The 72089-nt window shown below is 38.6% G+C and overlaps 1 pseudogene; it reads left to right on the top strand.

The window, feature by feature from the left end:
- The first annotated feature begins 36487 nt into the window (after positions 1-36487).
- LOC141499389 (maternal embryonic leucine zipper kinase pseudogene) lies at positions 36488-40610 on the top strand (annotated as a pseudogene).
- Positions 40611-72089: the final 31479 nt, after the last annotated feature.

The following is a 72089-nucleotide window of genomic DNA, read 5'->3' as shown; positions in this document are numbered from 1 at the left end:
CCCAGTACTGTGTCCAGTTCCACTTTTGACCAATTAATGTCAACTAAACTGAACAGACCCCTAACCTGTGGGTGGTAGGAGTCAAAAAAGCAGTCTGGAAACAAATGGGTCATGAATCAAACATAAATTTAATTTCAAAGTGAGGGAAATATCTTGCAAACCAGAATATGTACTGGAGCTCTGCCCCTAGTCGGGGGCTCCATTTTAGTGTAACTGAATTTTGATTTATATTCCTGTAGTTAGACAAAGCATCAAATAATATAGTGTGGCAACAGTGAGGCACAACAACAATAGTGTAGATGTAAGGTCCATTCATAGCAGAACTTTATGTCTGAGCCTATTGGTACTTGCCTAAACTCAGAGATTATCAGTTCCAGAGAGTGTGCACAAAGGATTGTTGATAAACCAAGCTCAGGGCACACAGCTTGCTTGCTGGGCCTTAGTTCTGGAATATAGAGTATCTGCTCTTAGTATCTATCTATCTATCTATCTATCTATCTATCTATCTATCTATCTATTTACCTATTTATCATCCATCTAATTATTTTAGCTATCTAGTTATATATATATATATATATAAAACATATATATATATATATATATATATATATTATCTCATTCATTCTATATTCCAGACAAACTGGCTTAATTGCTGTCTCTAGGATAATGAAGAGACTTGAATCCATGCCATTTCATTTCTTTAGAACCATATTCATCAGCCCTAAGATGAAATGTTTTAGGCAGGACATGATAACTTTCAAATATTTGAAAAACTGTCACATAGAACAGTAATTAGACCTGTTCTGCTAGCCTCAAGGGCCACAATTTGTTTGTTTAACAGTGAAAGTTACTAAAACAACTTTGGAGTTGAAAGAGGGAATTTTTTTTTATTTTAGAAAGGTTTTATTTATTTTGAGTGTTACAATTTTTCCCCCAATCTTGCTCCCCTACCCCGCCCCCAGAAGGCAGTTTGTTGGTCTTTACATTGTTCCTATAAGTTGCATTTGATGAGAGAGAAATCATATCCTTAAGGAAGAATCATATAGTATGTAATATAGCAGAATAGCATAACACGACAACTTTTTTTTTTTTAAATTAAAGGTAATAGTCCTTGGTCTTTGTTCAAACTTCACAATTCTTTCTCAGGATATAGATGGCATTTTCTATTGCAGATATCCCCAAATTATGCCTGACTTTTGCCCTGTTGGTATGAGCAAATCCATTAAGGTTGATCATCACCCTCATGTTGCTGTTAGGGTGTACATTGTTTTTCTGGTTCTGCTCCTCTCACTCAGCATCAGTTCATGCAAATCCCTCCAGGCTTCCCTGAATTCCCATCCCTCCTGGTTTCTAAAAGAACAACAGTGTTCCATCACATACATATACCACAGTTTGTGAAGCCAATCCCCAATTGATGGACATTCCCTCAGTTTCCATTTCTTTACCACCACAAACAGGGCTGCTATAAACATTTTTTGTACAGGTGATGTTTTTACCCTTTTTCATCATCAGGGTATAGACCCAGTAGTGGTATTGCCGGTTCAAAGGGTATGCACATTTTTGTTGTCTTTTGGACATAATTCCAAACTGCCCTCCAGAAATGTTGGATGAGTTCCCAGCTCCAACAACAATATATTTAGTGTCCCAAATTTCCCACATCCTTTCCAACATTGATCTTTGTCCTTTCTGGGCATATTGGACAGTCCGAGAGGTGTGAGGTGGTACCTCAGAGATGTTTTAATTTTCATTTCTCTAATAATTAGTGATTTAGAGCAATTTTTCATATGACTATGGATGGCTTTGGTTTTCTCAACTGTAAATTGCCTTTGTGTTACAGGGAAACTGCTAAAATTAGAACTTTTCAAAAAGATTATCAGAGGTGTGCTGGTAAATATTTAACAAGTGTCTCAGAAAATATACTAGAAAATGTTTAAAGTTGAATTTGAACTCAGGTTTCCCTTACTTCAGTCCTAGGGCTCTATCTACTGTGCCACCTAGGAGATTTGGGAAGGGGAAGAAAGGAAGAGGGGTTGTCCTCTGACTGCCCATTTTTTCCCATTTTTCTTTCTCAACTTTTTAAATTTGGGGGATATACTCTTTCTTTTGCTTCTATACATCTCCCAGAGTTTTTGAGAGAGGGTTAGAAGAAATTGACTGTGGTTTGAACTCAAGAGGACAGACTGTTCTCATTTGGGGGAGGCTGTTTGCCACCTTCCTAATGTATTCTGATATCTCCAACAGGTAATAGTCACTGGAATGTATTCAAACCGGAGGAAAGCAGTTGAGTTACATTCCAACCTCTACCTGATTCACTCTCTGCAAAGATGACAAAGTAGTCAGTTTGTGACTGACCCAACCCTACCTTACACGTTTTCCTTCCCTGGCCTTGTCCCCTAAGGTCTTCATCAGTGCCTGCACATTACTGACCTCCAAATGTTCTCCAATCTGTCCCTTCCTATCATCTCCCCAAAATCACCTCTCCTTCCTTCCTAAAATCAAGAAAATTCCTTTTTCCTGAAGACTATAATTGATTTTATTAATTTAATCAATCATTTAAGCAAAACATTTAGTAAGTTCCTAAATGAGAGCTAGCTAGGTGACAGCTAAAGGGCAGGTGCCTGGAGTAAGGAAAATAGCTTTCTGTGTTTAAATGTTACTTCAGACCTTTAACCCTGTTTACCTCAGTTTTCTCATCTGTCAAATGGATTGGAGAAGGAAATGGCAAATCATTTTTATATCTTTGCTAATAAAATTCCAATGGGGTCACAAAAACTTGGATGGGATTGAAAAATATCTGAACAACGGCAAACTCTATGTGACAGGTACTCTACTAAGTGCTAGAGGAACTATGTTAAGCATAGTTAGTGTGAATTAAGAGTAGATATATCCCTGATGAAAAATTTGCATTTCCAAAGATCAGTGGATCAATCCAAAATGAATTTCTAATTGGAAAAATGCAGGGAGTTATATTTTGAGCATTGAGCCTAATATCTTAGATTTTAGCAGCCTCTGGAATGCATGCAACTAGAAAAAGATTTTCCTTATTTATGTTTCTTGTATTCTGTAAGCCATCTCTTCTCCTTTGCCACCTAACTAGTCTGCCAAGGGAGTGAAATAAATAGATATTCTCAGTTTTGCAGTCCCATTTCATCCCCTAGTTATCTGTCTACTGCATCTTTACAATGAAGTTGCAATTATGCTGTTATACAATTTAAGAAGATCTGCACCATATAGGACTTAATAAAACAAGATGTTATGCTTAGGGAGACAAGAGGGGTTAGTTGGTTCATTTCCTAGCATAGTTCTAGGAATCACAGAATCATGACTGTATAAATGTAAATTAACAGAGCTAGAACTAGGGATAGGTCAGATTGGTAATCACCTAAGGTTCAGGGAGGGATATTTGGTTTATTTTTTAATTTGTTTTAGTTTTTGCCAGGCAATAGAGCTAAGTGACTTGCCTGAGATCACATAGCCAGGTAATTATTAAGTGTTTGAGGTCAAATTTGAACTCAGGTCCTCCTGATTTCAGGGTCTGTGCTCTATTTACTGCATTTAGCTGCTCCTGGGATATTTGTTAATATACTTTTTAATAAACATTATAAACATACTTTTTTTTGCAAGGCAAATGGGGTTAAGTGGCTTGCCCAAGGCCACACAGCTGAGTAATTATTAAGTGTCGAGACCGGATTTGAACCCAGGTACTCCTGACTCCAAGGCTGGTGCTTTATCCACTATGCCACCTAGCTGCCCTAAACATACTTTTTAAAAAAATTTTATAATACACAATTTTTTAAAGTCAGATAATTCTGCTTTCTACTGAACCTATTTTATAATATATTAAGGTGTATATATTTCCATGAAGATTTAAAGCTTCCAGAAGATAAAATAAACAAAGAATATACTTTTTAGATGGGTTTTAAGGATAGTGGTTTTTATAATGAAGAAAATTTACCAAGAGCAGACAAATACTATATCCTAACTCTAACCTAATCTGCCAGTGGGAACAATTGAACTAAGAAAATAGCTGATAGATTTAGAATTGGAAGGAACCTTAAAGAATATGGTCTAACTGAGGCCAAGAGAACTAAAGGTCATGTAAATAATAAACTGATATTTGAATGCAAGACTTTTAACTCTAAATTCAGTGTTTTCTTCATGCCATCACAATGAAGCTATTGCCAATTTGCTCTGAGGGCACCAGACTCTTCTATTCTAAGGTTGCCAATAGAAAATAGATAAAAGCAGGGAGATTTCAGACTTTTGGATAGATGTTTAGACTGGTCTTGTCACAAGACATGGTCTTGTGAAAATGATTTTAGAATTATGTGTTTTAGAAAGAAGAAAAGCAAGAGAGACTGGATGGTTTTCCTGTTCTGTTTATATTTGTCTTCTTCATATTATATATGTTCCTGGGAAAAATCTTGTGAGTGGGATTATGCAGTAAAACTGTTTAAGGTTTTAGTCAACAGATATACCAAAAGACTGGCAATGGCATAGTTATGTAATACAAGCTTTGAAATTTCATCTATGTGTCTTGAATATGCCTTTAATAAGCCTGCAGGAAGACAGTATGTTACTGTATAAATCATCCAGGGAGGGAGTACCAGCTTTGTCAGTTTGCCATTTCTCAAGGATTGTAGCATCCTTATTGGCTACCAGAAGGTGAACAGCTAGGGGTTGCCTAAACAGTTTCCTCCCTCAAGTTGATTCTCAACAATGATCATTCTGGCTGGGTCCAGATTTGATCAATAAGACAATGAAATATTGTAAAAATGTAACATATGAAATGTACTATCTCTGTATCCTCTCTCAGGTCATGATGTGCAGGATCAATCTGGAAATGTGGTATAGTAGAAAGAATCCTAGATTTAGAGATAAAGGAACCTGAGTTCAGTTATCAACTCTCCTATTTACTAATTAGATAACTTTGGGAAAAATCACTTTACCTCTCTGGGCCTCAGTTTCTTCATCTTGGCACTTGATAGATTCATCTATAAAATAAGAAGATTGAAACTTCTAAGTTCCCTTCTAAATCTACTTTATGATCCAATAAATTGTTACACTATAATCAGATAATAAAATTATTCATAGCATAAAGTTAAAGGAAAATAGATCAACTGTACCTATGTGGATACTTCTGCCCCCAACCATCACCTATACTTCCTTTAGCCTGTTCTCCCATATATCTGGGTGTGGGAGGAAGATTCCCAAACACAATCACAAATAACTCATCAAAAGGAGCAACGAAAAGGAGTGTTGTATACCATATAAAGAGGTTAGGGCAGAGATGGTACTAGAAGTCTTTCCTTCCCAGTTTATTCCCAAACCAATGGAATTTCTAATAGTTGAAGTCTCGCTCAAAATCTCTTTCTTAGTGTGGATCTCTGGCTATCTAGAGTACATGACTATCATTGTAATAACAGAGTGACTCCTTATTGCCACAGCCCTTGTCACTCCCATCTATGTCATGGAAGCCTAGTAGTCCAAATACAACAGCAGCAGCTACTACTTTCTTCCTCCACCTCCCCCACCTTTAGGATTCTCAAAAGTTCCAATCCAAGGTTAGCTGAAGATAAAGAAGTCAACCCTGGTTTCTTCACCTACACACTTCTGTCCCATATCAGAGGCATCTGACCTGTCATAAGTGAATGTTTCCTTGACCCTTATTCTTTTCTTTCATGCCAGGGCTCATCTCTTGCTCTTTGTATGCTTCCTGTCCTTCTGGCATAAACTTCTGGAGACTCTTTCATGATTAGTGACTTCCCCCCCAAAACACTATTTTAAGATAGATACCAGCCATGTTTCCCCTCACTCAAATCTTGGTTTCCTCTTTATACCCCCCTCTGCTTCATAGGTCCCTTTCTATGTTATTTTACACAATTAGAATGTAGGCTCCTCTAGGATAGAAACACTTTTTTGGTACTCTATATCTATATCATCTATCTCTATCTCTATCTCTATCTCTATCTCTATCTCTATCCATCTTTATTTCTATCTATATCTTCAGTGTTTAGTCTAGCACTCTGAGTACCTTCTGTCATTTCTTGTCTTGTCACTGTTGTCTTCTTCCTGTAAAATGTAAGCTCCTTGAGGGTAGGGTTCTATATTTTTTGTATTTGTATTCCTGGCACTTGATAGATGCTTATTGACTACAGAATGACAAGCATCACCAGGAGCAATTCTACCATTCTTTTCCTTGCTGAATCTTTACCATCTGAAGACCTTGATGGCAAATAATAATTCAGAAAAGTAAATCAGAGCCAAGATACAAACAAAAAGGGAACATTCTTTTTACACAAGGTCAATGATAATTGCATCTTTGGAATCTTTCCCTATTCTCTTAGGTGTATCTCTGTCAAAGATCATGCAACCCTGGAGTCAGGGATCTCGGGACCTTCTATCAGGTCCCAAGATCCATCACTGGATAATTTATATAGTAATATACAGTCTTCCTGCAGGCTTATTAAAGACACATAAATGAAATTGCAAAGCTTGTATTGCATAACTATGCCATTGCCAGTCTTTTGGTAAATTTTTGGGACCTTCTATCAAGAAATAATTTGGCATATATGAATGTCAAATATCCTCTTGAAAGGGCAAGTCCTTAAAAATGGACTAGATTCATATATCTTGGATCATTTAAATTTGATTTTGCTTGAAGGCAGAGGGATAGATTAGATCACTTCTTTGAAACCTTATAATTCTATTATTATCAGGTATCATTTCCAGTTATAGCAGACCCCCAAAAATGCTAAACTGCACCAGCAGATGGCTCCACAGACAACAATATGCTTCATGATCTCCAAAATGGCTCCCAAACAGAATCAAAACTGCATTCCCCAAAGGGTTTTTCCTGTGAGCTTAGTTTTTACAATGTGAACATATTCTTTGGATATAATAAGTCTGAGAAAGATTAATAAACTAAATTATGTAAAACACTTTGAATTGTGTAAAAAAGGGGGACTTCTGAAAAAATTCCTTTCCCATTTTGGCTTTGTCCATTAATGTGTTCATTATTGAACTCCCCATGCCTCATACCACTCCCTCCAGAAAAAAATTATAAAGAGCACCACTGAACAGATACCTTCCAGAGTTATATTTCCAAGTATTTCAGTCTTCTTATATCTCACATGAAGGAGCACATATTTCTAGTTCTTTGGATCTTCAAGCAGAAAAAAACAAAACAAACACATGAAAAAATCAAAACCTAAACCATGGAATTGAGTTAGAATTCCTCCCCAGACTGGTTTTATTTCAAAGGACTGGGATATTGGACTGAGATATTGGAGGCTCAGTAACCTGTTTGAAGGAGCTGAGAGCAGTGAACCAAATCATATGGAGGAGAATTGCATCCAGAAATTAAGCTTGTTAACTCTCTGTTTATTTTTGAAAATACATACTCAAAGTCAGGGGAGTCATGGTTAGAATGAATAAATCATTAGTGCCTCTTCAGGGTCTTCACATTAGCCCCTTCAGAATCTCTCTTTTATATCTAATATGTATATCCCAGATATTACTTACATGCTCTGTTATCAGATCAAAAATTAAAACCACGGAAATTTAAAACTTTAGAAGTCATCTAGTCCAGTCCCATCTTGTGTGCGAATTTCTTTTTCAGTGTCTATAATAGGAACAATACTTCCTAAGGATCTGCCATGAGACTTGAGATAACTTTTTCCCATAAAAGCTAGAGAAGACTTTCATTAAGGGTATTGAAACTATCTCCAGAGTTTAACTGACTCAAGGAAACAAGGCTTGAATCTTTCATGCAACTTCCTGGTAGTAAAGCATAAATACTAGAAAGAAATCCCTTAGATTAGATGACAGACAACACCGTCAGAGAAACTGCTCAGCTGAATCAGTGCTGTATCCTTGCTGAAAATGCTTCCCATTCAATGGCTAAATAAACCACATTCTGTTTGCTGTTAGAAGGTTTACAGTGTTCCCATTTCACTCCACTTCCAAATCTGAAGCACTAGATCAGACCCAGCCTTCCACCACATTTCTGACATTTGTTCACCTATTTTCTGCTGCTTTAGGTGACAGATATCAATTCTTTGTGAAGAAAACTCTATTAATAAATAACTCAAATTATTAAAAATTTGTCTTTCATATTCTGTGAAATAAAATCTATAACTTTCACCTATTAATTCTTATTCTCCTGCTTATTGCTGGCAGAAGTCTCCTGAATCTATGCTCTCATTAGTGAGGCTGTTCTGACCAATAATGCGGTCTGCAATCCATCCTTACCTGTTCATTTTGTGTGACTCTTATTCTTGCCCAACATATGTTTACTCCAGGGAGTCTACTGGATACCTTCACATTCACTTGATATTCAATGGATGCCAATGGAGCATGAAGTATGTCTAATGATTCCTTGGTCTCTATAAGTTATAGATCCATCCTTTTTTTAGTTATACACCTCTCTGATGACATCTTTTATACTACTAATTCCTTATTTGTAATAGACTGCATTTTGCTTACATTCACTATATTCCTATCCATTGCCCTTTAGGCAATATTGACCATGGTGGTATCTCATTACTCAGATCTAACCAACATCAATGAGACAATTGTCATTAATAGAGTTGGGCTTTTATTTCAGGGAGAAGCATGGGATCAGTTCTGTATTTTTCTCTGTTGCAGAGTTGCCATAATTTCTTCATTAAGTGGCCTGGCTTCTTGGTCATAAGTGTTTCCATACTTTTCTAGTCTAGCATTTATAAAACAGATTCTCTACTTGAAGAAAATATACTTGGAACCTTTCCAGCCTGGTTGCATCTGCCAGGACGTGTTCTCCAGAAGATGTCCACTTTTGAAAAATCCAGCGTCACTTCCCTGCCATGAAAAAGCATCAGAGCATGATCATACAATTGCTACAAATAAAGAAAGTGATATCTCATGCTTCCTTTACATTTTTCTCTTCTCCAGGCTGGACATTCTCAGTTTCTTCAATGATTCTTCTTATTAATTATGGCTACTTTGTTAATGTCCTTTTTCATTGTTCATGTCTAACTTTGAACATAGTACTCCAGATATCGGTTTGACAAATTCAACAGTGAACTTTCCTTGTTTTAGATACTACATTTCTTGCTAATTCAAGCTCTTACAAAAATCCTACTGCAATACCTCATTGTGGTGTAAAGGTGACCTGATATTCTCAGAGACTGTGCCATAGGAGTGCAAGCTCTTATAGAGTCTACTAAGTTGGAGGTCATTGACTAAAAGCCAAGCAACAGACTGTGTCAGCTATTGGAGGACTAGCCAAGCCAAGTTCAGAAAGGCTTATCACCAGAAGGTTGGTCACCAGGTGATGAAATTTTTTGGCTTCAGTAGCTCATAAAACAAACACTAAGACAAAATGCTTTTCAGTCTTTTGCAGCATTGATTTGCTTAACTACAGGAGTAGAAGAAACTAGGGCAGAGGATACTAAAAATCTTTTTGTAGGTCATGGATTTATAAACCATAGCTCTGGACTCATACAAACTATATTCAGTCTTGGAGAATTCTTAATAAATGATTTTTATGGCTCATACCTCTATCTCAGATCATGATTAGCTCTCTCCCACAGGTAAAAGACCCTCAGGTCACAAACAAGGACCCAAGCTAATAAGACATCTGAATATGGGAAGAATTTCCATTATAAAATGCAGAAAACTCCTAATAAAAACCATAAACATTTAACTTTTAACTCAGTCCTTTAGTTGACCAGACCATAAGCATTTATTTAGCAGTCACTTTGTATAACCCTGTATTATGCACTTATTGTTGTTTGTCCTTTGTTCTCAAGGAGGGCCATGACTGAAGTGATACCATGATATGCAAGTGAATTGGATCTCAGTACAGGGCAAAGAGGGTTGTGCAAAGAGTCCAACCTCACTTTCTTCTCTGGAGTCATCTGGACCCAGTGGCCAAATATGGATCAGGACACTGAAGATGGCCCTGGATGTGGCAGCTTTACTTTCTCCTCCCAGGTCACAGCTTGACAGGCAATACCTATTCAATGGTTAAGTTTAGGTAATAGAGACATGTGGCAAAGAGGTCAAGAATGACCACTTCAAAAAAAAATTAAGTTGGGAGAGCAAGACCTCAAAGTTTCTTAGTGATTAAGGCAGGTATGAAAAAAGAAGCAAGAAGAACCTCCTTTGTATAGTCAAAAAAAAATCAGAGTGGGGAAGATTCTCAGAGTTTTTGGCCAAAACTATTACATCACTATTTACACTTATCCTGAACCAAATCAGGGAAATAACAATGATGAAGTGGGCTTAACCTGAGATTCATTGTTGACCAATCAAGTACAGAAAGAAAAGAGAAAGGAAGGAAGGAAGGAAGGAAGGAAGGAAGGAAGGAAGGAAGGAAGGAAGGAAGGAAGGAAGGAAGGAAGGAGAAAAGGAAGGGAAGATAGGAAGGAAGAGAGGAAGAGAGAGAGAGAGAGAGAGAGAGAGAGAGAGAGAGAGAGAGAGAGAGAGAGAGAGAGAAGGAGGGAGTGAGGGAGGAAGGAAGAAAAAGAAAAGAGAAGAGAGTAGCTACATAGTTGACAACAGGAAGGTTGTCCTTTTGCTCACAGAGTTTGTTGTTTGTCCTTTGTCCTTGAACAAGACCATGACATCAGGAAGACCATGACATTCAAGTAAATGGGATTTAAGTGGGGGTGGGGTGGGGGATGGGGGTTGTGCAAGGTCACCAGCCTTTCTTCTCCTCCAAAGCCATATGGGTTCAGTGATCAGATTGAAGCTAAAAAGAAGGGCAGAAGATAGCCCCTGGCCTCAAGGAGCTCATAATCTCCAGGTACCCATTAATCCACATTACTCAAAATGAGAGGTTTGAATTATTTCTTCTCTAGACCTGGGCACCTTCTTTCCTAATGGACTACATGGAAGTATAAACCTCTCTCCAGGAGCTCTGTCCTTCCTGGTTCTTTACCTCTGTTCCAGGGGGATGTCTGTATCTGCTGTTCTGTCTCTGTCTCTGTCTCTCTCTGGAAGTAATGTTGTCTTTTCTTCCTTTGTATTTCTTCTGGTGAGTGATTTCTATCTCATTTTAAAGAGACTGTCCAAGCTGTGGGTAGGTGTGTATGGATGTGCATGTATGAGTGTGTGTGTGTGTGTGTGTGTATGTGTGTGTGTGTGTGTGTGTATGTGCATGTGAGTGTGTGTGTGTGTGAACATCACTATTATTACCCAAACCAACGGTCACAGAAGGCAATGTAAGTTCATACCCTTTCAAAGGTAACCTTGTGTAGAGAATTATATATTTTGTTCAGGAGATAATAGAGTGAAGCCAAGTTTACCCTATTCTTCTGGGGCAATCTGGGCATTTTGCTATTAAAAAACACTGAAGAAAGTAGAGTGGCACTTGGGATCAAACCCTCAGGCTTGACTCTTATTGACTGTGTGACCTTGAGCAAATCACTCAACTTCTCTAGGCTTCATTTCCTTCTCTGTAAAATTGGAAAGTTGGATTATCTGATCTCCAGGCCTTTTCCAGCTCTAATAATGTAATCTTAGGTAGTATTTACTCTGCATCCTAAGATTTGAAAAGCACTTTACAACTGTTAACTAATTTGATCTTCATGCCAACTAGGTGAAGTAGGAGTTATTATTATTATCCCCATTTTTACAGAAGGGCAAGTAGAGGTAAGAAGAGCTTTTGTTCTATAATCCCATGAACTAATAGTACTTTTTTTTAGTGGGGCAAGGGGGTTAAGTGACTTGCTACTCTGAGCCAGTTTTCTGTTAATTCTAGCTGCTTCTTGACTTGTTCATCATAACATATCCAATCATCAACCACAACCATATCAGATAAGTATAAAATTGTACCAGGGATAAAAATTTAAAAACGAAAAGCAGTTTCTATCCTCAATGAGTTTATGACCTAATGGGAAAAGTTACATAAAAAGGAAGCTAAAAAGACAAGGTGTGGGAGAAGGTATTATGTGTGGGGTAATGTCAAAGTCCAAAGGAATACATTGAGGTGGGAAATGGCTCGAGTACCTTTCTTATTTTTTTTTTCCAACACCAACAACTCTGTCATGGGTGGATCCCATTCTTTATGGTAAGTCCATCACAAAAGTTACTTCCAGATTTTTCCACTGTTGCCATTGCTGATTGCAACTTCTTCCTTTAGTATTTCTCCACTACCATGCACTATATTTTCTCTTTCCTTTCACTGACTCTGCTGTAGGGTAGCTGAGTGGCACAGCAGACAGATCCCTGGCTCTGGGGTCAAGAGGCCCCGAGCCCCACTACCACCTCTTAGGCCTAGCATCCACCTGGCCCTATGGTCCCAGAGAGGCCTTCCAATCCCAGCCCCTTGCAAGAAGTAAAAAAGAAAATGTGTTATATCTGACCACTCTCCCACCATGGTCCATCCTCTCCTCCATCACTCACATCACCCCTTTCCCCCTGCCCCCTCCCTCTCTCCTTCTTATTCCAGATGCCTATACCCCATTGAGTATATATACTGTTTCCTCTCCTAGACACCTCTGATGAGAGCAAAGATTCCCTCATTCCCCCTTGTCTTCCCCCTTCCATATCATTGCAATAGCTCATTGTAATAAAGAGAAATCTTATTATATGAAATATCTTGGCCTATTCACCCTCTCCTTTTTCTTTCTCCCATTACATTTCCCTTTTTTCTATTGACTCCATTTTTACACCATATTTTATCTTAGAATTCAGCTTTCTCCCATGCTTCAACTATAAAAGCTCCTTCTACCTGCTCTATTAACTGAGAAGGTTCATATGAGTATTATCAATGTCATTTTTCTATGCAGGAATACATGCAGTTCATCCTCATTAAGTCCCTCATATTTCCCCCCTCTCCTCCAATCTCTATGCTTCACCTGAGTCCTGTATCTGAAGATCAAACCTATTGTTCAGCTCTGGCCATCCCAACAGGAACATTTGAAATTCCCCTGGTTCATTGAAAGTCCATCTTTTTCCTTGGAAGAGGACATTCAGCCTTGCTGGGCAGTTCATTCTTGGCTGCAAGCCCTATGAGCTTCCAATGTAGTTGCTGCTAAGTCCTGTGTGATCCTGACTGCAGCTACATGATATTTGAACTGTGTCCTTCTGGCTGCTTGTAATATTTTCTCTTTGACTTGGGAGTTCTGGAACTTGGCTATAATATTCCTAGGGGTTGGTTTTTTGGGATCTTTTTCTCTGGGGGATCAGTGGATTCTCTCCATTTCTATTTTGCCCTCTGCTTCTAGAATATCAGGGAAATTTTCCTATAGTAATTCTTTGAAAATGATGTCAAGGCTCTTTTCCTGATCATGACTTTTAGGTATTCCAATAATCTTTAAATTATCTTTCCTAAGTCTGTTTTCCATATCAGTTGTTTTTTCAATGAGATGTTTCACATTTTCTTCTAATTTTTCATTTTTTTGATTTTGAAGTATTGAGTCCTGGTTTCTCATAAATTCATCAATCTCTCTGAATTCTATTCTTTGTCTGAAGGATTTGTTCTCCTCAGAGAGTTTTCTTATCTCTTTTTCCATCTGGCCAAATTTGCTTTTTAAAGCATTCTTCTCCTCAATAACTTTTTTGAACTGTTTTTAACCATTTGACCTAAGCTGGTTTTTAGCATGCTATTTTCTTCAGCATTTTTTTGGATTTCCTTGACTAGGCTGCTGACTTCATTTTCATGTTTTTCCTGCATCTCTCTCATTTCTTGCTTGTTTTTGTTTTTTAGGTTTTTGCAAGGCAAATGTGGTTAAGTGGCTTGCCCAAGGCCACACAGCTAGGTAATTATTAAGTGTCTGAAACCGGATCTGAACACAGGTACTCCTGACTCCAAGGCCGGTGCTTTATCCACTGTGCCACCTAGCCACCCCTCTCCCATTTCTTTTCCCAGTTTGTCTTCTAACTCCATCATTTGATTTTCAAAGTCTTTTTTGAGCTCTGTCATAGACTGAGCCCAATTTCTGTTTTTCTTGGAGTCTTTAGATGCAGGAGCTTGTGATTCCTCATCTTCAGACTGAGTATTTTGATCCTTCTTGGGCTCACATGCAAAATATTTCTCAATGATGTTCCTCTTGTTTCTCTGCTTGCTCATTTTCCCAGCCTAAGCCTGTTTTGGGGGTGCTTCCTGAGCTTTTGGAACACTCCCACAAGGGTCTCAGTGTGTGTGAGGCTCTGTCCTCCCTCCTGGTCTATGAATGACCATATGTACCCCCCTCTGCCATGGGGCCGAGGTGGAGGGGGCTCTGCTGTTCTATTGGGGGGGGGCTAGACTGCAATCAGGATGTGAATGTGGTCAGAGCCCCAGAGTTCTGTTCCAGGGGCAGAGGACATAGCTCGGCAGTCTCTCTCTTCACTCCCCTCCCTCAGCTCAATGGGCTCATGCCCTGGGGGCTCCTGCTTACCAGCTTCACCTGCTTCTGTTTCCTGGAAGTCAGCTGCCCTGAGGGCTGGGATCCACGTGCTCGCTGTGGCAGAGGTCTCCTACTCTTCCCCCAATTTGTGCCCGGTGCTCCCTGGGGTGTAGCTCAGGAGATTCCCCCCGCTGCTGTGAGCCGTGGCTCCCAGTGCCCTGGGGCTGCCTCCGGGAGGCTGAAGTTCTTTTGCTCTGGTGGGCCACCCCTCTGGCAGGCCACCCCCCAACCTCGGGGAGCAGAGCCTTTCTGCTCTTTTCCAGGTTACCTTGAGTAGGAGAACTGCCTCATTGGGTCCATCTGTGGGTTCTGTCTCTCAAAAATTTAGTTAGAGTCCTTAGCTTATGAGTTTTATGAGAAAGCGCCTAAGACACGATTGTTCTTGTCGCCATCTTGGCTCCACTGAGTGCCTTTCTTAAATGGAGGATCTGAAAGGAATTCATCACTGCAGCCTTCAATCAGTGGGATAATATGAAATGATCACCAAAGACTGATCCCATCTCACAGGATAATGAGGTTCCTGCTGCTAAAGTTCCTTGGAGGGGGATGGTAGAAAAAATCCAAAGTAGGACTATATGGATGGGAAATTTTTGAAAAATCATTCCTAGTTAAGGACCACATTCCTGTAGTCCTCACACTCTGAAGGTCTACTAGGTTTGATTTTTTTTCCCTTTCTTAGGGTTCTCTGGTACTCTTAAGGAAATTGCGAGGGGTCCTTAGGTTCTCTGCAAATGGATCCAGCTCTCACCAACAAAGTTCCCAAGTATAGAGGGATCCACTGCACTTCAATTCCATTTAGCCACTAACTGTGGGATTAGTTTTTTTTAAATTTAATTTAGAAATTATAATCACAAATATACAAATTTATTCCCTCCACTCATGGGAAGCATAATTTCCCTTTCCCTTCTGCACCACTTCAGTCTCTGAGGAGAGGGAAAAGATTAGTTTCTTTGCTTAGTTTGTGTCCAATAGAGCACAGTTCCAATTCAAAATTCAAAAGCCCTATTGGACTGGAGTCCCAGGTTTCTCAAGGCTTCCATGCTAATTTGGCTAGTTGCATTGTCACCATTGGCAATCCTGGTTCCAGGGTTACCAAGTTCAAACTCCCCTGAGAATCACTTCTGACATTTGAAAAAGAGTACAAACAACACAAAACAGGAAATAATACCTTCAGGTCCATTCTTGGAACTAAGGTTACAGAGAAGAACAAGTGAACAGGGGTTCTATCTTTCTTACCAGTTCTCAGCTTCCTAGCAATGGGTGAACTGGGAACTTTGCTCTCTAGAAGGTAAGAAAGAGTTGATGAAAATAATAGCAGGAAGGGGAGAGTGGCAGAAAACAGAGGCAACAAGTTTTCATCTATTTATTTATTTATTTCATCCAAATGCACACGTATATTTTTTTAATTAATTTTATTTTAGGTTTTTGCAAGGCAAGTAGGGTTAAGTGGCTTGCCCAAGGCCACACAGCTAGGTAATTATTAAGTATCTGAGCCTGCATTTGAACTCAGGCACTCCTGACTCCGGGGCCCATGCTCTATCCACTGCGCCACCTAGCTGCCCCCCACATGTATATTTTTAAGTTATAAAACTTCCTTCCACACTCCCTTCTGACCCCTGCCCCTCCCCTCAGTGGCAATTAACCAGGCTAGCATTGTACATGCATGTTTTTGATAAACATATTTACAGATTAGTCATTTTTGGTATGAGGAATTAGGATTAAGGGAAAGAAACTTATAAGAGATAATTTTTATAAAGTGTTTATCAGATTCTACAGGGTTTTTTTTGTTTTTGTTTTATTCTGTTTTGTTTTTCCTCCTCTGGATGGGGATAACATTGTCCATAGCTGGTCTAATAAGCTTGTCTTTGCTCTCTGAATTGCTGAGAGGAGCTGCTTTGATCAAGGTTGATCATCTCACAATGTTATTGTTAATGTGTATATTGTATTCCTGTAGATTAGGATAAATTTTTAAACCCAAGTGGAATGTATCTTATTCCCTCTATGGGTCAAATCTATTGAATAGAATTTTTTTTAGTTTTTTTTTTTTTTGCAAGGCAATGGGGTTAAGTGGCTTGCCCAAGGCTACACAGCTAGGTAATTATTAAGTGTCTGAGGCTGCATTTGAACTCAGGTACTCCTGACTCCAGGGCCAGTGCTCTATCCACTGTGCAACCTAGCCACCCCCTATTGAATAGAATTTACTCAGAGTTCACACTCTCTTCTTTCCCTCTAAAATTATAAATCTTTGTGCCTCTTCACCCAGTGTTATTTATTGCTCTAATACTATTAATCAGGTATCATCAATCACTGTTTGATTATTTTATTGCTTGATAAGTTCCTATTTGTTATCAAAGTATCATCACCCATTAATTGCTTGATAAGCAGCATTGTTTCAAATTACATAAAATTATAATTATAATCATTTTTTTACCTTACCTTCTTTTTCAGGTACGCTCCAAGGACACACAATTCTGCTCATGAGCCAAGGTAACATCCAAAACCAAATCATTTCTTGAATAATTTGTACCCTTCCCTCCAGGCCTATTTTCTCTCATGCTTTATCCCCCCCCCCCTCCACTCAGGGTGAAGTTCTAAAGAATTAGAGGTGCTATATCTTCCCTTTTAGGGTTGTATACAATTTGATGGTCTTGGCCAACTTTTTGTTTTGTTTTGTTTTTTCCTTCCCCTTGAGTCATGTATTTGGCAATTGAATTCTCTGTTCAGTTCTGGTCTTTTATTTCAGGAAATTCTGGAAGTCCTCTATTTTGTTGAACATACATCTTTTTTCTCTAACAGTATATGCTGAATTTTACAGGATAGTACATTCTGGGTTGTAATCCCAGGTCCTTTGCTTTCTGATATATGGTATTCCAGGTCTTCCAATCCTTCAGTGTTGAGGCTGATGGGTTCTGTGTGAATCTGATTGTGTTTCCTTTGTATTTGAATTGTTTTCTTTTTTTTTTTTTGCTTGCAATATTCTCTCCTTTATTTGAGAGTTCTGGAATTTGGCTATAACAGTCCTTAGAGTTTTTATCCTTTCTTGGAGGGGTGGATTCTGTAGATTTTTTTCAACGATTATATTGTTTTCTTGTTCTAGCAGATTTGGTTAATTTTCCCTTATAATTTCCTCCATGATGTTTTTGATCTAGGTTTTCTAGTAGTCTGATGATTCTCAGGTAGTCTCTTCTGGATCTATTTTCCAGGTCATTTATTTTCCCTAAAAGGAACTTTATATTTTCTTCAATTTTTTCAGTCTTTTTATTTGCTTGATGTAATCTTGTAGTCTTGTAGATTCATTTGTTTCTATTTGTTCAATTCTAACTTTTAGGGTTTTATTTTCTTCAATTACCTTTTGTGTTTCCTTTTTAAAGGTGTTAAATTTGGGGTGGCTAGGTGGCACAGTGGATAGAGCACCGGCCCTGGAGTCAGGAGTACCTGAGTTCAAATCTGGCCTCAGACACTTAATAATTACCTAGCTGTGTGGCCTTGGGCAAGCCACTTAACCCCACTGTCTTACCAAAAAACCTAAAAAAAAGGTGTTAAATTCTCTGATCAATTTTTCATAATCTTCCTGCATGACTCTCATTTCTTTTTTCCATTTTTCTTCCTCCTCTCTTCTTTGGTTTTTAAATTCTTTTTTAAGCTCTTTGATAAGCTTCTGTATTTGAGTCCAAGTTATAAACTGTTTTGATACTTTCCCTGTGAGTGCTTTTTCACTGATTTCTTCTTCAGACATGGCATTGCTGTCATCTTTGTCTATAAAGTAGTTTTCTATAGTGTGTGATCTTTTAGCTTTTCTGCTCATCATTGTTCTTTTAGCTCTTTGCTCCTGGGGTAAAGAGAGTATAGATCCATGTTTTTTTTGTTGTTGTTGTTGTTTTTTTTGCTGGGGCTGAGGTCTGATCCCTGGCTTGCCGTTGGCCAAGATATTGTCTATGCAGCCCAGGCCTTGCCTTTACAGAAATTTGTTTCCTCCTTTATGACCAGGTTCTGACTTAGCAGTAGTTTGTTCCTGACTCAGTCCTGTCTTTTATTTTGATGTTCCTGGGGTTCAGATTTTGTTTGGGATTGGGATCCTCCCTGCTGTTTTGCTATCTAATTACTGGAACCTCTGCTGTTGTCAAACTGTCGGGACCTGGACTGCTCTGTGACTAAAAGCCTCCTTCTGGCTTTCCTGTTCTCCCTGCCTCACTGGGCTTTACTTCCCTTTCCCCCCCAAAGATACAGACCTTTACTGAAGATCCTCCACAATATCTACAATTGAAAGCTTTTTTGAATCTTCACTTTTTCTTGGTGGGATCTGTAGTTTGAATGTCAGAATAGAGGCTTCATTTATCTTTTGTAGGAGCATGTTAGCTTCATGCCTCCATCTTTTTTTTTTTAGGTTTTTTTTTGCAAGGCAAACAGGGTTAAGTAGCTTGGCCAAGGCCATACAGCTAGGTAATTATTAAGTGTCTGAGACCGGATTTGAACCCAGGTACTCCTGACTCCAGGGCCAGTGCTTTATCCACTATGCCACCTAGCCTCCCCATTCATGCCTCCATCTTGGCTCCTGAGACAACAGTTTTAAAGACAATAGTAGACAACCAAAAGTGACTACTCCCACCCATGGACAAATCAGGCTCCATGTTACACAAACTGGGCATGTTCAAAAGGCTTTTCAAGGGCATGTTAGGAGAACTAGATATGCTCAGTGAAGCCCAAATTACATTAAAATAAAATTAATCCAGTAAGGGTGCTATGTTGTTGTTGTTATTCAGTTGTTTCAGTTGTGTCTGGTTTTTTGGGACTCCATTTGGGAGATTTTCTTGGCAAAGATACTGAACTGGTTTTCTGTTTCCTTTTCCAGTTTATATGACAGATGAGGAAATTGAGCTTAAGTGACTTGTCCAAGGTTGCATAGCTAAAAAGTATCTGAGGCTAAATTTGAACTCAGGTTTTCCTGACTCCTTTCTCTGAACCATAGAACCAACTTAGCTACACCAAGGGATGACATTGTAAGGATTAAATCATTAATGTTTTATTAAGAAAAATACTTAAATAACCCCATTTTAGAAAAAGAAATTGATCAAGCTATCAATGAGCTCTCTAAGAAAAAATCTTCAGGGTCAGAGGAATTTACAAGTGAATTCTATCAAACATTTAAAGAACAGTTCATTTCAATTCTATATAAGCTACTTTAAAAAAACAGGAGTCCTGCCAAATTACTTTTAAAATACCAATATGGTGCTGATACCTACACCAGGAAAAATCAAAATAGAGGAAGAAAATTATAGACCTATTTCCCTAATGAATATTGATGTAAAAATTTTAAATAAAATATTTGCAAGTGGTTACAGGATCATACACTATGACCATGTGGAATTTATACCAGGAATGCAGAGCTGATTCAATATTAGGAAAACTATTAATATAATTGATTATATCAGAAACAAAACAGAAATCAGACATTATTTTAAAAGATGGTGAAAAAGCTTTTTTGACAATTAGTACCCATTCCTATTAAAAACTCTAGAAAGCACAGGAATAAATGGAGCTTTCCTTAAAATAATAAGTAGTATCTATCTAATTCCATCAGCAAACATTCTATGTAATAGAGATGAGCTAGAAGCAATTCCAATAAGATTAGGGTTGAAACAAGGATGCCTGTTATCACCTTATTATTCACAATATCACTATATTGTATTTGAAATGTTAGCTTTAGCAATGAGAAGAAAAAGAAACCGAAGGAATTATAATAGACAAAGAGAAAACAAAACTCTCATTCTTTGTAGATGATAGGATGGTATGCTTAAAGAATACTTGAAAATCAACTAAAAGTATTATTTGAAATAGTGAGCAACTTTAGCAAAGTCATAGAATATAAAATAAACCCACACAAATCATCAGCATTTCTTTACATTATCAACGAAGTATAGCAGCAAGAGATAGAAAAAAAAATTCCATTTAAAGTAACTGTAGACAACATAAAATATTTGGGAGTCTACCTGCCAAGACAAATCCAAGAATTATATGAATACAATTACAAACACTTTTCAGACAAAGTCATATGTAAACATTTGGAAAAATGCCAATTGCTCATGGGTAGGCCAAGATAATATAATAAAAATGATACTTTCACCTAAGTTAATCTACTTATTCAGTTCATACCAATCAAGCTATCTGAAAATTATTTTATAGAACTAGAAAAATAATAACAAAATTTATCTGGAATAACAAAAGTTCAAGGATCAAGGAAATTAACAAAACAAAAAAAGTGCAAAGGCAGTTGACCTAGAAGTCCAGATCTAAAACTATATTATAAAGTGGAAGTCATCAAAACTAGCTAAGAAACAGATTGTAGATCAGTGAAATAGATTAGGTATAAAAGAAACAATAGTAAAGGATTATAATAATCTACTATTTAGTAAACTCAAATAATTCAATTTCTGGAAAATAAACTCACTATTTTACAAAAGTTGCTGGGAAAACTAGAAAATAGTATGGCAAAAACTGGACATATATCCTACACCAAGAAAAGGTCAAAATGGGTACATGATTTAGACATAAAAGGTGATACCATAAACCTATTAGGAGAACATGAAATTTCTTATTTGTCAGAACTATAGAGAGGGGAAGAGTTTATGACCAAGCAAGAGGCAGAGAGCATTATAAATTATAAAGTGAGTAATTCTGATTACATTAAACTGAAAAGTTTTTGCACAAAAAAAACCAGTGCAACCAAGATTAAAAGGAATACCAAAAACTGGGAAACAATTTTGACAGCCAGAGTTTCTGATTAAGGACTCATTTTAAAAATAGAGAACTGAGTCAAATTTATAATAATTCAATTTATTTTCCAATTGATAATTGGTTGAATGATAAGAACAGGTAGATAAAGATATTAAAGCTATTTATATTCATATGAAAAAGTACTCTAAATCAATATTGACTGCAGAAATGCTATTGAAAGCAACTCTGAAGTACTCCCCCCACAACTATCAGATTATTTAGAAAAATGCACTGTTGGTGGAGTTGTGAACTGTCCAACCATTCTGGAGAGCAATTTATAACTATGCCTAAAAAATTATAAACTGTGTATACCCTTGACCCTACAATACCACTTACTAGATCTGTATCCCAAAGAGGTCATAAATAAGGGGAAAGGACCCAAATGTACAAAAATATGTATAGCAGTTCTTTTTGTAGTGGCAAAGAATTGGAAATTGAAGGGATGGCCATTAATTGGGGAATGACTGAACAAATTGTGGCATATGAATGTGATAGAATAATATTTTATAAGAAATAATGAGCAGGCAGATTTCAGAAAAACTGGAAAGACTTACATGATATGAGGTTCAGTGAAATCAGCAGAACCAGAAGATCATTGTTTATCTTAACACCAACATTATGTGATGATTAACTATGATAGATTTAGTTCCTTTCAGCAATACAGTGATCAAGTACACTTTTAAAAAACTTGTGATGGAAATTGCCATTTATATCCAAAGAAAGAATTATGGAGTTTGAAAGTAGACCAAAGCATACTATTTTACTTTTTAAAGTTTGTGTATGTTTTTTCCTTTTCCTACAGTTTTTCTTCCTTACTGATTCATCTTTCATAACATGACTAATATGGAAATATGTTTAACATGATAATACATGTATGGCTTATATCAGATTACTTGCTGTCATGGGGAGGGCGAGGAAAGGGAGAGAGGGAGAAAAATATGGAACTTAAAATATTAGAAAAATGAATTGTGAAAGCTATCTTTACATGTAAAATAAAAATAACCCCCCAAATATTTTATTATGAATTAATATAATTTCTGATGTTATACTTCTAAGAGAGCAGAAATATTGATAATGGGGGGAAATAGATCCAAAACATAGTATGTTACTCAAAGAGGCGAGATTTGGTTGGGAGGCTTCCAATACTGGGAGCTCCAAGAGGTGGAAAATGAAGGATGACAACCTTTGTCTGCTTCAAGGTTTTGTGTTGTTTATTAGTGTCCTTTCCAGATATGACATCCAGAATTGAATAGAATACCACATATGTGGTCTGAACAGAGCAGAGTATGGCAAATGTATTTCAGCTTCTTCTTTATGAATGCTCTACCTCTCTTAAGGAAACCAAAGACTGTATTAGGGTTTTGTTGTTTTTGCTTTTGGCTTTACACACTATTGACTTTTTTTTTTTTTAGAAACAGAAAGCAGTTTTATTCCATTTCTACAGAAATAGGGCGATACCTCCACAAGCAAGTCTGGTAGAGTGAGTTTGACTCATTCTGAATTTCCAGTCCACTAATTCTCACAAGATTTTTTCAAATGAATTGCTTTCCAGTTAGGCCTCTACTAGTTCCTGTACTAATGAAGTTAATTTTTTAATTCATACACAACTATACCATTATTCTGATAAATTTTATCTTATTCATTTCAGCCCAATAACAAAATCTTTTTTTGTATCCCATCAGCTATTGTGTTAGGTATCCCATTTTGTATCTATTAAGCCTTTACTCAAGTTAAGTACAGATCCCTGGTATTCCAATAGAGGTTTCCTTCCACATTGACATTGAATCTTTACAGATATGATTGAGTTTGAGCTAACTTCTGTTCACTTTGTCATTTTGGAGTGTGGAAGAGAACATCAAATTTTATATTCAAGGTGTGATCCCCTTTTCCACTAAATATCAATGAACACACATAGCAAACAGCAAAGAAAGTCATTTATTCAAATCATAGCAAAACAGAAATCAGAGAAGGTATATGTAGGAGAATATGTTCCAATAGTACAGAGTAAAGGAACTTTCCCAATGGGAGTGAGATAACTCAGCTCAATTAGGAGAGAATATGTCCTAGATCTCACCCAAGGGAAAACTCTTCAAAGTCTCCAGAGTAGCATGCTGGAAATAGGGTCATGATGGAGACCAGTAATCCCTCTCATGGTTTCTTAGTCTTTTTCTTCAGCAAAGTGAAATGGAGCTGGCTTCTTCCCTCTTTTCTCTCAAAGTTGGAAGCCAGGAGCCTGAAGGAACTCATCGCTTGAAGAATCTGGAAGAAGCTTGCTGTACCAAGAATTCTAAGAGGAACTAGTTCTAAAGGTTTCTCAAGGGAGACCAGTGAAGACTGGAACTCTCTTCCCTTCTGCTAACTCCACTTTATGCAGGGCAGGGTATCTTCCACCAATAAAGAAAGAGTCTCATTCCAATGGGCTTTGGGAAAAGAGTTACATTCCTCCACTGGACCAAAACTTTTTGCAATCTTGAAAAGATCAATTGGGACTGGTCTCAAACTTATAAATATATAGTATAAACACAAACATCAGCACTTTTAAACATCCAGAAATCACAGGTCACCAACCTTTGGTACCACCGAAATGGAAATAAATAAATGCACATTGATAATATATATTCAGTAGACATGATACAACACAGAGCACCATCTGTGAGGATTCTACAATAACAACACACCTAACTACCTGCAGGATACATAACAGTGCATATTTCAAAAGTACATACATATGCAGAGTGCACAGCAATCCATCAAAAGCAATAAACGTGACTAGCCCACAAAAAAGCTAGCTGTATTAATAACACTATCAATAGCCTAGACACAAAATTGTTGTTGGTGTTGTTCAGTTGTGACAGACTCTTTATGACCCCATTTGAGTTTTTCTTGGCAAAAACTCTAGGATGGTTTGCCTTCTCCAGATCATTTTCCAGATAAGAAAACTGAGGTAAACAGGGTTAAATGGCTTGCCCAGAGTCACAAGATTTTAACCCAGAAAGATATCTTACTGACTTCAGGCCTGGTGCTCTATTTACTGTGCCACCTAGTTGCTATATACATGTATATATATCTATATATATATCTATATATATATCTATATATATATATATATATAAAATCTATAGATAGATAGATAGATAGATAGATAGATATGGCAGCCATAGATATAAAATACAATTTAACTAAAAGCATTATTGTATATTCATTACAATTAATTACATTATACAGACATTGCTGTGGTCAAATTAACATATCAGTAAAACAAAAAAACACCATATATATACTCAATATGCAGTAATTGACATGTAAAGCAATAAATATATGTAGCTATACACAAGATACATTTTACATGGGCAATTCTGTATTGTCACCTAGAGACATGTAACTATATTTTTAGGTTTACCTGTAACATCGTAACTTAGAGACTGGTCTAGTTCTCTTGTCACTGATGTCTCTGTTCCTATACCAGAGCTAGTAGCTAGTATAAATTGACAATCAGGATCATTATAGACTTGTTTGTCTTCACAAGGACTGACAACCATTCCATGGTTGCTCTGTGGGTTTGAATCTGTACCTTGTAGTCTCTAGCAATTTGGACCAGAGAAAGAGTTGCCTCTGGGTGAACAGTTCTCCTGTCTGCTAATAGTACAGTTTCCTTCACTGGGATGAACCACTTTCAGTGCCTATCTCTGGTTAAGAAAGTCTCTGCATAGCTGGTGGATAGTCTCTTCTCTTCATCCTTACTCCAGTGAGTGTCTATCAGTTCCCTTTATCTGATAATTAGAAAGTTCAACTAACTTTCCTATGGGCATAAGATAGTTATGGTGAATAGTCCTGAAAGGACCCCCTCCATTCTCTGAGATTATTTTGTAAAAAGGAATATTGCTCATCTCTCAATTACATTGCATGGATTAGCTATCCATAGACCAGTTAACATGAATTCTAATGTTTCCTTGTTAAAAGTCTTGGCACTACTATGACTTTATAATTTTTTTTGCTTATGTCACAAATCTGAACTGCAGATGTAAATTGTTGGTAGTCATCTCTCAGTTTCACCTTCAATTGAGAAACATACCAAAAGTGTTGCTTGTCCTTTGTTCTCAAACAGGACCACATCAGGGAGGTGATATCATGACATGCAAGTGAATTGGATTTAAGTGAGGGAGGTTCTGTGCAAAGTCACCAGCCTCACTCTCTCTCTGGAACTATTTGGGTCTACTGGCCAGGAAAACTCGATGCAGTGGGAGACCTTGGCCTTTTTAAGCTAAGGTCTTTATCAGGTCTGATTTATCATGCCCATTCCTTGATTATGTAAGAAATAAATGAAGCAAAGAATAGCTTTTTTTGTGTAGTTAAAAAAAAGTGAGAGTAGTTATACCAATGCCTTCATCAGAGGTACAAAAGACAAGTCAGTAGACATATATGGTGGCCAAATGTGAGCAAGAAGTATAGTAGAAAAACCTGTAAAATTCTTTCTTGTGGACTTGAATGCATATGGTAGAAATGAGACATGTTGATTCCACTGAGTTTTTTGCTATGATCTCAAAGTTCCCAACGCAGGTTGTAGATCTTCTTGAGGTTGATAAGGAGTAACCCTAGAGTTTTTGATACAAGACAATGTCAACATTTCCTTAAGTTGTTTGCTCTCAAAGTTCCTGCTTTGGTCAGAATGGAGTTTGGAATCCATCTACTGAAAAAATACTTTTCTAATAACACTTTAGCTATCACAGATGTCTTTTGGTTTCTGGTTGAGTATGCTTGTGCTTATTTGATGAAATGGTCAGTCACCATGAAGATGCAACAAGATATACTTTTGCCATCCTCTTTCAGGGATAGAATGTCAATACAGACAAGTTCCAAAAGCTGGTATTTATGTACCAAGCAAGTTCGAGTTAGTAACATTTTCCTTTAGACACATTTGGCATAAATTTCATGCTTCTTGATGACATTAGCAGTCAATTTCTTACCAGTTGTAGTGTCCTTTCTTCACTAATTTGTTCAAAATAATCATTGGATATCAAAACATCCATGGCAATTGAATAGTATGCACTGGGTAGCACCAACTCCTGCCTGGTTCCAAAACTGGAATCAGTCAGAGTTGGATGCAACATTTGATTGCAAAACTCCAACTTGGGTCATTGCCTCTGCTGTTTGGAGCTTCAGATGAATAAAATTATTACCCAGCTTTTTGACTTGTATTACTATTTGTATTACTTAATCCTTCATCAGACATCTGTTCTCACCTTTAGCCATCTGCAGATAATTGTGTCATAAGATTTCATATGCTTCAATGTCATAAGATAACACTTGGTGCATTATCTAGTGGAAGTCTCAAGCTCTCAGCCAAACTTCTACTAAGGTGCAGATCAGTACTCTGAGTATCATAGATTACTCTCATAACTTCTTCTGGTATTACCATAGATCTGGAGTTCATAGTATTATAGTCCTACCTATAGTTCTGCCCATTTGTGGCAGAAGTAGACAGGGCCCCACCTGTGGAATGAGGTTCTGCATAGTGAGGAGGCTGTCCCTCACATAGAGCAGGACATTATGAACTGAGAATAAAATCCAGAACTGAAATAATTTAGGAAGTTTATTAAATCAACCAGCAGAGGGGAGAGCCAAAAAAGGGGTGACACATTCCTCCCTATGTCTTTAAGTTACATATTTTATAGGATTCAAAGGATCAAGGAAACAGTAGCTGAATGGCCAGCATGAAGACTGTTTCTAGATTAAACATTTGCTTGAGATATATGGCCTGAGAAAACTCTTTGCATTCCAAGAAATGCAAGCATCATTCTTCAAATTTGACTGGGTTACTGGTTAGCATAACCTAGGTCCAGAATTAAGCTTTAAACAAATGGTCTCTAAGCAATAAGTTTGGCTTCTTGGCCACACAAAGCTAGGTTCAAACAGTGCAATAAAGTTTTCCCACAAGTTATCTCTATGGATAGGAAAGAATGGGCTTTGGGACAGAAGATACATAAGCACTAAATAAATTCTTTTTGACTGCTGTTTGTTAACTGACTGACTACAACTCAAGTAACAAGTAGTCACCTGATGTTTGTACGAAGGTTTTTTGTGAGGGAGAATACTTCTGAGGAAACCCATCCTCCACTTTTAGGGGGTTCTAATTATGATCCTAAATTTGCCTGTAAAACTTTCACTTGTGGGGCGGCTAGATGGTATAATGGATAGAGCACTGGCCCTGGAGTCAGGAGTACCTGAGTTCAAATCCAGCCTCAGACACTTAATAATTACCTAGTTGTGTGGCCTTGGGTAAGCCACTTAACCCCATTTACCTTGCAAAAACCTAAAAAATCCCCCAAACAAACAAACAAAAAAAACCTTCCACTTGTTGCTCTTGGTTCTGATGTTTGGGGACAAAAAGAATAAGTCTAATCACTTTTTCATTTGACAGACCTCAAGTCCTTGAAGAAGGCTCTAATTTCTCCTCTCAGCCTTCTTTCTTCAGGCTGACCAGCCCCAACTAAACTGTTCATTGTCATGGATTAACAATTTTTTAGTTTCCCTGTTCTGGATACTCTCCATCATATTAATGTTCTTCTTAGAATATGGTACCTCAAATCCTCCAGATGTAGTGATTCTTAGAAACCATGTCCCCTTTTTAAAAAAAAATATTTATTTAAGGCAATGGGGTTAAGTGACTTTCCCAAGGTCACACAGGCAATTAATAAGTGTCTGGGGTGGGATTTGAACTCAGGTAATGCTGATTCCAGGGCCCATGCCACTGTGCCACCTAGCTGCCCCCAACAATGTCCCTTTTAATCTAGTCCAAGATGGCATAATTTTTCCTGATGGCCATATCACATTTATGTTGAGGTTTCAGTTCAGTAAAACTGAGATCTTTATCATGAAAATTACTATACACCACTCTTGCACTTACCCCAGAAGTCAATTTCTTGTATCTCTATGAAATTTTCCTTTTTGAATTCTAATAGACATTTAATATATTAGCTATCCCTTTTACCTTTATACTATTTTTACAATAAATAGAAATTAGAAGGAGGGACAGTTTTTGACATCAAGATGAGAAGTTTTGAACAAGTTGAGTTAGAAGTGCTTCTGGAACATCAAGATGTAAATGTCCAGCAAGCAATTGGAGATAAGGGATTAATTCAAAAAAACGATTTGAGCTAAATGTATAGGAATCATCTGCAGAAAGATGATAGCTAAAGACATGAGAACAGATAAGAGCAATAAGATTGCCAAGACCTTTTTTTTCCTTTCAATTTCTTTATTTGTAAAACCAGAGGACTGGATGTTTTCTTCTTTACTGGACATTATATACTGCTTCCTCTCTAGCCATAACCATCTCTGGCTATGATTATATTTATTTTCATTCATTAATCAGATCATTTGGTAAGTCATTTTTTTTGTTTTGTTTTTTAGGGGTTTTTTTGCAAGGCAAATGGGGTTAAGTGGCTTGCCCAAGGCCACACAGCTAGGTAATTATTAAGTGTCTGAGACCGGATTTGAACCCAGGTACTCCTGACTCCAAGGCCGGTGTTTTATCCATTACGCCACCTAACCGCCCCCTGGTAAGTCATTTTTTGAGAGAGTTTTGCACTTTACCCTATGTTATAGGAGATATAGAAGAAGTAAATAACATTGTTCCTATTCTCAAAGACTTTATAATTTTTTTTTGGAAGGCAACAAGAATTTATCAAGTACCTTCTATGAGTAAAACAAATGTTTTACTCATTTTACAAATATTATCCCACTTGATTCTCACAATAACCCTAGATGTTAAATGATATTATCTCCATTTTATGCCCATAATAGTATTCCAATTTTTCTAATAACAAAGAAAGAATTTTCAACATTCGTTTTTATAAGATTTTCAATTCCAAATTTTTCTCCCTCCTTCCCTTCCCTTCCCTTCCCTTCCCAAGAAAGCAAATAATCTAATATAGGTTATACTTCTATAATCATGTTAAACATTTTTCCACATTAGTCATGTTGTTAAAGAAGAATCAGAACAAAAGGGAAAAAACTACAAGAAATAAAAAACAAAAATCGTGAAAATAGTATACTTCAACCTGCATTCATATTCCATAGCTCTTTCTCTGGATGTAAATATCATTTTCCAACATGAGTCTTTTGGAATTATCTTGGATATTTATATTTCTGGGTTTTTTTGTTTTTTTGTTTTTAGTTTTTTGCAAGGCAAATGGAATTAAGTGGCTTGCCCAAGGCCACACAGCTAGGTAATTATTAAGTGTCTGAGGCCCAATTTGAACTCAGGTACTCCTGACTCTAGGGCTGGTGCTCTATCCACTGTGCCACCTAGCCTCCCTGGATATTTATATTTCTGAAAAGAGCTAAGTCTATCATAGCTGATCAAGGGAGTTTATAATCTAAAGAGATAAGAATAGCTTACATTGGTGATATCAAACTCAAATGAGATTATATATTGTCTCAGAAAACTACAAATTAACAATATTAACATTTTATTATATTTTATTTATTTTGTTAAACATTTCCCAATTATGTTTTAATCTGGTTCAGACACTCGTATCACTAGTTGGACACTTCTGGATTTCATGATAGTTAAGTATCATATAATTAAATGCCCCAAGGTGTTAATAGGGGTTATCAGTGAATCAATAATAATAATAACTCATATTTCTTTAGTGCTTCTTGGTAAAACAAAGAACTTTTCTCAGAACAAACCTGTGAGATAGGTAGTGTAGGGATTATCATCCTCCACCTACAAGTAAGAGAAGTGAGGTCGAGAGGTTCAGTGACTTGCTCACAGTCACACAGCTATTAAATCATAGGATAAGAGATCAAACCCTGGGTTTCCTACTCTAAGGCTACTATTCTTTTCACTAGGTACCCACTTCCACATAGATTAAAGAGATAAGGTAAGGCCTTATGCAGGAAGTAGTCTTAACATATGATTTTCATAGGTAGAGGGGCATAGAAGGTAAATTCCACATAATGAAAAGAGCACAGACAAAGGTATTGAGTTGGGTTTGAACATGACCAGTGAATAGCTGTAACTATAAATTCTGACTCCTAAGGCAAATTCATCTTCTTAAGGAGGTGAGGGAGAGGCGTGTAGTCCTTTTTAGTTAGGGACAGTCATACTGGAACAGGAGGTAGGCCATTCTTTATAGAGCTGGCTCAAACCTCAATATTTATGGCATCTCAAGAGGCTGCTGAGGGATGAGGGGAAGGGGAAGGTGGCAGGTGAGGGTCATGTTGGTAGGAAAGGTAGAAATTTCTCTCCTTCAAGGAGACATACATCTCTAAAACTGAAATTTGTTTCATAAAAAAGTGAATTAAATCCTAGCATTCTGAAAGATGTATTGCTTGTATTGATGTGAGTGAGAATGCATGTGGAACTTGTCAATAAAAACATTATAGTCTTCCAGCCAAGATGGCAGAGAGAAAACAAGCACTGTGCCAAGGCATCCTGATTTTTCCTCATATATAATATGCAACAAACCTCTTAGCAGAAATTCTATAGACAAAACCCAGAAAGAAAAGCTAGGAGAAGAACATCTACCAAAAGGTCTGTCTCAAGGGACCATGGGTGAACTGGGAGCAGAGAGCAGAAAGCAGAGAGCCACTGGGAGGCAGGTGAAGCCAGAGGATCAGCCTTAGCCTTGGATGCTTTAGTGAGTGGCGGGTCCAAGGACCAACTTTAGCCATGGAATCTTTGGTTAGGGCTGTGGAGGTCTGGTGAGTCCCAGCTGAGCTGTAGGGTGAGTCCCAGCACAGATAGTTGCAGAACATGGCTGCACATTGACCCCAGTGGGTTGGGGGCCTGAGCTCCATACTTTCAGCAGAGCCCTCTTCTCAGATCAAACAGAAATAACCCCCCCCCCCCAGGCTCAGGTGTGGGCAGCAGAGCGCCCTCAGCTGAAAGGGAGATTAACTACCTCCTATGGCCCATCCCATATTGTTCAAAGACAATTCAGACCCTGTTGCTGCCCCCACTCCCTCCAAGCCTAGGAAGAGGGTCTCAAATCAAGGCCACATTCCAGAGAAAACAACCAGACCCCCCCCCCCCCAGTGGCTGGTCCACTTGGAGTTACTAAGCCAAGTGAACAAAGCCTCTAGGGTTTTCAAAAGCAAACCTCAGAGAGTCAGTCCTTCTGCCAACACAAGATCCTAGAAAAATGAAGAAAGGCCAGTGAAAATGGAGCCCATTGAGAATTACTTTGAAGAAACAGATCCTAACCCAGAGAGAGCTAGAACTTCTAAGGAGAATATGAATTGGTCTCCAGCCCAAAAAGACTTCCTTGAAAATATTAGGAAGGAGTTTAAAAAGCAATTGGAAAAATTGGGGAAAGAAACTCAAGAGAAAATTAACACCTTGCAAGAGGAAATTAATATCTCACAACAAGAAAATAAATCCTTGGAAAACACAATTGGACAAATAAAAAATGAAAATAATTCTCTCAAATCCTCAATTGGGCAAATTCCAAAAGAAAATAATTCTCTCAAAACTAAACTTGGGCAAACAGAAAACTCCTTCAAAAATAGAATTGACCAATTGGAAAAGTAGTTGCAAAAGGTAAATGAAGAAAATTCTTCTCTTAAAAAAAGGAATCTGTGGAAACTAATCACTTCATGAGACAACAAGATTCTGTTAAACAAAAGCCAAAAAATGAAAAAATAGAAGAAAATGTAAAATACCTCATCAACAAAACCATTGACCTTGAGAACAGATTGAGAAGAGCCAACCTAAGAATTATTGGTCTTCCTGAAAACATTGAAGAGAAAAAAAGCCTGGACTTAATATTGCAGGATTTAGTGATGGAAAACTTCCCTGATATCATGGAATCATAGGGAAAAATAATTATTGAAAGAATACATCAACCCCCTCCAGAAAGGGACCCTAAAATGAAAATGCTAAGGAATATTGAGGCTAAATTCCAAAACTATCAGATAAAAGAGAAAATCCTACAAGCAGCTAGAAAGAAACAATTTAGATACCAAGGAGACACAGAAAGGATTTCATAGGACCTGACTGCATCAACATTAAGGGATTGAAGGGCCTGGAATGAGATATTCTGAAAAGCAAGGGAGCTTGGATTGCAGTCAAGAATCCACTATCCGGCAAAACTGAGCCTTCTCTTCTGGGGGAAAAGATGGACATTTAACAAAATGGGAGACTTCCAACTTTTCCTGATGAAAAGACCAGAGATAAATATAAAATTTGGCCATCAAACAGTGTCTCTTGAGTCACTTGAATCATGTGTCAAGGGACACATTAAAAGATTAAAAGGGGGGGGTAAAGCAAAAAAACTGCTATCCAATAAGAGGAATTTTCTTTAAGCTTTTTTTTTGCAAGGAAAATGGGGTTAAGTGACTTGCCCAAGGCCACACAGATAGGTAATTATTAAGTATCTGAGACTGGATTTGAACCCAGGTACTCCTGACTCCAGGGCCGGTGCTTTAACCACTGCATCACCTAGCCACCCTGGGAATTTTCTTTCTTTTTTTTCCACCTGGGAGAAAGATTCTCATAACCCTTGAGAATTATAACCACTATTAGAAAGAATATACTTAGACAGAAGTGATGAACACCCATGACTTATCTCTGAGTTTGATAGAATGATTTAAAAACAATATCTCCCTAAAAAGGGGGGGCAGTAAAGAGACAGGAGGATAGAGGAAATTTAATCACATTATATATATAAAGAGGTACAAAGGACCTGTTGAAATAGAGGGGAATAAGGGAAGAGGTGAGAACTGCCTGAATCTTACTCTCATCAAATTAGGCCTGAAGTTAACATGCATATACTCAATTAAGTTGAGAAACTTAACTTTCAAGTTTTAAAAGGGGAAAGGGGGAGAGTGGAGAAAAAGAGGAACTAACAGAAGGAAGAAGGGGCAAAGGGAAAGGTGAAAAGAAAGAGGAGGGGGGTTGGATACAAGGGGGCAAACACACTGAAGGTGGTAGTATTCAGAAACAAAATACTAGGAAATGTGGATAAAGTGAAAAAAGGGGGAAAATATAAGCAGAAGGAAGATAGAAGGGAGGGCAATAAAGTGTAAGTAATTATAACTTTGAATGTGAATGGGATGAACTCTCCCATAAAATGTAAACAAATAGCAGACTGGATTAAAAATCAGAATCCTACAAAATGCTGCTTACAAGAAACTCATTTGAAGCAGAGAGATACATAAAGAGTAAAGTTAAGAAGTTGGAGCAAAATATATTTTGTTTCAGCTGAAGTAAAAAAAGCAGGGGTAGCAATCCTTATCTCACAAAGCTGCTGCAAAAATAGATAGTGTTAAAAGAGATAAGGAAGGAAACTATATCCTCCTAAAAGGTACCATAAACAATGAAGCAATTTCAATACTAAACACGTATGCACCAAGTGGTATAGCATCCAGATTCTTAGAGGAGAAGTTGAATGAGCTACAGGAAGACATAGACAGTAAAACTCTACTGGTAGGACACCTAAAACTCCCACTCTCAGATTTAGATAAATACAATCATAAAATAAATAAGAAGGAAGTTAAGGAGGTAAATAAAATGTTAGTAAACCTGGACATGATAGACCTTTGGAGAAAGTTCAATGGGTATAGAAAGGAATATACTTTCTTTTCTGCAGTACATGGCACTTACACAAAAATTGATCATGTACTAGGGCATAAAAACTTAATAATCAATTGCAGAAAGGCAGAAATAGTGAATACATCTTTCTCAGATTTAATGCAATAAAAAAAATCACATGTAATATTGGGCCAGGGAGAGATAGACCTAAAACTAATTGGAAACTAAATAACCTCAATTTAAAGAATGAGTGGATCAAACAACAAATTATAGAAAGAATTAATGATTACATCCCAGATAATGACAATAATGAGACAACATACCAAAACTTATGGGATACAACAAAGGCAGTTGTCAGGGGATATATAATATCTTTAAATGCTTACATCAATGAACTAAACATGCAACTAAAAATAGAGAAAGAACAAATTAAAAAACCCATTAAATACCAAATTAGAAATTCTAAAAATTAAAGGAGAAATTAATAAAATCAAAAGAAAACTCTTGAAAACTATTGAATTAATAAATAAAAACAAGAGTTGGTTTTATGATAAAACCAATAAAATTGATAAACCTCTGATTAATTTAATTTTAAAAAAAGGAAGAAAACCAAATTGCTAGTATCAAAATTGAAAAAGGTGAACTCACCACAAATGAGGAGGAAATTAAAGTAATAATGTGGAATTATTTTATCCAACTATATACCAACAAATTTGATAATCTAATTGAAGTGGACAAATATTTACAAAAATATAAGTTGCTCAGGTTAAATGAAGAGGAAATTAAATACTGAAATAAACCTATCTCAGAAAAAGAAATCCAACAAGCCCTTATTGAATTCTCTAAGAAAAAAAATCTCCCGAGCCAGATGGATTCACAAGTGAATTCTATCAGACATTTAAGGAACAAATGGTTCCAATTCTATATAAACTCTGAAAAATAGGTGAAGACACAACTCTGCCTAACTCTTTCTATGACACCAATATGGTGCTAATACCTAAACCAGGAAGAGTTAAAACAGAGAAAGAAAATTATAGACCTATTTTCCTGATGAATATAGATGCAAAAATTATAAATAAAGTCTAAGAAAAACAATTACAAGTTATCACTAGGATAATACATAATGACCAAGTAGGATTTATCCCAGGAATGCAGGGTTGGTTCAATATTAGGAAAACTGTTAGTATAATTAATTGTATAGATAACAAACATCAGAAATCATATGATTATATCAATAGGTACTGAAAAAACTTTTGACAAAATACAGCACCCTTTTCTACTAAAACACTAGAGAGTGTAGGAATAAATGGATTGTTCTTTAGAATGATAAGCAGTATCTATCTGAAAGCATCAATAAGCATTATATGCAATGGGAATAGGCTAGAGGCATTCCCAATAAGATCAGGGTTGAAACAAGGATGCCCATTATCATCACTACTATTCAATATCATGTTAGAAATGTTAGCTTCAGCAATAAGAGAAGGAAAAGAAATTGAAGAAATTAGAATTGGGAAGGAAGAGACAAAACTCTCACTCTTTGCAGATGGTACACTTAAGAGAATCCCAAAGAATCATCTAAAAAACTACTAGAAATAATTAATAACTTTAGTAAAATTGCAGGATATAAAATAAACCCTCATAAATCCTCAACATTTCTTTATATGACTAGCAAGATGCAGCAGAGAGAGCTAGAAAGAGAAATCTCATTCAAAGTAACTTCAGACAATATAAAATACCTGGGAATCTGCCTGCCAAGGTAGACTCAGAAACTTTTTGAAAACAATTATAAAACACTTCTCACACAAATAAAATCAGATTTAAACAACTGGGAAAATATCAACTGCTCATGGATAGGGCGAACTATTATAATTAAAATGACAATTTTATCTACCAGATTTAAACTACTTATTTAGTGTTCTACCAATCAATATTCCAAATTACTAAATTAATGAGTTAGAAAAAATTGTAAGTAAATTCAAATGGAGAAATAAAAAGTTGAGAATTTCAAAGGATTTAATGAAAAAAAGTGCAAAAGAAGGTGGCTTAGCCCTACCAAAACCAAAATTATATTATAAAGCATGAGTCATCAAAACTGTCTGGCATTGGCTAAGAAATAGTGTGGTGGATCAGTGGAATAGACTAGGTGCAATAGCAGGAAATGATTATAGTAATCTGCTGCTTGATAAACACGAGTCCAGCTATTGGGATAAAAACTCTCTCTTCAGTAAAAACTGTTGGAAGTTAGTATGGTAAAGACTTGGATTAGACCAACACCTCATACCCTATACCAAGATAAGAGCAAAATGGATACAGGATTTAGACATTAAAAAAACAGTATTATAAGCAAACTAGGAGATCAAGGAATAGTTTGCCTGTCAGATTTATGGAAAGGGAAGAGATGGAGAACATCAATAAAAACAAACTAGGTAGTTTCAATTACATTTAATTAAAAATCTTTTGCACAGACAAAACCACTGTAACCAAGATCAAAAGAAATGTAAATTGGGAAACAATTTTTACAACTAGCATTTCTGACAAAGGATTCATTTCTAAAATATACAGAAAACTGAGTCCAATTAAAAAAAACAACCATTCCCCAGCTGACATATGGTCAAAGGATTTGTAAAGGCAATTTACAGATGAGGAAATCAAAATGATCCATAGTCATATGGAAAAATTGCTCTAAATCACTACTTATTGAAGAAATGTAAATTAAAGCATCTCTGAGGTATCACCTCACACCTCTCAGACTGGCCAATATGACCAGAAAGGACAATGATCAATGTTGGTTGGGATGTGGGAAATCTGGGACAACTTGCTGATTGATGAATCCTATAAATTGAAGTTGATTGACTTCAGTCTTTGTGCAAAGCCCAAAAGTAACAAGGATTGCCATTTACAGACATGTTGTGGAAGTCCAGCTTATGCAGCTCCTGAACTCATTCAAGGCAAATCCTATATTGGATTAGAGGCAGATGTTTGGAGCATGGGAATTCTCTTGGATTTCTGCCATTTGATGATGATAGTGTCATGGCTTTATAGAAGAAGATTACTCGAGGAAAATTCCAAAATGGCTGTCTCCTGGTACTATTCTACTTCTTGAACAAATGCTGCAGGTGGACCCAAAGAAATGAATTTCTGTGAAACATCTCCTGAGCCACCCCTGGATCATGCAATATAACTTGTGTCCTCTTGAATGGCAGAATAAATATCCATGTGGACATCTTGATGAAGATTGTGTTGTAGAATTTTCAGTATATCATAAACACAATAGACAAATAATGGAAGACTTGATTTCATTGTGGCAATATGATCAACTTAATGCTACTTATCACTTACTTCTTGCTAAGAAATCTCATGGAAAACCAGTTCAATTAAGGCTTCCATCTGTAAGTGGAGTAAAAACAAGTGCTCCTTCATTAAAAGAACTACAGCTTGCAAAGCATTGGACAGAATCAAATGATGTGGAATCTAAGCCATTAACTCCAATGTTATGCAGAACTGCAACAAAGAAATCAGAGAACAAAGAAAATGTATGCACACCTAAGACTGCTATGAAGGATGAAGAATGCTTTGTACTACCCATTTCCAAGACTCCTGTTAGCAACAGTGTGCATGAAAGAGGAACGGTTGTTGGTGGAGCTGTGAACTCATCCAACCTTTCTGGAGAGCAAATTGGAATTATGCCCAAAAGGCAACAAAAATATGCATACCCTTTGATCTAGTAATACCACTACTGGGTCTATACCCTGAAGAGATTATGAAAAAGGGTAAAAACATCACTTGTACAAAAATATTCATAGCAGCCCTGTTTGTGGTGGCAAAGAATTGGAAATTAAGTGAATGTCCTTCAGTTGGGGAATGGTTTAACAAACTGTGGTACATGTATATCATGGAACACTATTGTTCTATTAGAAACCAGAAGCATGGGAATTCAGGGAATCCTGGAAGGATTTTCATGAGTGAGATGAGCAGAACCAGAAAAACATTGTACACCCTAACAGCAACATGGGGGTGATGATCAACCTTAATAGACTTGCTCATTCCATCAGTGCAACAATCAGGGACAATTTCGGGCTATCTGCAATGGAGAATACCATCTGTATCCAGAGAAAGAATTATGGACTTTGAATAAAGACCAAAGACTATTACCTTTAATTAAAATTAAAATTATCTTATTATGTAATTCTGCTATCTCTTATACTTTATTTTTTTCCTTAAGGATATGATTTCTCTCTCATCACATTCAATTTAGATCAATGTATACTATGGAAACAATGTAAAGACTAACAGACTGCCTTTTGTGGGGAGTAGGGGGAAGGAAGTTTAATTAGGGGGAAAATTGTAAAATTCAAAATAAATAAATGAATTAATTAAAAAATTATAATCTTATATAGCATTCATAATACTTTTTCTTCACAAAGTTTGCCAGTAATGAAAAGATATATATTGTTTCTTCAATAGTTTTTAAGTTATTTTTGTACTAAAAGTCCTTATAGCTGATGCAGTTTGTTTGATGTGTGGTCATCAAAAAAAACAATTTTATTTTGGCCTAAAAGCAAAAATAAATAAATAAATTAGATTTGGTTGCTTAAGAACATTGCTATTTCAGAGAAGCCACCATGCTACTATCAGGAAATTTTAAACAATAGTAGTAGCCAATGAGTGATTAATTATAAATTGCCCTAGGAGGTCTATAGGGTTATTTGCATACTTTGCTAGTCTAGTAGATATATGATTAGACTGTTGTGATACAATAAGACAGTTGTTTTAAAAAGCTCCATGACTTCTCAGCCTGTGATATTCTCAAGCATCCATATTTTCCTATAAATCCAATTAAGTTTTTTTTGTTTTTTTTCTGTGACTATTTCCCTATCCCACCTAGGCTAGAAGTGGAGTGGTCACTCAGAGATCAGCTTGAAAACTTTGATTTGCTCTGTTTTTGTCCTGGACAAGTTCACCCTGTTTTAGGAGGACTGGCGTCCTCTCTAATCTAGAGGCATCTATTAGTACCACTCTTTGTGAGGACACTTGGTAGGCTTAACTTAATTCAGAACTCCCATACTCAAGTTTGGGAATTCTGATCAGCCTTCCAGTCATTTTCATCAGCCTCCCAGTAGCAGGCCTTACAGACATGCACCTTCATACCTGACAAATTAATTCAATTTTAAAAATATTTATCAATTACTTACTATGTTCAAGGTTGAGGCAGTTGGCAACAGTGGATAGAGTACAAGGCCCAGAGTCAGGAAGACTCATCTTCCTGAGTTCAAATCTGACCTTCTGAACTTTACTATCTATGTGACCCTGGAAAAGTCACTTAACCCTATTTGCCTCAGTTTCCTCATCTGTAAAAATAAACTGGAAAAGAAAATAGCAAGCCACTCCAGTATCTTGGCCAAGAAAACCTCATATGAGCTGTCAGACATGACTGAAATGACTGAACAATGCTCAATGTATTGTGCTAAACTCTGGAAATACAAAGACATGAAGGTAACATCTACCACCCTCAAAGAGCTTCTATTCCACTGAGGAGATATAGCCTCTAAACAAATAAATACCATACAAGAAAAACATAAGGGGGGAAAGAGCATTTATTTAGACTGGCATATGGAAGGATGAAAGAAAGTTTGACAAAAGAAGTGGTATCTTAAGTGATCTTTGAAGGAAGACAAGGTTGATTTGAGAAGGGAATGTACTGCAGGTAAGAGCATAGCTTGTGGGGAAAAACATGGAAGTAAGAGATGGAATGTTGAATTCAAGAAATAGCTAATAGGCTAATTTGGCAAGAACATGGAACCCCTTAAGGGAAGCAGGTTGGAATTAGCTGGGAAGGTAGGTGGGAACCAGAATGCAGAAGGTCTTAAATGCCAGGCTAAGGAATTTCTATATTATCTGAGGAGTGGGAAGGCTGAAGATACTTGAGCTAAGAAGTGAAAATTTTAGCACTTTGCTTCCATAGAGGCCCACTCAAAGTACCAGTCTTTCTTATGCTCTTTTAATATAATAATACAAAATCATATTTCTATAATACACTAAAATTTTTTTATCATTCATTTGCAGCTCTCTGGGATGTTAAAACTGCTCAGGATTTTATTATGGCAAAACAATGTTACAAAGTACATTGGGCAAAATTACTGAGAAAAACAGTAAGCACCCTGAGGTCAGGTCAGGTGAGTTCTGAGTCAGTGTGAGTGTGTGTGTGTGTGTGTGTGTGTGTGCATGTGAGAGACATAAACATAGAGAGACAGAGACAGAGAGAGAGAGAGAGAGAGAGAGAGAGAGAGAGAGAGAGAAGGAGAAAAGGGCAAAAGGGCAGACAACCATGGGGCTTGGCTTAACCAGGCCACATGGTGAGGCTCCAATGCTCCACATGAATTGAGGAAGAGCCAGAGAAAGCTGTATCCTTCTGGACGGGAGCCTGGAAGAAACAAGAGAGTTCAAAGGTGTAACGCTTCCTGTTAAATATGGTAGGTACCCTTCTATGGTAGGTTGGACAGAGGGAGGTGCTTGAGGAGTGGTCTTACACCTTGGACCAGATATCTTCCAATGGCAAGCTACATAATACTAGTCCTTCCTGTTCCAAGGTATTCTATCCTCAAATTCAACATGTCATTTCCAGTTGTACCAGTGTCCAGGTCAAAGTCAAGTAAAGGGGAAAGGGACAAGATAGGCAGGACACAATCAACAGGGGATCAGTTTACATCTAGAAAGTGGGGAACTTCCAGACATTCAACAAGACCCTACAGCATTTAAGACTACAGATTTTTGTTTCCACCACATTCATAATTCTCCACATCATCTCCCTGTATCATTTCCCCCTTCAAAATTATTCAGGTCCCAGATCCTTCTTGGTCTTTCAGAATTCATTTGGAGATGAATGCAATGCATTGAGGCAGGATCCAGAGAATGATTGACTGGCATCCTGCAGAAGCTGGTCTTGGGCCTATGTAGCTGATAATCTAGAGAAATGAAACTCAGGGAAAAAAAAAAGACTAAGAAAGCAAAAACTAGGGAAAGATAGTTTAACAAGGAAAGCTATTTAACAGAGAAAGTTATTTAACAGAGGTCCAAAACTAGAAGGTCTTAAAGAGCAAAAATTATACTTTATAATCCTAAGTCAGTATCAGAATACTTTTTATAAACAAATGTACTGAATAAGCATTTTAAAACAGCACATGTCCAAAAAACAATTTGCAATGAAATTTTCTATTTTAGTTTTGGCCATGTTTAGAATGAACAAAAAATTCTAGTTGAAGAATGGTCCTTTAAAGCAGTTTAAAAAATAGACCAATAGTCATTATCCTGATATAAGTAGCCATAATGAAATTTCTTTTCCCTTAAGGGAACTTGTTGTGATAAAAAAAATCACATCCTATGCTAAAAGAAATGCCAAGACAAAATACTTGCTGGTAATTTAAGGTTTAGAAAATAGAGTTCCAATGGCTCACTCTCCTACTTAATTATGATGCACCTGAAATGATTATAGTAATTTGCTATAAAGAGTACACAGGGATATGAGGACATGTTCCCTTTTGAATTAGATGTCCTTTATAGGTAGATGTTCCAGAGAATCCTTTCCCAATGAGCCAGGTCCCAGGTCTGCCAATTTAGTCCTTACTTTAAGAAAATCCTATCTCACCTGAGGCTGAAATAATTTTCTCATATGCCACTCATACCATCTGCAGTATTTAACATCAATACCCATAGGGCTAATGGCTTCATTGGCATATTGTTGTCTTTCTATTTTAACATACTTGATGCCAGACAGATCAATTATTGATATATTGTAATATAGCAATCACCTATAACCAGGTGACTTGAGCACTAAAGGGACTCAGAGTATGCCAGACTGTGATTAGAATTAGTTATCAGCAAAGAGATCCAGAGAAAAATTATAGTTCAATTGGTACTCAAGTACCCAAGTGCAGTACTGTAAATGAAATAAAATAAGCAGATTTTTAGATATAAAAATGCAATAACCCTAATTCATATTTGTTTATTTTTTAAATTTAAATTTATTTTTATTAAAGATATTATTTGAGTTTTACATTTTCCCCCAATCTTGCTTCCCTCCCCCCCCCCAGAGAGTACTCTGTCAGTTTTTACTTTGTTTCCATGTTGTGCCTTGATCCAAATTGGGTGTGATGAGAGAGAAATCATATCCTTAAAGAGAAGAGAAGTCTAAGAGGTAACAAGATCAGACTATAAGCTATCTTTTTTTTTCTAAATTAAAGGGAATAGTCCTTGCACTTTGTTCGAACTCCACAGCTCCTTATCTGGATACAGATGGTACTCTCCTTTGCAGACAGCCCAAAATTGTTCCCGATTGTTGCCCTGATGGAACGAGCAAGTCCTTCAAGGTTGAACATCACTCCCATGTTGCTGTTAGTGTGTATGGTGTTTTTCTGGTTCTGCTCATCTCACTCAGCATCAGTTCATGCAAATCCCTCCAGGTTTCCCTGAAATCCTGTCCCTCCTGGTTTCTAATAGAACAATAGTGTTCCATGACATACATATACCACAGTTTGTTAAGCCATTCCTCAATTGAAGGATATTTACTTGACTTCCAATTCTTTTCCACCACAAACAGGGCTGCTATAAATATTTTTGTACAAGTGATGTTTTTATCCTTTTTCTTCATCTCTTCATGATATAGACCCAGTAGTGGTATCACTGGGTCAAAGGGTATGCACATTTTTGTTGCCTTTTAGGCATAGTTACAAATAGCTCTCCAGAAGGGTTGGATGAGTTCACAGCTCCACCAACAGTGTAATAGTGTCCCAGATTTCCCACAACCCTTCCACAATGATCATTATCCTTCCTGGTCATACTGAGAGGTGTGAGGTGGTACCTCAGAGAAGCTTTAATTTGCATTTCTCTAATAATTAATGATTTAGAGCATTTTTTCATATGGCTATAGATTACTTTGATCTCCTCATCTGTAAATTGCCTTTGCATATCCTTTGACCATTTGTCAATTGGGGAGTGGCTTTTTGTTTTAAAAATATGATTCAGTTCTCTGTATATTTTAGAAATGAGTCCTTTGTCAGAATCATTAGTTGTAAAGATTGTTTCCCAATTTACTACATTTCTTTTGATCTTGGTTACATTGGTTTTATCTGTGCAAAAACTTTTTAATTTAATGTAATAGAAATCATCTAATTGGATTTTGGTGATGTTCTCCAACTCTTCCTTAGTCATAAAGTGCTCTCCTTTCCATAGATCTGACAGGTAGACTAATCCTTGATCTTCTAATTTGCTTATAGTATTGTTTTTTATGTCTATGTCCTGTAACCATTTGGATCTTATCTTGGTAAAGGGTGTGAGGTGTTGGTCTAATCTAAGTTTCTTCCGTACTAACTTCCAATTTTCCCAGCAATTTTTTATCAAAGAGGGAGTTTTTATCTCAATGGCCAGACTCTTTGGGTTTATCAAACAGCAGATTACTATAATCATCTCCTGCTTTTATACCTAGTCTATTCCACTGGTCCACCACTCTATTTCTTAGCCAATACCAAACAGTTTTGATGACTGATGCTTTATAATATAATTTTAGATCGGGTAGGGCTAAGCTACCTTCTTTTGCACTTTTTTTCATTAAGCTCCTGGCAATTCTTGACTTTTTTAAATTTTTCCATATGAATTTACTTACAATTTTTTCTAACTCATTAAAGTAATTTTTTGGAATTTTGATTGGTAGGGCACTAAACAGATAGTTTAGTTTTGGTAGAGTTGTCATTTTTATTATATTAGCTCTACCTATCCATGAGCAGTTGATATTTGCCCAGTTATTTAAATCTAATTTAATTTGTGTGAGTAGTGTTTTATAATTGTTTTCAAAAAGATTGAGTCTGTCTTGGCAAATAGACTCCCAAATATTTTATATTGTGTGAGGTTACTTTGAATGGGATTTCTCTTTCTAACTCTTCCTGCTGTTTCTTGCTAGACAGATATAGAAAAGTTGAGGATTTATGAGGGTTTATTTTATAACCTGCAACTTTGCTAAAATTGCTAATTGTTTCCAGTAGTTTTTTAGATGATTTCTTGGGATTCTCTAGGTAGACCATCATGTCATCTGCAAAGAGTGAGAGTTTTGTCTCTTCCTTCCCAATTCTAATTCCTTCAATTTCTTTTTCTTCTCTAATTGTTGCTGCTAACATTTCTAATACAATATTAAATAGTAGTGGTTATAATGGGCACCCTTGTTTCACCCCTGATCTTATTGGGAATGGCACTAGCCTCTCCCCATTGAATATAATGCTTGTTTATGGTTTCAGATAGATACCGCTAATTATTTTAAGGAACAGTCCATTTATTCCTACACTCTCTAGTGTTTTTAATAGGAATAGATGCTGTATTTTGTCAAAAGCTTTTTCAGCATCTATTGATATGATCATATGATTCCTGATAGGTTTGTTGTTGATATAATTGAGTATACTCACAGCTTTCCTAATATTGAACCAACCCTGCATTCCTGGAATAAATCCTACTTGATCATAATGCATTATCCTAGTGATGACTTGTAATCGTTTTGCTAAGATTTTATTTAGGATTTTTGCATCTGTATTCATCAGGGAGATAGGTCTATAATTTTCTTTCTCTGTTTTAACTCTTCCTGGTTTAGGTAACAATACCATATTGCTTTCATAGAAAGAGTTAGGCAGAGTTCCATCTTTCCCTATTTTTCCAAAGAGTTTATATAGGATTGGAACCAATTGTTCCTTAAATGTTTGGTAGAATTCACTTGTGAATCCATCAGGCCCTGGAGATTTTTTTTTTAGGGAGTTCAATAATGGCTTGTTGAATTTCTTTTTCTGAGATAGGGTTGTTTAGGTATTTAATCTCTTCTTCATTTAACCTGGGCAACTTATATTTTTGTAAATATTCATCGATTGCACTTAGATTATCAAATTTATTGGCATAGAGTTGGGCAAAATAGTTTCGAATTATTACTTTAAATTCCTCCTCATTGGTGGTGAGTTCACCTTTTTCATTTATGATACTAGCAATTTGGTTTTCTTCTTTCTTGGTATTGTAAAATTGACCAGAGGTTTATCAATTTTATTGTTTTTTCATAATACCAACTTTTGGTTTTATTTATTAATTCAATAGTTTTTTTGCTTTCAATTTTATTAATTTCTCCTTTAATTTTTAGAATTTCTAATTTAGTACTTAATTGGGGATTTTTGATTTGTTCTTTCTCTAAATTTTTTTAGTTGCATGTTTAGTTCATTGATTTCCTCTTTCTCAATTTATTCATATAAACATTTAGAGCTATAATATATCCCCTGAGAGTTGCTTTGAATGAATCACATAGGTTTTGGTATGTTGTTTTATTATTATCATTATCTAGGATAAAATGGTTAATTCTTTCTATAATTTGATTTTTGGTCCACTCATTTTTTAAAATGAGTTTATTCAGTTTCCAATTTGCTCTGGGTCTATATCTCCTTGGCCCAGTATTGCATATGACTTTTATTGCATTGTGATCTGAGAAAGATGTATTCACTATTCACTGCCTTTCTGCAGTGGATCATTAGGTTTTTATGTCCTAGTACATGGTTAATTTTTGTATAAGTTCCATGTACTGCAGAGTAAAAGGTATATTCCTTCCTATCCCCATTCAGTTTCCTCCATAAGTCTACCATATCTATTTTTTTATAATTTACTTTTCTATTCTCATTTTGTACAAATTTTTTTTTACATTAATAAAATATTCTTGTTTACAATTAAACAAAATACCCCTCCTCCCCCATGAATATAGATAGACTTGCTTGGGCGAAAAAAATAAAGGGGAGAGAAAAAAATTAAAATAAAAAAAAATAGTAATAATTGTAGGTATGGCCTGGTGGCGTAATGGATGAAGCATCAGCCCTGGAGCCTCGAGCACCCAAGCCCATATCCAGCATCGTAAACCCAACCATCACCCAGCCGTGTGACATGGAAGCCACCTGATCCCCACTGCCCTGCAAAAACCAAAAAGAAGAAGAAAAAAGACACAAAATAAAATAAAATAGTAATGATAGTAGGGGTGGCTGGGTGGCAGACAGAGCATTGGCCCTTGAGCCAGGAACACCTGGGTCCAAATCCGGCCCCAGACACCCAAAGATCATCCTGCTATATGGCCCCAGGCAGGCCATCCAGCCCCACTTGCCCTGCACCCTCCCCCAAATAATAACAAAAAATGTGCTTGAGTCTTTGTTCCAACACCAACAACTCTGTCATGGGTGGATCTCATTCTTTATGATAAGTCCATCACAGAAGTTACTTCCATATTTTTCCACCGTTGCCATTGCTGATCACAACTCCCTCCTTTCTTATTTCTCCACTACCATGTATTCTATTTTCTCTCTCCTTTCACTCTGACTCTGCTGTAGGGTTGTTGACTGGCTCAGCAGACAGATCCCTAGTCCTGGGGCCAAGAAGCCCTGAGCCCCCATACCACCCCTTAGGCCCAGAATCCACCTGGCCCTATGGTCCTGGGCAGGCCTTCCAATTCCAGCCCCTTGCATGAAGTAAGAAAGAAAATGTGTTATATCTGGCCACTCTCCCACCACGGTCCATCCTCTCCTCCATCACTCACATCCCCACCCCTTCCCCCTGCTCCCCCCCCTCCTTCTTACTCCAGATGTCTATACCCCATTGAATATATATATGCTGTTTCCTCTCCTAGCCATCTCTGAAGAGAGCAAAGGTTCCCTCATTCCCCCTTGCCTCTCCCCTTCCATATCATTGCAATAGCTCATTGTAATAAAAAAAAAAAACTTATGTGAAATATCTTGGACTATTCCCCCTCTCCTTTTTCTTTCTCCCATTCCATTTCCATTTTTTTCTATTGACTCCATTTTTACACCATATTTTATCCTCAAATTCATCTTTCTCCTGTGCTTCAACTATAAAAGCTCTCTCTACCTGCTCTATTAACTGAGAAGGTTCATATGAGTATTATCAGTGTCATTTTTCTATGCAGGAATACATGCAGTTCATCCTCATTAAGTCCCTCATATTTCCCCCCTCTCCTCCAATCTCCATGCTTCACCTGAGTCCTGTATCTGAAGATCAAACCTTCTGTTCAGCACTGGCCATTCCAACAGGAACATTTGAAATTCCCCTGGTTCATTGAAAGTCCATCTTTTTCCTGGAAGAGGACATTCAGCCTTGCTGGTTAGTTCATTCTTGGCTGCATTCTATTCTTTTGCCTTCCAGTACATTGTATTCCAAGCCCTACGAGCTTCCAATGTTGCTGCTAAGTCCTGTGTGATCCTGACTGCAGCTACATGATTTTTGAACTGTGTCCTTCTGGCTGCTTGTAATATTTTCTCTTTGACTTGGGAGTTCTGGAACTTGGCTATAATATTCCTAGGGGTTGGTTTTTTGGGATCTCTTTCTCTGGGGGATCAGTGGATTCTCTCCATTTCTATTTTGCCCTCTGCTTCTAGAATATCAGGACAATTTTCCTGTAGTAATTCTTTGAAAATGATGTCAAGGCTCTTTTCCTGATCATGACTTTCAGGTATTCCAATAATTTTTAAATTATCTTTCCTAAGTCTGTTTTCCATATCAGTTGTTTTTTCAATGAGATATTTCACATTTTCTTCTTAATTTTTCATTTTTTTGTTTTGAAGTATTGATTCCTGATTTCTGTTAAATTCATCAATCTCCCTGAATTCTATTCTTTGTCTGAAGGATTTGTTCTCCTCAGAGAGTTTTCTTATCTCTTTTTCCATCTTGCGAAATTTGCTTTTTAAAGCATTCTTCTCCTCAATAACTTTTTGAACTGTTTTATCCATTTGACCTAAGCTGGTTTTTAGCATGCTATTTTCTTCAGCATTTTTTTGGATTTCCTTGACTAAGCTGCTGGCTTCATTTTCATGTTTTTCCTGCATCTCTCTCCTTTCTTTTCCCAGTTTTTCTTCCAACTCCCTCATTTGATTTTCAAAGTCTTTTTTGAGCTCTGTCATAGCCTGAGCCCAATTTCTGTTTTTCTTGGAGTCTTTAGATGCAGGCGCTTGTGCTTCCTCATCTTCAGACTGAGTATTTTGATCCTTCTTGGGCTCATTTGCAAAATATTTCTCAATAGTCTTCCTTCTGTTTCTCTGCTTGCTCATTTTCCCAGCCTGGGCCTGGTTTGGGGTGCTTCCTGAGCTTTTTGGATACTCCCACAAGGGTCTCAGTGTGTGAGGCTCTGTCCTCCCTCCTGGTCTGTGAATGACCATAAGCACCCCCCTCTGCCATGAGGCTGAGGTGGGGGGGCCTGCTGTTGTATTGGGGGGCCTAGACTCTGATCAGGATGTGAATGTGGTCAGAGCCCCAGAGTCCTGTTCCAGGGGCAGAGGACAGAGCTCAGCAGTCTCTCTCTCTCCACTCCCCTCCCTCAGCTCAATGGGCTCATGCCCTGGGGGTTCCTGCTCACCAGCTCCACCTGCTTCTGTTTCGGCTCTGGGCTGCAGAAAGACCAAGCTGCTCCCTGTGTGCCCCGAGGGCTGGGCTCCGCATGCTAGCTCTGGCAGAGGTCCCCCATTGTTCCCCCACTTTGTGCCCTGTACTCCTCGGGGTGCAGCTCAGGAGACTCCCCCACTGCTGTGAACTGAGACTCCCAGTACCCTGGGGCTGCCTCCGGGAGGCTGAAGTTCTTTGGTTCTGGTGGGCCACCACTCTGGCGGGCCGCCCCTCCAACCCCAGGGAGCAGAGCTTTTCTGCTCTTTTCCATGTTACCTTGAGTAGGAGAACTGCCTCCCTGGGTCCCTTTGTGGGTTCTGTCTCTGGAAAGTTCAGTTAGAGTTCTTAGCTGATGCGTTTTATCAGAGTGCTCCTAAGACTCGATCCCTTCTTGTCACCATCTTGGCTCCGCCCCCTCTAATTTTTCTAACAATCTATTTACCTCCCTAATTTCTTTCTTGTTTGTTTTATGATTCGATTTATCTAGATCTGATAGCGGGAGGTTGAGGTCTCCCACTAGTAGAGTTTTGCTGTCTATGTCTTCCTGTAATTCTTTCAGGTTTTCCTCTAAGAATTTGGGTGCTATCCCACTGGGTGCATATATATTCAATATTGAAATGAATTTATTGTCTATGGTACCTTTTAGGAGGATAAAGTTTCCTTCCTTCTCTCTTCTAACGCTATCTATTTTTGCTGCTGCTTTGTCTGAGATAAGGATTGCTACTCCTTCTTTTTTTTTACTTCCGCTGAAGCAAAATATATTTTGCTCCAACCTTTTCCCTTTACTCTATATGTATCTTTCTGCTTCAAATGAGTTTCTTGTAAGCAGCATATTGTAGGATTCTGGTTTTTAATCCACTCTGCTATTTGCTTACGTTTTGAGGGAGAGTTCATCCCATTCACATTCAAGGTTATGATTACTAATTCTTTATTGCCCTCTGTGCTATCTTCCCTCTGTTTGTATTTTCCCCCCTTTCCCCCCTTTTATCCATATTCCCCAGTCTTTTGTTTCTGAAAACCACCCCCTTCAGTGTTTTTGCCCTCCTATATCACACCCTCCCCTTTCTTTCTCCTTTCCCTTTTTCCCTTTTCCCTTCCCTTCCTTTTGTTATTTCCCCTTATTTCCCCCACTCCCATTTCCTTTCTCCATCCCCCCTCCCGTTTTTCCCTTTTAATACTTGAAAGGTTCCTTTTCCCCTTTTAATACTTGAAAGGTTAGATGTTTTATAAGTTAACTGAGTATGTGTAGGTTGACTTTAAGCCAAATCTGATGAGAAGAAGATTCAGGTGTTTCTCCTCTGCTCCCTTTTCCCCCACTATTACCACAGGTTTTTTTGTACCTCTTAGTGTAATGAGATTTACCCCATTCAATCCCCTCCCTCCTCCCGTCTCTTTCCTGTCCCCCTTTTTTAGGGCAGTAGTGTCTGTCCCTTCTAGTTCTGTACATTCTGTCGAATAGAGTCAAAATTCCTGAGAGTTAGTAGAGTCTTTCTCCCAAGTGGGGTTAAAGCCAGTTGCATCCCATTGGATAGTAGTCTCATGGATAGGTCATGAATGTCCATCATTTCTGGCTAGGTGTATTCTCTCTGTTAGAGTTACATTTCTCAAGGTTTATGAGAATCTATTTTTTTACCCCCGTGCTGGGGTTTAGCCAATTTCAACTTACTGGATTGCATTTTTTTTCTTTTACTGCCACCCCCCCTTTTTTTTTTTTACCTTTTCATGTGTCTCTTGAACCTCCTGTTTGATGTCCAAATTTTCTGTTTAGCTCTGGTCTTTTCATCAGAAATTTTTGGAATTCTTCCATTTCGTTAAATGTCCATCTTTTTCCCTGGAATAGAAGGCTCAGCTTTGCAGGAAAGTAGATTATTGGCTGCATTCCAAGCTCCCGTGCTCTTCGAAATATCTCGTTCCAGGCTCTTCAATCCCTTAAAGTTGATGCAGCCAGGTCCTGCGTGATCCTTACTGTGGCTCCTTGATATTTAAATTGCTTCTTTCTGGCTGCTTGCAGGATTTTCTCTTTTATCTGATAGTTCTGCAGTTTGGCCAAAACATTCCTTGGTGTTTTCATTTTAGGATCTTTTTTTCTGGTGGGGATCGATGTACTCTTTCAATAGCTACTTTGCCCTCTGATTCCATGATATCAGGGCAGTTTTCCATCACTAGATCCTGTAATATTAAGTCCAGGCTTTTTTTCTCTTCAATGTTTTCAGGAAGTCCTATAATTTTCAGGTTGCCCCTCCTCATTCTATTCTCGAGGTCAGTGGTTTTGTTTATGAGGTATTTTACATTTGCTTCTATTTTTTCTATTTTTTATTTTGTTTAACTGACTCTTGCTGTCTCATGGAGTCATTAGTTTCTGTAGACTCCATTATTTTTTGGGGGGAGGAGTTTTCTTCATTAACCTTTTGCAACTCCTTTTCCAGTTGGTCAGTTCTACTTTTTAAAGAGCTTTCCATTTGACCAATTGAGGTTTTGAGAGAATTAATTTCTTTTTGCATTTGCTCGTTTGAGGATCTGAGAGAATTATTTTCATTTTGTAATTGTCCAATTGATGATCTGAGAGATTTATTCTCCTTTTGTGTTTGTCCAATTGTACTTTCTAAGGTATTAATTGTCTCCCCCAAATTTTTAAGCTCCTTCCTTATTTCTTCTAGGAAGTCTTTTTGTGCTGGAGACCAGATTGTATTCTCCTCAGAGGTTCCAGTTCTCTCTGAGTTGGGGGTCTTTCCCTTCCAGGAATTTTTCTATGGATCCTCCTTTCCGCTGACCCTTCTTCATTATGCTAAGACCTTGAGTTGGGGGGGTGGGGCTGGTTCACCTGGGCTTGAGATCGCTGAAGGCTTTACTGAGTGCAGTTTCTCTGGCTGGCCAGTAGGAGGTGTTGGTTCCTCAGACCAGAGGAGCCCAGGGATGGTGTCTGCAGCTCTCCTGCACCGGAACTCTCCCCCCAACCCCTTCCCCAAGCTCCAGGGGGACAGCACCAACACCAGTGCCTCTGCTTCCCCACGGACCCAAGCCCCAGTCGTCCAGCCACACGGCTGATCCAGCAAGTCCGCTCTCGGGCCCTCAGACTCCTGGTTCCAATTCAGCTGTTAATCTGGCTCATCCGGGGCAGATCCTCCCTTGGAGCCCAGATTCACCCATCTGGATTCGTCCAAGGCTGCTGTGGGAGACAAATCTGTTCTTCTGGCTTTTCTTTCTGGGTTTTCTGGATCGGATTTCTTTCAAGAGGTTTGTTTCATGTGATAGATGGGGAAGAGATCAGGAGACTTTAGAACTGTGCCTGTCTTCTCTCCGCCATCTTGGCCGGAAGTCCCCTAATTCATATTTAAAACTTTTTTTTATAAAAGCAACTTTTTGCAATGAACCCATTTAGTTATTAACTATGTTTAAAATAACTAAACATCTCCTTTGACTAGGCCATTATCTTCAGACTTCTGGAGAATGTGTTATTAAGAAGAAAAATATATAATTTGGATCAATTGTATGTGAAGAAACTTGGGAATAGTGAATAACTTATATTTATGTTAGGGATATTTACTGATTTCTTTTTTTTTTAGGTTTTTAGGGTTTTGCAAGGCAAACGGGGTTAAGTGGCTTGCCCAAGGCCACACAGCTAGGTAATTATTAAGTGTCTGAGACTGGATTTGAACCCAGGTACTCCTGACTCCAAGGTCAGTGCTTTATCCATTACACCACCTAGCCACTCCTTATTTACTGATTTCTTCTGGAAAAAATGCTGTGCTAAATTGTGTAATCTGATTTGTTTTGATGTTAAATTAATATTGATAATACATTGTCAACAATCTCATAAGGCCATGTTTATATTAGCTATAGATTATCACAGAGAAATCTCATATTATCACCATTATTTTACCTTCCTCATGTTACATAGGTACTTTTTCCTCAAAGGAAACAACCACAGTTTAGTCCCAGTTCATATATATATATATATATATATATATATATATATATATATGTATGTATATATATATACATACACATATATATATGTATATATAAATATATATTATATATATGCACATACATATATATATAAAATATATATATTATATATATGCACACACATATATATATAAAATATATCTAGAAACTTCTATTTATAAACTTGTTTAACTACCAACCATCTTCAAAATATAAATTATTACTTTCAGAATCTTTAAAACCATCAGAACATCTTAGGTGACCTTAAATTTCCAACAATAACATGTATTATTGATTCCAATGCAATAAAACAATAGGAAGAACAACCAATATTTAAGTCAATTAACACATGAGTTATTAAACTTTACAAAATAATATTTCCATCTTTATATTATGCATGAATCTACAGATCTATCCCAGAAGAGGTCATAATTTGTGATTTTTCCCTTATTATCCCTTCAAAGCAATCACATGTTAATTTCAGGCTTTAACATTACATACTCAAATATAATAGCTTATATGTTCACAAGAGATAACCAAATATTATAAATATAATTTCTTTGCAGTTAGAAAAGAATATCACATAACTGACAAATACATCTTACTCATCAATAAGTTGCCTTACAGTGGGACCTCACAATTGCTAGTCATCTGTCAGAGCCTCCCACATTGTCTGTAGTTACCATGAGAAAAGTTCACATTCTTGACTTCTTTAAAATTAAGCACACATTATTAATTTACATTAAACATAAGATTCTTATTTAAATATCTCCTTCCCATTAGAACAAGAGCAAAATGAATATCCCACTATCTTTACACTTTTGTCTTCTAAACCTCTTTACACAGCTCCTCCAAGAACTCAATCTCATATATAGGATACTTTTTTTTTAGGTTTTTGCAAGGCAGATGGGGTTAAGTGGCTTGCCCAAGGCCACACAGCTAGGTAATTATTAAGTGTCTGAGACCGGATTTGAACCCAAGTACTCCTGACTTCAGGGCCAGTGCTTTATCCACTGTGCCACCTAGCTGCCCCATATATGATACTTTTAAAATCCCAATGCAATTCTTTTTATGCTATAAATGTTAGGCATTGTAAACATATTTTCTTATTTTCAAATAACAAATGTTAAGTAGATTTTACTTTCAATTATATATATATATATATATATATATATATATATATATATATATACACACACACACACACAAGCACACACACATAAATTTTCCCTTTCATAAACATGTGATGAGAGACAAAAATTATTACAAACTTTCTTCCTTTACCAAAAAAGGCCTTATGAGATTGTTGACAATGTATTATCAATCTTAATTTAACATCAAAACAAATCAGATTATGAAATTCAGTACAATATTTTTTCCAGAAGAAATCAGTAAATATCCCTAACATAAATATATATTATTCACTATTCCCAAGTTTCTTCACATATAATTGATCCAAATTATATGTTTTTCTTCTTAATAACACATATAAATTCCCAGATTTCTTGCAGAACTTCCAAATACTTTGAATTCAAAAGTGACTAAATTACCTATTTAGCGTTTTTCTTTGTAACCACAAGGTGGGGACCTTTCCTATCAAAGCCTTCCAGTCCCTTTAGAGGAGCTTCTTGAGGGCAGGAAGTCTACATTTTCTAAATCTTAAAGTCTCAATTAACATACATTGAATATAGTATTATATTCAGTATTAGGCTAACAAAAACTTAGTTCAGAGGTAAGAACATTTCACAAACTTGAAACTTAGTACTTTCAAATGTACAAATGGTATTAAAATTCCCTAGTAAGGGATTAGGCTTAGATCCTAACTCCATTATTAATTACTTGATTTTGAATTAACCTTTTTAAAAATAATTAAATTCAAAGCCCAAACTAAAAGGAGTAATATTTAACAGGTAATTGATATGAATTACACACACACACACACACACACACACACACACACACACACAAACACCACAACATGAGTTTAGACACATAGACACAAACAGAGTCAACTCTTGCACAAAGTTTTCAAATTTACCAAAGTGAGTTTTTTGGACACCTGGCTGGCATCTTTCCAGGCCAATAGAGGTATGAAAATGTTGGATTGTTGTTTAAATACACACATACACACATATATTTACATTATTAATTTTGAATCATACCAATTAAGACAGTGAAAAAATAATTTTTAGAATCAATAAAAACTTCTTGAGGAACCTCATATGTATATTGAGATTTTGAAATAGCTAATCAATAGTTACAATCCCTTAATATAGTTAAATGCAATCTTAAATTACTTTATAAAATTCAAATCCAGGTACTCTATTACAGATATCTTAGTTATTAGCACAGGCTTAATTAAAAGATGAAATCTGAATTTCCTAATCCCAGGAAAAAAAGTTGACTTTCTTTTTTTTCTTTCTTTCTTTTTTTTTCTTAATTAATTGACCATGCGGAATGTCAGTCAATCTGCCTGCTTCCCCTTCCCCCTCCTCTGAAGGGAATGCCTATAGTGGATGGGGCTTGGAATTGATAACGTTTAGTCTAAGGAAAAAGATCATTCACCCATCCCCCCTTTTTTCTCCCCAAATCAAGAAGAAGGCAAGGGGGTCCCTTATTTTAAATAATGGGCTAAAACAAGTTTTGAGGGGATCTTACCCTTTCTGCAATGAAGCATGCATTCCAGCTGAGATATAGGTTTGAGCTTCTTAAGCCCCCAAAAGTAAGATTTTTTTTCTTCTCCCTCCCCCGACCTCCTTCAGAGGGTGGGGGCCACAGAGAGTGAGAGAGAGCATTTCAAAGAGAAAGAGAGAAAGAGTACAAGGCAGAAGATAAGAATTTTGCCCTTCATGAATGAGGGAGACTACGAACCAAACCGATCAGATTTATCAAGCCCCCAGTTTACTGTGTAAAGTTTGCCAGCCTCCCTAAGGGGGCAAGGTCACTGATTGGCATTTTAGTCGGGTAAAACCTTTGTTACCAAGAGAGCCCTCAGTAGTTTGAGAAAGAGCCACAGCACCCCCCTCAAAAGGAGGGGTGCCTAGACACAGAGCCCACTCCACAGCACCTCCCCCACCATTCCAGAGGTGAAAGAAAGGCAACTAAAGTAAGAAGGTTTTGGCTAAGTACAATCTGGTCTGATTTGGGGAAAATAGCCTAGTTCAGAATTTCTCCCAGCTCAGAGTCCAAGCAGATCCAGAGATTGGTTCAGAATTTCCAGTGAAGAATCACTGACCTGACCCAGGAACTTAGGTGTTTTGCTAATGCCAACATAGCTAGCTTTTGTAAAGTCTAATTCCTTCCAATGAGATAGTACACAACCGGGGTGAGGGGGGAGTCTTCAGTACCAAATAAGTTTTCCCCATGTTTTAATTCCAACGATTATTTCCTAGACTTCTGGATTAAACACTATAAGCCCAAAATCCTTTTATGAATCCTCAAATACATGAGACAAAAACCCACTCTACAGTGGACTCAAACCCACGAACAAAGCAATCCCTCCACCAGAGATGCTCACTGAACTAATGTGAACCCTGTGTCTGGGCAGACACCTCTGCTAGCCCCAAAACACACACAACTCAACTTTCTCCTGCATTAACCCTGGGGGCAAGAGAAAAGACAAACTGGAAGGAGGGCTAAAAAAGGTCCAATTTAATTTTCCTACTTTTCTAGAAATCTCCAGTCTGGGAAAGCTTGCTTCTCACCTCTCCAAACTTGAACAAATTCTAGGGTCAACGCTGTCTGGCTCGCCATAAAAGTTGCTGATTGTTAAAGATTTAGAGGTTGAAGACAGAAGATTTAAGGCCACTGAAAAAATGAAGGAATTTTCAGCTCTCTGGGATGTTAAAACTGCTCAGGATTTCATTATGGCAAAATATTCTTGCAAAGTACATTGGCCAATGCCGGGTTTTTATTTACAACGCCGGCTTCTTAATGCTAGTCCGTCCTCTTACTCACCAGTCCAACGCGTGGTGAGTCTTCGGGGTACCTCCGGCCCCCACTCTTTGATGGGGGAAGAACCAGACAGAGCGCCTGAGGTGGGTCATGAGTCTTTATTCTTCTGTGATCACATTCCCGCTTCTTCCCCCCCAACCTCTCAGCAGACCCTTTTATCCCCTCTGTCCTCCCTCCCATGAACTCTTACTCAATGAGGGGCCGAGTTCTGTAACATTCCCTTATAAGGTGATTATGTTTCCCCTCTAAGCGACCGCCAAGCCTCTTCCCCCCGCCCCCAACATCTCCCCCTTTCTGTTTTACAAGGTTATCACTTGGTGTGACCTTAAGCGGTGCTGAGGTTAGCCTTAAGCGGTGTCATTTCTACTGGCCTCTGATAGCCGGGGGCGAGGAACCCTGTCTTAGGTCATCTCCTTCAACCCAGGACCTTGCCCGTCCTAGGCGCCCGACACCCTCAGGGCCTGTCTTAGGTGGCTGGGTCAGGAGAAGTTGCCCGTCTTGGGGTTTACCTCGTCTTACCCCTAGGTGTCACATGTCATGCATGGCGGCTAGCCAGACTTGGGGATCCGCCGGGGGCGAGGAACCCTGTCTTAGGTCATCTCCTTCAACCCAGGACCTTGCCCGTCTTAGGTGGCTGGGTCAGGAGAAGTTGCCCGTCTTGGGGTTTACCTCGTCTTACCCCTAGGTGTCACACGTCATGCATGGCGGCTAGCCAGACTTGGGGATCCTCCCCTGTCTCCATGGCCATGAAGGCTTTCTGAGTAAGAAGCATATAGCCCCTCTGTCGCCTAGCTAGGCGGCAGAAACAGACAACAAGTAGGGTGATTCCCAGAATCAGCGTCCTTGTTCACCCTCAAGGGGGTATCCTCCCGCCATCTGGCAATCCCTCCATGGTATGGGATCCTCGATGTCTTCCCCTGTGGCCACACATGAGGGGCCCCACCGAGGCAGAAGGGAGCCCCATCGATGTATTGGTCACTAGCAGGCGAGGGTAGATCGGGGAGTTCCGTGCTACCGGAAGGGGAGAGGGAATAACTCGGAGTATTCCCCATGTCGGATTTCCTTCAGATGGAGCACCTCCAAGGATCCCTACGATGATCAGAAGGCCTGAAAAAGAAAGAAATTCCTCTCACCCCGTAGGGTTGGGCATTAATCAAGGTCTCTTATCTTGTAAACAGGGAGCCATCTTTCTGGCTCTTCTATCTTATCCTCGGGATGAAATGACAGGTGGCCCTGTCTTCTGTTCTTTACCGTTACAGGGCCATGCCAACCTCCCTCTTCATCTCTCCACATGACTTTAGAGCCTGGTAGGGCCTTGGTGGGAGAGGGCAGGAGCGTTGGTTCTTTCTTAGCATGTCCTTTTGGGGAGAAAAATCTCTGGGCGGCTGTAGTGCCGTCATCCCTGACTTGTAGGAAATTCATGGTAAATAGTACCTGAGACAGGTCTGAATGGGTCAGTGACCTGCCAACTCCCCCTTTCTGTTTAAAAAGATAGGATGTAGCAGAGTATCCATGTAAAGCTGGCACAGGGTGGGGCTATTGGCCATTCCCTGAGGTAGGACGGTGAACTGATAACGTTTACTGGGGGCTTGGAAATTGATCGCGGGGAGGGAAAAGGCAAATTTTTCTTTGTCCTCCGGGTGGAGGGGAATGCTATAGAAGCAGTCTTTAACATCAATCACTATAATAGTCCACCCTTGCGGGACTGCAGTGGGCATAGGGAGACCAGGTTGGAGGGTACCCATGGGTACCATGTTGGCATTTACTGCCCGAAGATCAATCAACATTCTCCAACTCCCCCCTTTCTTTTTTATGACAAAGACGGGGGAGTTATACGGGCTAAGGGACGGTTCCACTTTGTTCTCGTGCAGGAGGGTCATTACTATGTCTGTGAGGGCGATGAGCTTTTCTTTTGTCAGGGGCCACTGCTCAACCCAAATAGGTTTCTTATTAATCCATGTTATTCTGGGGGAAAAGCTCATCTCTAGAGTGGCCCCAATTAATTTCCCCGCAGGCTATCAGGGGTGGCAAGTGTCAGGTTAAGCTGGCTCAAGATATCTCTACCCCATAATGCATAAGGGAGGTCGGGTAGGCACAGTGGGGTGAAGAGTCCAGATTCTTCCAAAGCTGACCACCGTAAGGCGTGTGCTGCTTTCATGGCAGATCTATTGCCCCCCACCCCCGTCACTGCTTGAGGGCTCTGTAGGAGTGGCCACTCGCGCCTCCACTGTCCCCTATTTATGACAGAGCAATCGGCTCCAGTGTCAATTATCCCTTCGAGCTTCTGATTTTCCACCGTGACGGTTAACAGTGGTCGCCCAGAGCTGACCGGGTGGACCCAGTTCACATGAGCGGGAGGGGTCCGCAAGGGCAGCGCCTTTCCTACCTCTTGGCCCTGTTTTACCAAGGTGGGAAAGGGGTGGGGGTTTGTGACCCTTACGGATGTGGGACTTCCGGGACCAAAAATGACCTGGGTATGGGTGACTAAGTCCACACATCTCTCAGCCCCTGTGATGAGCGCTGGGAAAATATTTAGCTCAATGGGAATCATCGAGGTTTCCCAAGGCCCGATCTCTCTCTGCTGTGTCCCTTCTCTATAGTCAACCCTCACGGGGATAGTCACAGTAATGGGGCCGCTGTCTTCGAGCACGGGGGGGGGCCCCGCGGCCGGGCCCCTCCCTTTCCCTTTTCCCGACTTCCCTTTGGATCGGCAGAACCTGGCTATGTGACCTGGCTTTCCATAGGAATAACAGGTCGGAACTGAAGTGGAGGGGGGCTGCTGCCTGCACTGTGCTTTGAGGTGCCCTGGCTTTCCGCACCCAAAACAGGTGGGTCTCACCTGCATACTGTGAAGGGCGGTCAGGAGGCTATCCTCCCGGTTCTCCATGGCAGTCACTAAGGCTTGAATTGAATCCTCGCTGGGCATGTCCAGCAATTTGTCAACAATTTCTTCTAATGAAGCATCGGGGGGAAGGCTGCTAATGGCTGCGATCCCTTTGGGGCGAAGACCCTCTTTAATCAATTGTCTCATAAGTAGATCAGATCCCGGGGTGTCTCCCATTATACGAGTCACTGTCTCTTTAACCTCGTTCACAAATGAGAGGGGTGTCTGATCTGCTCTCTGCTTCAGCCCAACCAACTTCTGTGTGGCTCTCCCCCCTTTCATGGCTCCAATCTTATCCCAAGCTGCAACATGTGTTTCTTTAACAGTCTCTAGCTCAAACTGGCCATACTGGGCCTGAACAGCAGGGTCAGTATAGGCTCCAGTTCCACACAGGAGGTCAATGGCTAAATCCAGGGGAGTATAACCCCGGGATTTTGCCAGCTTAGAGGCCTCTCTGCGGGCCTGAGCCTTAAAAGCTAAATATAAGGAGGCATCTAGGCACGCGGCTGCAATTTCGTCAAAGTCAGCAGGGGTCCAAGGGTGCGTAGCAAAGAGGTTTTGCATCAGTCTTTTTACATAAGGGGAGCTTGGGCCGTATTTAGTCACGGCCTCCTTAAGTTCCTTAAGCATCTTAAAAGGGACAGGGCGGTAGTCTCGGGCTCCGGTAAGGGGGTCCGTAAATACCGGGTAGAGGCCCCAGTCATCCCAGTCCACCTCCTCCCCTTTCTCTATTGCTATGGAGGCACTGGTGGCAAGTAGGCCGGATGGGCGGAGCCCTTGAGGGGATCTCTGAAGGGCAGACAAGGAACACGGGGGATTTTTTGCCTCTGTTTCCTGGCTGGGCCGCCAAGCCTGGGGCGCGGCAGCTGTCCAATCAGCGCGGACTTCTCCCTCCTCGTCAGCAGCCTCCCGGTCCCACCTACTCACGCTCCTCTTCCTGCCACCCCTGAGGACTGTTTGCACCCCTCCCTTCCCGCGCTCGGAAACTTCCGGCCCTGAATCTTCTCCCTGGGGGCCCCTTGTTCCCCCATTGTTTCTTCTAAGTTCCTCCCACGGATACAGGGGAGGGAGTGGCCTTCCCTCTTCCTCTGAGCCCTCTGAATCCGATCCCGCCAACGAGCTACCCACCTGAGTGCTGATTGGTCGTGCCAAAGTCACCTTCTGGGGATGCAGGGCTGCATCCACTATCTTATACACTGTAAAATCCTCAGGGGTCAGTTTTCCCGGGCAGGTGTCATTATAGGAGGCCATCTGCTGCCCTACCACCTTCCATTTATCTGGTTGGATCCCACTATGTTGCACCCAAGGGCAGATGTTCCAGATATTCTCAACAAAAGCACGGCACGTCTTGATAGGTAATTTATGGCCATGCTTAGTGCAGAGTTTATAAAGCTGCCCTGCAACGGCCTCTTTTTCCTCCGGCTCAAAGGCGGGAATACTATTCCGGCCCCTCATGCTGTCTACTAGCCGAGGCTGCAATCCTAACAGGTGGCAGAACTGGAAAGTTCCCGTTCGGCAAAAGAGAAGGAGGAAGCAGGGCACAATCAGACAGGCCAGCACGGCAAGGAGCGTGATTAGAGCAGAAGGAGAAAGGGGAGAGAAAGAAAGCATAGTCAACACAATAGGGATATGTCCCTCAGGCAATATCTGAGAGTAAACGCCCTCTCCTTCCTCCCGGTCAGAAACGACCGAGGCTGTCTGGAGAATCCGACCAGCGGATTCAGACGTTCCCTAGCAAAATCAGGTCCCGGGTTTCGGCACCACTTGCCGGGTTTTTATTTACAACGCCGGCTTCTTAATGCTAGTCCGTCCTCTTACTCACCAGTCCAACGCGTGGTGAGTCTTCGGGGTACCTCCGGCCCCCACTCTTTGATGGGGGAAGAACCAGACAGAGCGCCTGAGGTGGGTCATGAGTCTTTATTCTTCTGTGATCACATTCCCGCTTCTTCCCCCCAACCTCTCAGCAGACCCTTTTATCCCCTCTGTCCTCCCTCCCATGAACTCTTACTCAATGAGGGGCCGAGTTCTGTAACATTCCCTTATAAGGTGATTATGTTTCCCCTCTAAGCGACCGCCAAGCCTCTTCCCCCCGCCCCCAACAGGCCAAAATTAGTAAGAAAAGCAGGAAGCACCTTGAGGACAGGCCAGGTAAAGTCTGGGAGGGGAAGGGGTGGGGAGAGAGAGAATCATGAGGCTTGGTTAAGCAGGCCACATGGTGAGGCTCAAGGTGCTCCACATGGATTGAGGAAGAACCAGAGAAAGCCCCATCCTTCTGGATGGGAGCCTGGAAGAAACAAGAGAGCTTGAAGGGGAATCACTTCCTGTTAAATATGGTTGGTACCCTTCTATGTAGGTTGGACAGAGGGTGGCACTTGGGGAGTGGTCTTACACCTTGGACCAGGTATCTTCCAATGGCAAGCTATATACTGGTTCTTCCTGTCCCAAGGTGCTTGACCCCCCAGTTCAACATGTCATTTCCAGTCACACCAGCGTCCAGATCAAAGCCAAGTAAAGGGGAAAATGGGGACCAGATAGGACACAATCAACAGGGGGTCAGTTTACATCTCAAGAGTGGGGAACCTCCACCCATTCAACAAGACCGAACAACATTTAATACAGATTTTTGTTTCTGACACATTCAGAACTCTCCATATCATGTTTGTGAGGGGTAAAAATGCTGACTTTTCAGAAACAGTGCTAAATTAGTCTAAGCCATAGGCCTCAGTTTCTATTTCTCAAGAGTCAGGTGAGCATGAGAACCAGGATCTCTGGCTAGAAAAATTATGTCACCCTTACCATATAAGGTGTAAACAAAGACAGACTCTCCTGGGAAAGCTTAGGTACCCCCCCTTCTCTTCAGACCATCAAGTCTGACCAATTATTGTAAGGGTGGGCAGAAAAGAGGAGGGGAACCGGGTTGTGGTTTTTGTGTTTTTTTAACCCTGCTTCAGCTTTTCCTGCTCTCTCTCTCTCATGAGAGTTAGGAACTGCCCTGCTTCTTGCAAGAATCAAAATAAATTTTAACTTTGCTGCCACTTTAAGAGGACTCCCAGTAATCATTTTGGGTTAGGGTCTCAATACCCCGCACATTGTTCCTGCATCAGTTTCAGTGATGTCCAAGTCTTCACGATCCCATTTGGGGTATTCTTGGCAAAGACACTGGAGTGGTTTAGCCCTTTCCTTCTCCAGCTCATTTGACAGATGAGGAAACTGAGGCAAATGGGGTTATATAATTTGTCCAGGGTCACACAGCTAGGAAGTGTCTGAGGCCAGATTTGGAGTCATCAGGGAGGTGACCAAGTTTAACATTCTATCCACTGTGTCACCTAACTGCCCCAAAAGGTTGCTTAGTTTTCCCCTAACAATTCTAATATGTGTAATTATTCCTATTTTTTACATGAGAAGAAATTGAGCTTAAGAGAGACTAAATTACTGGCCAGGGATCATACAAAATATTAGTTTTGGTATTGGAATTTGAACTCATAGTTTTAGATTTCATGTCCACTGCTCATTCTATTGTAATGAATATTCCACTAATATCTTGAGGATATCAATGTTGTACTTAAACCATCTATCTTTTATCTCATGTTCCTGATGCATGACTAGCCCATCTCCTTTTCTGGGCATCCATGATCAAGTGGTCTTGAATACAAGTTAGAGTTGATTTATTTTTACTTTTGGTATTCTTTCAAGATCATGGTGGTCCAAATTTCCAGCCACACTGAGCCATCACGGGCTAGAATTTTAGAGCTACAAAGGACCATAAAGTTTATATAGCCCAACCTCTCTCTGAACAGATAAGAAAACTGTGACTCAGAGATAAAGAGGCTTTCCAGAGGGTACACAGGTAATATGGGGCAGTCAAGATTTGAACCCAGGTTCTTTGACACTCCAAATCTGATACTAATTCAACTATACTACCTTGCCTTATAAAAGGATTATTGGAAAGGGGAAAGGACCTATAGTACAAAAATAGTTTTAGCAGCTCTTTTTATGGTAGCAAAGAGTTGGACATTGAGTCAACGCCCATCAGTTGGGAATGGCTGAACAAATTATGGTTTATGATTGTAATGGAGTATTACTGATCTGTAAGAAATGAGCAGGATAATTTCAGAAAAACTTGGGAAGACATATGTGAACTCAGGCAAAGTGAAATGAGTGGAAGCAGAACACTGAACACAGTAGCAGCGACATTGTAATGAGGATCAGCAAAAGATTTAGCTACTGATCAAGGCAATAATGCAAGATAATTCCAAAGGATTGGTGTTGAAATGTGTTATACACTTCTAGAGAAAGGACTGATGAACCCTGAGTGCAGATTAAAGTATCCTTTTTCCCACTTTATTTTCCTTGCTTTTTTTTTTTGTTGTTTTGCAACATGGCTAATATGGAAACCTGTTTTCATTTACAAGAGTGATTGATATCATATTGCTTGCCTTTTCAAGGGTTGAGTATGGGGAAGAAAGAGGGAGAGAATTTGGAAAAAAGGAATGTTAAAAAAAAAGAAAAATTAATTGATAGCTGGGATAAGACTTTAATTAGAGAGGCTGAGACCAAGAAATACTATTTGTTTGTTGACAAAGTACAAAACACCATTTCTTCCTTTTACCCCTTCTTCAAATGAAATTAGCAAAATAAATTATTTGGGATAATAGGCAAAGCAGGGATCCTACCAAACTCTTTTGATGAAAAAAATATGATACAGAGATAAAGACAAAAACAGAGAAAGAAAATTATAGACCAATTTCATTATTGAATATGGATGTAAAAATTCTAAATAAAATATTAGCAAAATGATTGCAACAATATATTGCAAATATATATATAAATATATTATGATCAAGTGGAATTTATATCAGGAATGCAGAGATGGTTTAACTAAGGAATATTTTCACATTTTAAGATATCAATTAGTTTGCCTACTAAAATCTTGACATGTACTACTACATTTTTATTCCTTTAATTTCTTTAATTGAGATAAGAAGAACCAAGTTTGAATGCTTACCTGTGATACTTAACCTCTATGAAACTTAGTTTCTCCATCTATCAAACGAGGACTAAATGGTACTTTCCAGCTCTAAATCTATTATCTTAATTCAAACTAAAAGAGCACTGTTCAGATCCTGGTATCAGATAGAAAGAGGAAAAGGGATGGGTCATCCACAACTCTGAAGGTTAGAATTAGGAGGGAAGGAAATCTAGGCTAAGGTTGAAGGCTCTTTCCTCCCTCCACCCAGTTTCTTTTTTAACTGTAATACCACATTTTCATTAATTTCTGGAATACTCTTGGTTTTCAACTCACTTAATAAGTCTTATGTCTACTCCTTAAACAAAGAATTTGACTAAGTTTCTTTAATCTATTTGAGCACCCTTATGCAAGAGCACTTAAGATCTGAGTACTTTTTGTTCTTGATTTAACGCCTATGATTGATTCATTGAGATTTGTTCTTTCTTCTTAATATTTATTTTAAGAGGTATGGGATGACTTGACTGAGTAAATTATTCAATCCTTAGAGATATTTATTATATTTCACTCTATTGCTTTGGAAGACAAAAGAAGTTCATCTTGGAGGGGAGCAAGAGGAAAACTATGCAATGGAAATAGATCATGAACTCAAGCATTCCTAAGAGGTATTGAGACACCAAAATAAAGATTTACAGAGTCTGAGAGTTGAAAGAAATATCAGAGGTCATATAATTCATTGGGGACTATACTAGGAATTCTCTCTATAATGTTGTAAACAAACGCATTGAAAACCTCTGGTGATGGGGGAAATTACTTAACTACCAAAGCAGTCCATTTTTGAACAATTCAAATTATCACGAAGTTTTTTTCTGTCTTTAGAGCCTGGATTTGCTTCCCTGTCATTTCCATTCATTTGTCCTATTTCTGTCCTCTGGGGTAAAGCTGAATAAATCTGATCCCTCTGGAATACTTACCCCTTCAAATACCTGAAGACAGTTATCATGCCATGTCAAATCATGTCATACTAATCATTCAACAAATATGTGCTTCATCTGTAAGGTCCTGTACTGAGAATTAGACAGAACCTGGATGAATCAGACAAATGCTTTCATGGGGCAAACCATAATGAGAGATGAGAGTTATTTGACATTTATTAAATGTCAGACGTATTTATCATACAGACCATGGGAAAGACAGAGATAATTTCAGGAGTGCAAGTTAATAATTATTTACTTTTATAAAGTGCTGAGATTTTGTTTTCTTTTTTCCAATTTTTATTAGATTGTGAATTCATTGGCATAGGGAATTCTACACAAGGCAACTTCCTTTACCAGTGCAGATCAGTCCTTTAACTCTTGTCACTTAAAATATTGAAGATCTGTTTAGGGTATATTGAGGTTTGGAAAATACTACTCAACTACTCTTTGAGGAAGGCCATGTAAATGTTATTATCCCCATTTTATAGATGAGAAAATTGTAACTGAGAAGTCTAGTAACTTCATGTTATACCATGATCATATAACTAGAAAGGATTGAACTCAGCTATCTTGACTCCAGGTCCAGCACTCTTTTCTTATTGCCACATTGTCTCTTTAAGGAAAAACAGGTCAGTAAAGATATCCTAGACACTGAAAATATCCTGTTTTGGTGGCTGTACTGGAGCCTGCTTTGTATTAGTCAACCTGCTCTTCTTCTCCTCCTCCCCATCCAAATCTAATTTAGCCTTGAAATTTTCTGCAGTCACTACCTAGATTTCTTCCCTTAAGAAAGGAAATCCGGGATGGTGACCACATGGTGTAGAGATAAAGACCTCATAAAATGACATCCAGAAAGATCTAAGGGACAGACTCATCAGTGAACCTCTTTGTTCTTTCCCTTCTATTTGCATTTCATGGAAGCACTTTATATAGTCTCCATATATAAGACATGCTTGATAAAATCTCTTAAAAGACAAACTAACTTCCTTAATGGCATTGGGCCAGCCATTGTACAAGAAGAGCACCCATAGATAAGATGGAGACAGTGTCCCAGGTGTTCTTCTGTCTCCTCTCAGACCCAGGGATGATTTATGATAGTAGGAACCCTTTTTTTCCTATTAAAGGGACCTTCAGGAGCTGAACCCCAGTGGAATGATTATGGGAAGTCCCTGAGGGAAGCGATATTTCCCTCTTGTCATTCATCTCTGCAGGAAGCACATTAGGTAGAAAGGCAGAAACAACATTTTGAGCCGGAAACAGCAGGGGCAGGAAATCCTGAGGACTCAGATGACTGAATGCTGGCAAGTGACACTGTGGCTTGACTCTGCCCCAGAAGGATCCTGAAACTTGGGAGAAACCTGGGACTAGTGATTAAGAACATATTTCTTCACAGAGGACATGAAGTGTAGGACTTTGCTATTTATCAAGTCTCCTATAAAGATCAGAAACATCCTCCAGAAGACTCGATGACCATATGGGGCAAAGGAAGTGTACATAACTGAAGGATACTGGAGTTTACACCATGCAGCTTGATAAATTTGAACCGGGATCACTTTGTAATGGACTTTTTAAAAAAAAACTTCATAAATGAAGCATTTATATAAAAGGATCACATTTCAAAGATTTATTATTTCAACACTGAATACATACAACCTCCCCTACTATCTTTCATAGATAATTTTCATGATTGATTGTGATCAAAATAATAAAACAAAGAAGCTCCAAACCTCACCTGCTAGAGACTAGCCTTCTGGAAATGAGCCTCTCTACCCTCAAACAGGCCAGCCCTTGTACAAGAGATAAAAACATAGACATTTAGAGCTGGAAGGGACCTTAGAGGTTGTTTGGACCAACTCCCTGCCCAAGTTTTAACTCCTGCCAGAGTTTATGTTGATCCTGCTCTGTGAAAACCTTAAAGCATAAATGTGAGCTGATTTAGAATTTTTTAAAATGAAAGTTATCTTTTTTTTTGATGGATTTCAGATAGAAAGAGTCCAGAGATGAGGTCAAATCACTATCCTATTATTATTTTATATTTAATATTCTACTGATGATTTCACAGATGGATGAAATAACAGCTTTTTGTACTTTGAAAACATTATTAGAATGTAAATAGTGTGGAGGTTCAGTGAAATCATCTGGTATACAACTCCAGTAGAAGACAGGATGATGGGGACAATACATACCTTGTATTATTCCTACATGATTTTGATTTCCTCTGTTGAATTTCTATATTTTGAAAGATTATTATGATCATGTGGCTCACTGAAAACATCCTTGGTACAACTAGAAAAAAAAAATAGAACAAAGGGGGTGGTATGCCCTTTATCTTCTTTCCATATGTTCTTGATTTTGTCTACTTGATAAAAGATTTTGTTCCACAGAGGTTGGAGATTATGAGCAATATATATTAAAATGTTCTTAAATTCTTTTTATGGAAGAATTTAATGTTGGGGAAATTGTAGATCAGTCTATGGTAATAGTTGAGCTCTCTAGGAGAGTTTGAGGCCTTTAATTGTATTGAGGATTATTTATTTGGTTCATATCAATTTCTAATGTTCAATTTTAGCCACCCGCTCAGGTCTTGGTAAATATTTGGTAGTTGCTAAACTTTTATAACTTGTAGAACCAGCAAAGATGGTGGATGAGCAAAAAGAAATATTATTAAGCTCTCTCCCACAAGTAATATACAAAGATCTAGAAAATTCACTAGTCTGAGTCTTGATGGGAAAATCCAAGGAAAAATCACAACAAATCATTTTATGATCTTTCATAATAAAATATATGCCCATTTCAGTTAGACAGAGACAGTGGGTGGACACTGGATAGGGCCTAATTAAAATCAACCTGGGGAATGAATGAAGACCTGTCTGAGGCTGCTCACCAAGAAGAGATTCTAGATCCAACACAGAGTAACCCAACCTTGTGAATAACAGTTTTTGGTTTTGACCCTGGGAGCAGTGTAGGATCTCAGCTTCAACTTCAAGCCCTTTCTGAAGTCTGCAGAGAAATATGAAGACAGAGAAACCTGCATTAAAAGAGAGCCTGGTCACTCAGAACGGAAGAATTTTCTGGCTGTCTAGCTGTTGTTGAGTTCAACAGTGATCTCTTGAACCTCCAAATTTGGGCAAGTCCTTGGCTAAATTTCACAGAAACAATTCATGTCAGAAACTTGCAGAGTTTAGATCAAGGAAACAGTGCTTAGACTTCATCTTGAATTATTTTGATCTGTATTTTTTTTAGGTTTTTGCAAGGCAAATGGGGTTAAGTGGCTTGCCCAAGGCCACACAGCTAGGTAATTTTTAAGTGTCTGAGACCAGATTTGAACCCAGGTACTCCTGACTCCAAGGCCAGTGCTTTATCCACTACACCACCTAGCCGCCCCTGATCTGTATATTTTGAAAGCTCACAGGTCAACAACCTAAGCTGTTTTTGGGTTCCTGGAATAATATAACATTCAATACTAAAATAATGCAGTAGTTGGACCCAAAAGGATCAAACATAATCCGACCATTCCCTCCAGAAGTGTGCAGAACCTAGTCCTAACACAAATTCTGAAGTCAGGAAGTAAGCCTGGAAGAATGAGCAAACAAAAACAGAATCTTACTGTTAAGGAAATGGGAATACTCTAGCTCAAAACCAGAAGAGAAAGTCTCCAAAAAACCTATAAGCCAAACCTCAAAATAAACCACAACATGGGTAACAATTCAACTAGAATTCCTGGGATATATGAAGCAAGAGGTGTTTTTTTGTTTTTGTTTTTAAAGTTAAAAATGATTTTTAAAAGCACTAGAGGAAAAATTTGGGAAAAAATAAAAGTACTGGAGGGAAAAGGGAAAAAGAAGTGAAAGCCACAAGAGAACGCCTTGTAAAGAGAATTAACTAGGCTTTTTGGTGATAATAAAAATGGAGGTGGAGTCAAGACAGCAACAGGAGAAGAGCCTCTCTTAGGTGCTCTCTCTCTATATAATAAAACATAAAATAAGGACTCTAAATTTTCAAGAGACAGAACACACAGAGGGATCCAGTGAGACAATTCTCCAGTCCAAGGTAACCTGGAAAACAGTGGAAAGATTCAGCTCCATGGGGTTAGAGGGGTGGCCAGCCAGAGTGAAGGAACTTCAACCTCCCAGAGGCAGCCCTAGGGTGCCTCAGAGCCATGGCTCATGGCAGTGGGGGCAGTTTCCTGACCTACACCCTGGGGAGCACCAGGCACAACTTGGAAGATCAGTGGGGGACCTCTGCCAGAACTAGCCTGTGAAACCCAGCCCTCAGGGCACTCAGGCAGCAGGGTGACCATGAGCAGCCCAGATCCAGGAAATGGAAGCATGCAGAGCTGGTAACCAAGAGCTCCCAGGCAGCTGAGTCTTGAGTGTTCAGCATACCCAAGGTAGGCGAGTGGAGAGAGACTTCTGAGGTCTGTCCTTTGTTCCTAGAACAGGACTCTGGGGCTCTGACCACATTCAGATCCTGATCACAGTCTAGGATACCCATAGAAAAGCAGGACCCCCCCCACCTCAGCCCCGTGGCAGAGGGGTGCAGTTGTGGTCATTCACAGACCAGGAGGGAAGACAGAGGCTCACACATAGAGATCCTTGTGGGGGGGAGTGTCCCCAAAATACTCAAAAGCTCAGGATGCACCCTCAAACCAGGCACAGGCAGGGAAATGAGTAAACGGAGAAAATAGAGGAACACCATTGAGAAATACATTGTCTATGATCCCAACAAGGATCAGAATACTCAATCTGAAGATGAGGAAGTATAAGCTCCTGCATCTAAAGACTGCAAGAAAAATGGAAATTAGATTCAGGCTATGACAGAGCTCAAAAAAAGATTTTGAAAAATCAAATGAGGGAGATAGAAGAAAAATTGGGAAAAGAAATGAGAGAGATGCAAGAAAAAAACATGAAAAAGAAGTCAGCAGCTTAGTCAAGGAGATTCAAAAAATGCTGAAGAAAATAACATGTTAAAAAACCAGCATAGGTCAAATGGATAAAACAGTTCAAAAAGTTATTGAGGAGAAGAATGCTTTAAACAGCAGAATTGGCCAGATGGAAAAAGAGATAAGAAAGCTCTCTGAGGAAAACAAATCATTAAGATGTAGAATGGAACTAAAGGAAGCTGCTGAGTTTATGAGAAGTCAAGACACAATACTTCAAAACCAAAAGAATGAAAAATTAATAGAAAATATGAAACATTTCATTGTAAAAACATCTGATCTATAAAACAGATTCAGAAAGATAATTTAAAAATTATTGGGATACCTGAAAGTCATGATCAGGAAAAGAGCCTTGATATCATTTTTAAAGAATTCCTACAGGAAAATTGCCCAGATATTCTAGAAGCAGAGGACAAAATAGAAATTGAGAGAGGGTGGCTAGGTGGTGCAGTGGATAGAACACTGGCCCTGGAGTCAGGAGTACCTGAGTTCAAATCCGACCTCAGAAAGTTAATAATTACCTAGCTATGTGGCCTTGGGCAAGCCACTTAACCCCACTGCCTTGCAAAAAAAAAGAATTAAAAAAATAGAAATTGAGAGAATCCACTGATCTCCCCAGAAAGAGATCCAACCCCCTTCCCCAAGAATATTATAGCCAAGTTCTAGAACTCCCAAGTCAAAGAGAAAATATTACAAACAGCCAGAAGGACACAATTCAAATATCGTGGAGCTGCAATCAGGATCTCACAGGACTTAGCAGCTACTACATTAAAGACTCGTAGGGCTTGGAATATAATATTCTGGAAGGCAAAAGATCTCAGAATGTAACCGAGAATCAACTACCCAGCAAAAACTGAACATCCTCTACCAGGGAAAAAGTTGGACTTTCAAAGAACCAGGGGAATTTCAAATATTCCTGTTAAAACAGCCAGAGCTGAACAGAAAGTTCAAATACAGGACTCAGGGGAAGCATAGAGAGTGAGGAGAAGTGGAAAATAAAAGGGACTTAATGATGATGAACTACATGTATTCCTGCACAGAAAAATGATACTGATAATACTCATAAGAAACTTTTCATTTAATAGAGCAGGTAGTAGGAGCTTTTATAGATGAAGCACAGGAAAGAGCTGAATTTGAAGATATTATAAATTGTAAAACTGGAGTCAATGACTAAAAGGGAAATGTAATGGGAATAAGAGAAAGGAAAGGTGGAATAGGCTAAGATGTTTCATATAATAAGATTTTTTTATTACAATGAGCTATTGCAATGATATGGAAGGGGAAAAGTGAGGGGGAATGAGGGAAACTTTGCTCTCATCAGAGGTGGCTCAGAGAGGAAACAGCATATATACTCAATGGGGTATAGACATCTAGAGTAAGGAGAGAAGAGGGACAGGGAGAAGGGGGTGATGCATGTGAGTGATGGAGGAGAGTGGACCATGGGGGAGAGTGGTCAGATATAACACATTTTCTTTTTTACTTCTTGAAAGGGGTTGAGATTAGCTGGCCCGTCCAGGACCATAGGGCCAGGTGGTTACTGGGCCTTAGGGGTGGTATGTGGGCTTGGGGCCTCTTGGTCCCAGGGCTGGTCATTAATCTGCTTCACCACTCAGTTAATCTACAGCACATTTAAGAAGACAGACAGAGTGAAAGGAGAGAGAAAATATAGTGTATGGTAGTGGGAAAGTACGAATTAATTGAGTTATGATCAGCAATGGCAGTAGTGGAAAAATATGGAAATAGCTTTGGTGATGGACTGACATCATAAAGAATGTGATCCACCCATGACAGAGCTGGTTGTGTTGAAACACAGACTGAATCACATTTATTATTACTATTATTATTATCATTATCATTATTACTTTATTATATTTTATTATATTTTTTTATTTTTTTTGCAGGGCAATGGGGTTGGGGTGCCTTGCCCAGGGTTACACAGCTGAGTGATTGTTGGGTGAATGAGGCCAGATTTGAACCTGGGTGCTCCTGACTCCAGGGCTGGTGTTCTGTCCACTGTACCACCTAGCTGCCCCTATTATTATTATTTTTAAATTTAAATTTTTTCCTCTTTACTTTTTGCTCACAAGGGTCTATATTTTGGGGGGGAGGGGGTATTATGTTTACTCTTAAGCAAGAATGTTTTAGTAATGTATAAAAAATCATTTGTACAAAAATAAAATAAATATAATCTTAAAAGAGAATTAACTACTTAAAGGGAGCTATAAAATCTTTTTTTTTAGGTTTTTGCTAGGCATTGAGGTTAAGTGGCTTGCCAAAGGCCACACA

Source organism: Macrotis lagotis, chromosome X (assembly GCF_037893015.1).
Source record: "Macrotis lagotis isolate mMagLag1 chromosome X, bilby.v1.9.chrom.fasta, whole genome shotgun sequence".
In the NCBI taxonomy this organism is placed as follows: Eukaryota; Metazoa; Chordata; class Mammalia; order Peramelemorphia; family Peramelidae; genus Macrotis; species Macrotis lagotis.
Note: the sequence above shows the minus strand (reverse complement) of the source record. Positions and strands in the feature narration are given on the sequence as shown.